Source organism: Helianthus annuus, chromosome 13 (genome assembly GCF_002127325.2).
Source record: "Helianthus annuus cultivar XRQ/B chromosome 13, HanXRQr2.0-SUNRISE, whole genome shotgun sequence".
Classification (NCBI taxonomy): domain Eukaryota; kingdom Viridiplantae; phylum Streptophyta; class Magnoliopsida; order Asterales; family Asteraceae; genus Helianthus; species Helianthus annuus.
This window is the reverse complement of record NC_035445.2, coordinates 122,867,729-122,939,817: the sequence shown is the minus strand read 5'-3', so window position 1 is coordinate 122,939,817 and position 72,089 is coordinate 122,867,729. Positions and strand designations below refer to the sequence as shown.

Below are 72,089 nucleotides of genomic sequence, written 5' to 3'. Positions count from 1 at the left end.
TCTCGTTAACTTGCCGAGTGCCGGGTGTAGCATGAATTTGTGATGTGAGCGTATACGTGAACCAACTATGTGCATGTAAATGGAAATTGAGTTGTTAATGTGTGACACTATGGTAAATGGTTTGTGATGTGAAGGTGTAAATAAATAACTTGAATACCCGCTGTAATTCGTGTGATAATGTGTGCCAAGCTTGTTCATACTTGCATAATAAAGATGTGAGATCTGTGTGTGTAAGTAACTGACTCGTACTGAAACCATACTAGGATTGGATTGATCAAAGTGTGAACACCTATTTTAATCTTGCCGAGTAATCCAAAGGTGAGTTCATCTCTTGAGCATGCGTCCCGGTGGTTGGGACAGTCAGTGGGTATTCCTGGGAGGGATAAGTGTTTTGGGTAAAAACGGGAATGTTGGATAATATACTCTTCCTATCACCTTTAAAGTCCCTCCGTGTTGTTTGGTTACCGAGGAGGTAACATGGTATTAGTTAGTAGCGCTACTTAGGTTTGGCAACCTCACCCCGTATCTGGGAGGACGGGTGTTGAACTAATGACCTAGTCATGACCAATGCTTTGATAGGAGCATTGGAGAAAGGGCAAAATAATCAGAAGCCGTCTTGTATTGGGGTATTATCAACATTGTTTTCAACATTACTTTCGGAATTAACTGCAATGGATTAACTAAACACTTGGTAACTAACGTTTTCGTAAAACTATGAACTCACCAGCGTTGTCTGATACACTTGTTGCATGCTCGCAGGTCGTTAGGTATTTTGGATTTGGGAACTTGCTGTCTGGAGTAGCTGGAGTGGTCATGGGTCGACAGGAAGGATTTATGTAACTGATTTCTTGAGACTATACTTTGGTTTTGAAACAGTTTAACTTCGTTTACTATTTGCTTCCGCTAAACTTATTGATTTTCGTTTAAACTTATTGAAGATGTTTTTTAATAATAATGGGGATTTTATTTATAACTTGTATGGGTTCAATGTAATTGGTGGCTCGTTATTGGTATGTCACACGCCTAACAGGGACACTCCCTATGTGGTAATTTGGGGGTGTGACAAAAGTCACTTTAAATACCTATCTCCTCTCTCATTTTTGGTTCGGGTTTGTCGAGTTCAGTTTCGACTCGGATCTTGGTCCATTTCCGGTTTGACATATATAGTTCGGTTCCGGTTCACTCGGTTCAAGTTCGGTTCGACAAGAAAACAGGGCGGTGACACAGTTCAGTAGCGGCTCGGGTTTTGGCTCGACGTGGTGCAACTCAGGTCAGTTTCGGGTTTTGGTTTGGGTCCAAAGCAGTCAACGGACCTGGTTCGGGTTAGCAGCAGTCAAACAAGTCAAAGACAACTGATGACTGGTAAAGTTTAAACGTAGCGAGTTATTATTACGTTAGTTTAGATTTTATTTAGTTAACGTGCACCGAGCTCAAACCGATACTTTAATGACTTGTTACGTTTGGCATTTTGATAGGAATTTTATATATTGTTGAAAATTGTTGAGTTTTGAAAAGATAACGACAACTTGAGTTGTCGGCTTATTCCAAAAACAGAGGAAACTCTGTCCGTTTTCCGTAAAAACGTAAAACGTAAATAGTTTAACATAAAACGTAAAAAGTTTAACGTAAAACGTAAAACGTAAAAAGTAAACGTAAAAAGTTTAACGTAAAACGTAAAAATTTTAACGTAAAACGTAAAAAGTTTAACGTAAAACGTAAACTTTTATGTAAAAACTATTTAACGTAAAACGTAAAACTTTTTCTACGTAAATTGTAAAACGTAAAAAGACGTGTGATAAAACGGTGCCTAAACAAGGGGCGTGAATACGGGGGCATTAAAACGCCGCGAAAAAAACGGGACGTAAAAAACGCAGCGTTAAAACGAGACGTAAAAAACGGCGCGTTAAAAAAACGACGCTTGAAAATACCGAGCGTAAAAAACGGCGTGCAAAACGACGCGTTAAAAAACGATGCGTGAAAAAGTCGGGCGTAAAAACGGCGTGCAAAGACCGGCGCGCAAAAAAATTTGTTTTGGTAGAAAATATTGAATTTAAAAATGCTTTTAATAAAAAAATCTATTTAAAAAATAAAAAGCAATATAATAAAACAAAAAAATAATAAAAAAATAAAAAAGACAAAAAGACAAAAAGAGTTATTTTACTAAACTACCCTTTTGAATTAAAATATTAAAGACATAATAAGACAAAATTTATCTCATCCATCCATCCATCTTGTTGATCTAGTGGCTAGAAAGTGGTTCTCACGGTGCTTACAACTGAAGGTGGTTTTCATTTTAACGTTCCTCTCTCTCTATATATATATATATATATATAGAGAGAGAGAGAGAGAGAGAGAGAGAAACAGGATCAGGAGAAACCGCCTTAAAGTGTGAAAACGGTGAGAACGGCTCTTGTTCCAACATGTGGCAGGGGGGCGCTAAATGATATGCAGGGGTACGATTGTCATTGTGCACGTTCCCTCCTTATTTCGCGATATAAATCTGTTTCAAATAAAACTCCAAAGATTTCGTATTTGCAGTTACCTCCTTTCCAAGCTTTCTCAGATCTATGGCGTCTAACGTGGATTCCGTCCTACAAAGTAATATTTGATGACATTTTCATATTTTGTTCCAGCAAATCATGCAACACATATACAACAGATATGACGTTTTGTTCTTTTATTCTTGTTTCATTGTTGTTTTTTTTTTCAAATTATTATTTCACAATGTGTAGTATTTTTTCAATGGCTTCTTCATGTATCCAAATTTTTCGCGTTTTCATTGGTTGTTTAACTATTAGTAAGAATGGATAATTGGAGTTTTCATTATTAATGTTAATTGTCGTTTGGGATCTAATATATTTCTTATGTTTTACGATCATTGGCGTTTTATACCTGATTAGTTTTGAATATTATTGAGTACTATTTCTAAACATCAGTTGTTACTATTTGTTAATTTGTAAACATTGGTTTTGTTAACTATGGCGTTTTCATTATCATGTTATATTTGTTAATTATTCATATTGTTAATTATTGTTAATTATCCATCTCATGGCGTTTTGATTATCACGTTTCATTAATATTGTTACTTCATCACATTTGTTAATTTTTCAACCAATGGTGTTTTTATTTTGGCGTTTTTATTATGGCGCTTTCAATTATATGTTTATTATGTCTTGTTTATTATTCAAGTAATGGCGTTTTCATCGATAATGTTATAAGAAGACAATTTCTATTTTAATGGCGTTTTTTCTTCTGAAATTCTTTCTCACTGTGTTTTCTCAGACGAAGGTGTTTCTTCGAATGAAAGGTTTTGCCCTAAAACTGGTTTGCCATTTATCATTCCTAACGTTAGTGAAGACATAAAGCCCAAAATGGACATGATATTCACAAGCCTTGATGATTGTTATTCAATATATGTTACGTATTCCAAGGCTTGTGGTTTTCAGTCAGGAAAGGGACTGAAAAGATAAACGCCAAAGGTGAAAGACATATTAAGTATTACATGTGTACGAGAGCTGGGGTATATAAGGACAAGAAGGCTGATACGTTGGACCCCGATCAAAAGGAACAGATTGTGCGATCCAACTTTTCAAAGAGGACTAAATGTGGTGCATTGTTGTGTAATTTTTTAGGCTGGATCATGGAAGGTCTATAAGTTTGTTGAGGAGCCCAACCATGATCTTGTTAAACGTCCTGATAAGCATTTTCACTCAGTTGATAAGTAATTACCAAGTGTTGGAGGGCCAAGCTGTTGACATATACACAAAAAAATAATTTTTGTGACGTTCAAGCTAAGCTGATCGGAATAGCGGATTGCATAAATCAACGTTACGAAGATCAGCCCGATGGGTTTGTTATGTTTTACATAAATGATTTCCAGCAGCCTTGTACATCCTTATTCGAGGTAAACAATGACGTTTTTGTTTTTTTTATTTGGCGTTTTCTGAATATGGCGTTTATCATGTGTTTTTTAAACATTTATTTTGTTTTTTTTATGCAGTTGTAGTGTTTGTTTCTTTGATTGTCTATTTTATACAAACATTCTCTGCATGGCGTTTATATAGATATTGTTTTTGGCGTTTTTCAGTTAATGTACCGTAAGTCTGATTGCACCTGCAGTTGCTCATGCAGGTGTTTTGTGCAGTTTGGTTTGTTATGTAGACATATATTTTTTGTTTTGAGAAGTTTGGATATTAGGGAATTTCCAAAACAATACATTTTCAACAGATGGCGTAAAGAGGCTTCCCGAAATTGCTCTTCCGAATACTCAATGAGTCGTGAATATATGATCGAGCTTGATCCCGATGTGCAAAGTATGATGCCAGAAATTATTTTTTCAACGGAGTATTCTTTGAACCGTTTATCTGGTAATAAGGAGGAGCTATCCTTATACAAGGATCATGTTCAATCTTATACGAAGAAAGTTCAAGATATGCAGATTGTTGATCCTGCTCCTAGTACTAGGGATAGATTTGTGGAGATAACCAGTCAATATAAAAACGACAAGAATCCGATAAGAGTCCCTGTTGTCGAAAGGTTCTGGATTTCGGAAGCGCCTGAAATCCAAACAGGAGGTAGCAATCGAAAAAACGAAGTCAAAATCGAAACCCGGGGCTAAAGAAAGACAGTGTCAGAATTGTAAAGGTTACAGACACTACGCATCGACATGCAAAAAGGCCGTAATTAAAAGAAAATCAACACGGTCTTCGAGAGCAAGTGAAAGTGGTTTGGCATTTTTGTATTTTTTATTTTTCTAGAACACACACACATTGGAATTTGGCGTTTTATATCTCTTATATAACATTTTTTTTTATTTTTTTCCCATCTTTTTTTCTACTTCTTGTGCATAACATGTGACTTGGAAGTTACATAATAAACAATATAAGATTGGACACACAAACTAAACGCCAAAAAAAAAAAGAATACCTTTTACTATATAAAAGTACCTTAAACCTCTAATTTGGTCATGCTAACCTCAATAATATTTTGATGAATGAGATGGACAACATTGTTAATCCTCAATTAAGAATGTTGTCCAACAATGTTGTCCACCCCATTCAGTGAAACTTTATTGAGAACAAAACTAAATCTCCAAGAAACGGCGTTTGCAATTTGTGGGTTTTGAATGTTTTGGAGTTTATAAAGTGAATGGTATTTTGTAAAATATGGCGGTTGTTTTTTTTGGTGAACAATGGAAGTTGAGGATAAACTCAATAAGATTTTGCTCAATGAGATGGACAATATCCCCACTTAAGGATTTTGTCCATCACATTGAGTGAAACTTTACCAAGAACTAAACTGAATCTCAAAGAAATGTCGTTTGGAATCTTTGCGGTTTGAATATTTTGGCATTTCTAAATTGAATGGTATTTAGTAAAATATGACGTTTTGGGTTTGGTGTGTTTAATGGAAGGTCTGAGTGTCACACCCCGATATTTCTACGTATTACCGGTGAGCCCGGTGGGGAGTAGCGTGACGTAGTTAATATCATCATAGTCAAACAACACAATTTTTAAATGCACGGTGGAAGCAAAAGATGAATCACATTACAAACCAAATATAAAGTAATATCAAAGTATTACAAACGGACTGTAAAGGATCCACAGGCGGATCAAAAGATAAATAGGATCATTGTTCAACAGACTTTAACATCTAAGCTTACAAGACTCTTTAGTGATGCTAGGAGTAGCCAGCCTATTCTGTTTAGTACCTGCACTTAGTCTTTTTGGGAAAATACGTCAGTTTACACTGGTAAATACAATTAACCAACTCATTTTGAAAAGATTTTAAGAAAATTAATTTGAATGCACACGGCACAAAAGTTCTTTTATAGCTTGGGATAATTATTTATATATAAACTTGTAAAAGAATTACATGTTTGTTATACGTTCAGTAGCCCGGGCTGAATACCGGTGTAAAGATTAATAGACACACCACATGATATAATCCCGCGGCGAGTTATTCTCAAACCGACGGTTATACCTTATTATATATATATACGCTGGCGGGTGTATGCCTACACCCTGCGCTTAGGTCGTGGCCATTTCAATGAATGATGCCAAGGATATCCGGGACATGGTCATTAACCCCCCAAAGGCTTTAAGCAAACAAAATAATTAAACAGGTCATCTCAATGAATTAACCTTCATACAATTAACAATTCAATGCCCGACCAAGCGGTATTTTATATACCGTAACCCAAGCCCGTATAAGGGAAAATAAGTTAAGAGTATTTACCTGAGCAAGTATAAATCACAAACAGCAAGTGCACGTAGCTTTTACCGGGCTCCTAATCTGGAACAAAGGTTTTTAATAACCTATTAGATTCCTAACGGGTCTTAATTAAGCCTAGACTTAGACCGGTTAGTTTTAAAAAGAAGATACGGTTCAAAACGCATGATTAAGCGAAGACCGGTTTAGAATGTGGTTTAGACCCGACAAGCTTGAATGCTTGTTTAATATGGGTAAACTAAACACATTCTGGATTTTGAGATTAAAATGATAAGGTTTGACCCGTTTCGGCTAATTTATGCAACCTAGTTACATAAACCGATCCGAACGCGTAAAGTGCGTAACGGGTAACCAAAAGAGTCATGAATAGGTTTTCTAAGTTAATATGCCTTAAATATGTTGTGATATCAGTAGGATACCTTCCGTTATACCCAAAATGAATTTAAATTCAAATTATGCCCCGTAGGGGTATTTTGGTCATTTAAAGATTTAAAAGAGTTTAAATATAAAACTGAGTTTTAGGTCTGATATAATCAGTAAAAATACTTACTTTAATAAGTTATATCAGTATGGTATTGCATATATGTTGTCACACCCCGACCACGTAAAACAACAAATCGTGGCGGAATCGCCGGGGAGTGTTGTAACGGAATCATTGTTTCATAACACATGGAAATTGAAATGTTGTTTTATTGATTAACCGAGTTACAATGTCTTAACAAACAAAGAAAATATAACATAGTTAACTAGTCTTGCATCTTTTAATGTCACTAAGGCCTCGTCCAATCCTATGTGAGCATGCATCGATATCATCATCAAATATCATCAACTATTGTACCTGAAACACATGTGAAAATACATCAGCATAAAAATGCCGGCGAGTACATAGGTTTTGTGAAAATAGGATTCATGACTTAAGTTTAAGAAAATGTTTAATGAAAACTTGTCATGAATCCAGTTTAAGTGTTTGCTTTTATAAAACGTTTGAAAAGCGATAATAAGGTAGATGATATGTAAAAGAGTAATGTAGAATAACCAAGTAAAAATGAGTTTGTATAAAATAAGTTGTTTGTAAAACAATGTCTTGTGAAAAATATGTTATATGTCTAAACTGGAATGATTTAAACAACGTTGCGATATGTAATATCATACAAACACTTATATATAGGAAGTACCAGCGGTGTATCCACCATGCTTGTATCATATTACACACGCCTCGTTACTTAAATCACTTACCCAAACAAACCACCAATGTAAAATGTCTATGTTTAAACCAATTGCCAAATGTATTGAATAATATGTCAAATGTTTATGTCAAAATGTAAATCATGTAATGTATAACCAATGTAAAAAATGTTTATGTGTCAAATGTAAATCATGTAATGTGTAACCAAAATGATATGTATGGCTAGTGAAATGCATCAACTAAACCATAGGTAAAATGCACAAAACAAAGTATTGAAGTAAAACTTGGTTTAAATCAAAGTTATGTTTTATGGAAATGCATGCTATACTGATACAAACATCTATGCGGTGTTGTGAAAATGCATACATTCAAGCCTTGCGACTGTGGCGATAAACCCCTAAACGAATTTAAAGGTCTATTTGTGTAAATGTATATCGAATTCGGTCATTCCTTCCATCCAAACATACCTAGGATGTCAGGAACGGGAGTTGTCAATTCCTATGGTACCACTACCTACTAACGAACGGCATGCTCAATGTTAATGAATGTATATTGTCCCATTTAAACAAACCAAATGTCATACCAAAATGTAAGCATGTGATGTGATGTAAATGTACTAAGTATGCAACAAATGAACATACATAACATGTGATGTAAAACAAATGTACCAAGTATGATGAACATACATAGCATGTGATGTAAAACAAATGTACTAAGTATGATGAACATACATAGGATGAAAAGGTAATGTAAAACAATGTACTAAGTATGCGCTAAACGAACATACGTAGCATAAAATGTCATGTAAAACGATGTACTAAGTATGCACACAATGGACATACGTAGCAAAAACATAATGAAATCATGTACTAATAATGTACTAATGAACATAGCAAGTATATGATGTGAAAACACGAAAAACATGAAAGTAACAAGTAGGCACATGTGTTTCACCCCAAAATGTATGGAAAACAGTAAAAGAGGGGTCTATGTACTCACTTGAGGGTGCTTAGAAGTCTTGAACAACAACCAAGCAAAGCTAGAGGGATCACGGAATCAAACGGCACCCCATATAGATAACTACATAAATAACCGGACCTAAAACGGGAGATCGGATAGTATGAGGTTTCGTAAACCAAATGAGTATTGGAACTCATATGATATGGTTTAACAAAGCCTACATACTAAAATGAAACTTAACCTAAGTGCTTACGACCCGTTTAGGTAGCTTATGCTACTTTAACGCGTCGTTCGCGTAAAACGCGTTCGGAATGCCTAACTAGTCCTATGACAAGCAAGATATGCCTTAACATGTTTAATATTGTTGCCAAATCAGTTTATATGTCAAAAGTTATGTTACAAAGGCTTAAAATGAATTTTAGCGCAAAAAGGGCATTTTGGTAATTTACCTAAGGCATAAGAACTACTTATTATACAACTACTTAAATGACGTGACCAAAAGGTATAACCTCGGAAGGTTATTCCCTATACAACTATGGTCACCTAATGCGTTTGGTCGGATCCTAATGATCGACCAAATGCGTCGGGTGCGAAAGCATAAGCGATTGTTTAGATCGCTTACCTTTACGACCCTAGACAAGCACAATTCTAAAAGTGACGAGTTAAACATGTTAAAACATGTTTAACAAAGTTTAAAAACAGGTTTGGTATCAAGACGAAGGGTCTTGATACCCAAAAGTAGTTTGGTTACAAAATACGCAAGAATACGCATTTTGGCCGAAACTACGACTCGTTACTGAGCCTAGATAACGTGGTAATCAGTAGGTATAGTCACTGGGGACTATAACCATCGTGATTACGCTCACATTATGAAGTTCAAACGAACTTTGCATTGACCATAAACTGGTCAATGCAGAAAGTCAAACACAGTTTGACTTTAACGCTAAAACGAAAGAAAAGCACGAAAGAATACGTACAGAAGGTCCCCGCAAAATTTGATCCGATTTACCCTCAGGTATGAAGTATGAACTCCAACTTAGAGGGCCAAAATCAGATTCAAATGTGGGTTTTGCAAATGAGAATGGAGGGGTATTTATAGATTTCATGGAACCGTTAGGATCGTTCGTCGAATAACATGCTTTAATCTTAACCGTACACATGTGCCCATGGTTTTGTAAAACCATGGAAGCCCCTAAAATGAGTCCATGGTATTATAAAAACCATTGAATATTAGCCCATGGTATTGCAAAACCATAGGTTAAAACCATCAAATCTCAAAAGTGGACCAAGTTCAATGTATCTGCCAGAAATTTCAAAAAATGGTCCCTGCACTTGTAAAACTAGATTTTTTTGCACTTTTAAGCCTCGTTAACCCCATTTCAAGGCTCTAAAATAAACTTAAAGTATAGGGAACTTAAAATATGCTAAAAAACATCTCGGATGTCGGTTCGTTTGGTCGTACGGTTGTGTTGTTTGGTTAATTACGACGGAAATCGTAATGAACACAAAAACGATCCAAATTACGCGACGAATGGAATTTTATCATGCCAATCACTAAAATAAAATATTTTAACGTGGTAATCAGTAGGTATAGTCACTGGGGGCAAAACCGACAATTACCGAATTAAAGCTATAACCCTATGTTATGCTCAGCCTAAAAATAAATAAAAATCTTCAAAAATCCCAAAATATTATTTTATATCAGTAGGTAAAAAGTTTGGTATAAAAATTTGGGTTTAAATAGGCTATATGCTAATTACGCCGTTTAATTAATAAAAAGCTTTCTAATTACGCTATTGAGCATAACTCCTAATCTAGACCTCAAACTGATGTGAAAGTTTAAGAACATGTTTATATTTCAGTAATAAAGGTTTCTATTCTTTCACATTTTCAAAAATATCATTTTAAGGTCAAAAGGGCATAACGGTCAACATTTAAGCATACAACGGAAACATGCATATGAATCGGATAACTAATGAACCAAGTTATATAATCACATAGGGTTATACTAACATGTAACCTGGTCCTAAAAAAGCTCTAAGGCATTTCTAAACTATGCTCTAATGGGTCAGAACTGAAAGTCAAAGTAAAAGTTCACTTATGCGACTTTCAGTTCCAAACCGAGCTTAAACTGAAAATTGTCGGGTTGAATATGCTTAGATATGTTCTTACATTAATTACCAAGTTATAAGAGTGATAAAACAGGTTGCATGGCTTCTACATTGCTAATTATGTGTTTATCTGAAAATTAGCTTTCTGTTGACTTTTTAAGATCAAGTTTGACCCGACAATTTACCTACTTAGAGTGGGAATCAGAGAATACCCTTTTAAGGGTTTATTACCCACATAATTACCAACTCAAAGCTATTCTTAATTCTAGAATTGACTGGACCATTAGTGATTAATCACTAAGTCAAACCTTAATTATGACAGTTTGACTTTAGGCCATTAAACTAAGTAAAACTGAATTAAGAAAGGTTAAGGACACTTACTGAAGTCCTAAGCACGACTAGTGTTCCTTAGAGAATGACCTTGAGCTCCAGGAGTCTTCAGAAACCAAGTTAAAATGATTTTTGGAGTGTGTGAACCATGAACTAGCAACAAGAACACCTTATATAGGAACTTTGATTCCACAAGATCATTCCAAATGTTCCGATTGTTGCTACCAGATGATCACAGGTGTCCCTATGCATGTAAAACCATCAAAACATGCCCCTAGAATTAAAAAAAATGGTAAATTGAGGCGGTATAATAGGCTGAAACAACCACCTGTGATGTTTTTCTGTCGCTAGCAGTCCCAGGCGTCCAACGTAAGACACATGGGAGTCTTACGCGGCCGGTATGGCTCCCAGCTTCAGGTTATAAACTTTTCAGCTTTTGCACTTTAGGTCCCTGATCCTTCCAAACTTGATTTTAACATGATTTATTGCACTTTTAACCCTCTAATTTGACTTTAAGGACCCCAAGTCATAAACCAACTTTGTTAAGTCCCCGGTTATTCATATGATCACCGAAAATTCTTAAATTTCAACGTTGACGCTTTTAATCCCTCGTGTACGAATGTTATCATAACTTTCTCATACTTTATCGAAACCTTGTGAAATTTTTATCACTTATTCTAGTGAGCATAATTAATCGTTACAAAGCTTCGGGTTTGCTAAAAGGTCACACAGAGGTATAAATTAAACATGTTGACACATTTAACCCCTGTAGTTTGTAATCTCTCACTTTCTTCCACAATTGGCTTCGTATGATCCATAATTCATTCGTTTAAGGGTATAAACATCGTGTAGGGTTATTGAAAGGTACATTTATCCATTGTTGACACTTTGAATCCTTTTATACACGTAGATTCTTTGTTTGTTAACTTTAGTCCCTCTAAATTAATTCTTCACACGTTTAAAGTCCATGAGACATGTCGATATTATATTGGGCATGAATTTACGAGGTGTTACATCCTCACCCCCTTAAACGAAATCTAGACCTCGAGATTTACTGAAATAAATAAGGGTAGTTTTCTTTCATTGTGGACTCTACCTCCCACATGTACTCGGGACCTTTGCGGGCATCCCATTTAACCTTTACGATTGGCACATGCTTCCTTCGAAGCTTCTTAACCTGTCGATCCTTGATCGACAAAGGTTTTTCAACAAATTTCAAGCTCTCATCTATGTGCACATCCGTATGTAGTATGACTAGTGATTCATCGGCTAGACATTTCTTCAGATTGCAGATGTGGAATACATTATGAATACCACTGAGCTTTTCAGGTAAGTTTAACTTATAAGCCACTGTTCCTACACATTCGATGATCTCGAATGGTCCTATATACCTTGGGCTTAACTTACCTTTCTTACTAAATCGCATCACTCCTTTCCAGGGTGATACTTTAAGCAGAACTTTATCACCTACCTCGAACTTTAGAGGTTTACGCCTTTTGTCTGCGTAGCTTTTCTGCCTATCTCTGGCAGCTTTGAGACGATCTCTAATCTGCACAATCTTGTCTTTCGTCTCCAGGACTATATCAGGTCCTGTTAGTTGGACGTCTCCAACTTCTGCCCAGCAAACGGGCGTTCTGCACTTCCTTCCATATAGGGCTTCAAATGGCGCAGCTTGAATACTAGAATGATAACTATTATTATATGAAAATTCGATCAATGGAAGATGATTATCCCAACTTCCACCCAGATCAATAACACAAGCTCTTAACATATCTTCCAGCGTTTGAATTGTTCGCTCGCTTTGACCATCCGTTTGCGGATGATATGCAGTGCTGAAATTCAGTCGGGTGCCTAGGGATTGCTGAAAGCTTTTCCAGAAATGGGACGTATACCTTGTATCCCTATCAGAGATAATAGACACTGGCACCCCGTGGAGTGATACAATCTCATCCACGTACAGCTGAGCTAACTTATCTAAGCTGTGTGCTTCCTTAATAGGTAGGAAGTGGGCTGACTTAGTCAATCTATCAACTATAATCCAAATAGTATCATTTCCTTTCTTTGTCTTTGGCAACTTGGTGATAAAATCCATTGTCACCATTTCCCACTTCCAGGTGGGAAGTTCAGGCTGCTGTAGCAAACCTGACGACTTTTGGTGTTCAGCTTTAACTTGTGCGCACGTCAAACATTTGGCAACATAGGTAGCTATAGACTTCTTCAAGCCTATCCACCAATAATTTGCCTTCAGATCCTGGTACATCTTATCAGCTCCAGGATGAACAGAATACTTAGAACTATGGGCTTCCTGGAGGATAACATCCCGAAGTCCTCCATAAATTGGAACCCATATTCGTCCATTTACTCTCAGAATTCCGTCTTTGCCATAAGATATCTGCTCAGCAGTTACTCCTAACTTTTCATCAGGATAGTTAGCTTCTAATACAGCTTCTCTTTGAGCGGCTAACAACCTTTCATTCAAACTATTCTTTAATTCAATGCTCTTAGCATTGATTCTTATAGGCTTTACCCTTTCCCTTCTACTTAAGGCATCGGCGACTACATTCGCCTTGCCTGGATGGTATCATATCTCACAGTCATAATCATTTAAAGTTTCCATCCATCGTCGCTGCCTCATGTTCAAGTCCTTCTGATTAAACAAGTGTTGAAGGCTCTTGTGATCAGAATAGATCACACACTTGGTACTATACAAATAATGCCTCCACAGTTTTAGTGCAAATACAATGGCACCCAACTCCAAGTCATGGGTGGTGTAATTCTTTTCATGCACTTTTAACTATCGAGAAACATAGGCAATAACTTTGCCTTTCTGCATAAGCACACATCCCATACCGGTGTGTGATGCATCACAGTATACCACAAATTCTTCAATTCCATCAGGCAACGTCAATACAGGAGCATTGCTCAACTTCTGCTTAAGAATATCAAAAGATTCTTTCTGCTTAGGACCCAGTCAAACTTGCTATTCTTGCGAGTTAATAAAGTTAGGGGCGCTGTAATTCTTGAGAAGTTTTCAATAAATCGTCTATCATTATGTGATAACACGTCTCGACCTATCGGCAAAACATATCCTTAAATCACTAGTGTGGGTCATATTGCGAGCTCAACTAAGCTCCTTAAATAGGTTTTAGTTTATAAGCTATTGGCCTTTGATGTATTCGATTACCTCAAATGATCCTATATATCCAGAGCTTAACTAGCCGGATGTATAAGAATTCCAGGACACCCTTCTTAGGGCGATACTTTCAATTGAACCTTGTTCCTTATTAAGGACTTAAGAGGGTTGCGACTTTCACCAATCCGAAATTTCTCCACCGATTACTGGCAACTTTCAGACGATTATGGATTTGTATGATCTTATTCGTTGTTTCCAAGGCAACTTTCAGATCCGGATAATTGGACTTACCAATCTTCTGTCTAACAATAGATGTTTAACTTTCCATTTATACAAGGTCTCCAAAGGAGCAACCTTGATACTTACATACTAACTATTAGTTACAGGAGAGTTTATTTAAGGTGGAGTAATCCTTCCAACTTTAGTTTAAAACCAATCTTAAGGAATAGCTAATCCTTACAGCTAGTCGAACAACTCGACGATCCTGGCAGCTGATGGTGATTCTTAATTGTTGCCTAAATAGGGTTGTGGTAATCAATGCATAAGCAAAATGAACCGTCTTTCTTAATTAATAATACTGGAACTTTCAGAATATTGAGTTAGGCTTTATGAACCTCTATCTTAAAACTCACTTAATCAGGGTTTCGATTATTCCATAATTGGCGGTATTAATTAACATGGAGATTTCACAAAACTTCAGCCCTATGCGGGATGTAAATCTTAACTCTACTTGCCTTTCAGGAGGTAAACAGTGTAGTCTTTGGGGAAGACAATCAAGACACAAGGAGGTTACAGAGATTTTCCAAATCTCAGGCTCCGGTTCATCTATCATCGCCTGTGTCAGATAAGGGACACATTTACGTTATGAATCCACAGATTCCTTAATCAGAGACATTTACTCGGATAATTCCATTCTGGATATCTTCTTTGAATACCATTAGCTGACTTTAGTACTATATGACCATTGGTATATCTTAGTGGTTCCATGCATTAAACCTCTATACTGATCAGGCATGGAAGCAACCTATGGGACACACTAGGTTACGCCAATCCCCATATGGCGCTTTTATCAAACATAGTTGGTACTCGCGATTGATAAAAATCAATGAGAAATAATTAAAATAACATGTATTATTGTACTCTATTCGAAGAAAGAGTACTCTTAGATTTTTCAGAAGGATTATTGTCGAGAATAGAAGAGATGGTCTCTATGGTTTCATTGTAGGTTCTACCTTAAACTTAATGTCTGGGGTTCTAGAGAATATCCACAAAAGTTTGCTAAGCTTATGGTCTATAAAAGACTTATTATTGCCTGATGATATTATTAATATGTACTGCCTCTGGTATTCATCAGGTAGTTCAGGCATTTCCCTTCTTAGCCTTTTCTGGCTTCTTGGTTTTATTAGGGCAGTTAGTTTTGATATGCCCTATTTCATTGCAACCATAGCAGGTTGCGTCCTTTATGTCTTGGCACTCCAAAGTTTTGTGCTCTTCCTTATTACAAATTCCACAAGGCTTAGCTTGTGAATCTAAAGTGCCTTTCCTTTTAGTTGCTTTCTTTGGGCAGCGAGTCATTATATGTCCTTTCTCGCCACAACCATAACATGTGGCGTTTATCAAGTCCTTGCATTCATGAGTCTTGTGATCCACTTTCTTACAGATGCCACATCCCCTGATCTGCTTATGGAAACATTTTCCGAAGTGCTGTTTCCCGCAGGTTTTACATTTGGGTTTTGCCTCATTCGGCTTGGACTGGTTACAGTTCGAACCAGTCTTACCCTTTTTGTAACCTTTATTTGGGGTATTATCGCACTTTCGCTTATGATCCTTTAATACTCGGTCTACGATTTTGTTTACGGCTGTATCTAACATAGCCTGTAACTCAGTGCCCGTTAAGTTCAGTCTTGCATTATTATTCTGATCAACTGAATGATTGTGGGCTTCATATGAATCAGTCATGGTGAAGCTTTGAAGGCTAGAAACCAAGTAGTAATAATTTGTTTAATTTTATAGTGAATCGTCGAATTTGATTAATTAAATTGCCATGGTGTAAATAAACCATATAGGCCAATAGATAGTATAAAATTTATTTTGATTATGTTTTGCCTAGGTTTTTAAATAAACCATCTTTGGCGTTTAAACGGAATATAATCCTTCATATTTATTAGACAGGGGACATAAGTCATGACCGTCAATGTCGTACCGACATTTTATATAGCACAAGGGCTTGTTCCAAAGGACTTTTTGATGGCACAGAGGCCTTGTCATAAGGACTATTTAAAACATAATCAATGATCCTTTGGATCGGAAGAATTTCATAGTTCATTGCCTTTTGACAAGAAATTATGAAATAAAGCTATCTTTGTCATGGATACATCTTTGCCCGTAGGCATACATCTCAAATGGATGTTTTGATGTATACATCATGTTCGACGTTTATTAGCCATGATTCATGTCGATCATTTAGGCTAAATAAGGGGTTTTGGAAACTCCCAATATAAAGATGACAAGTGTGATTTTATCGCATCACTGTTTTCAGGAGTGTTAACATGTTTTCAGATGTTAACAAGGATCTGAATCTTTTAAATAGGTTTTACCATCTTGGCCATATCTAAAGTGACATGTAGGCTAGGTTTTACCTTTAAGATTCTTTTTAATATTTAACGTAGAGCAACCCTAAATTGGGATGTTAATAAGGATCTGAATCTAAATGAGGAACTACCATCTTGGCCTTGTCTTAAGATGACACATGGGCTAGGTCTTGTCCTTTTTAGATTTTTGGCATTTTATTATAATGGCAGATCTTATAAAAGGAATGATATTTTTCATTTATTTCATATATTATATTCATATATAATGATAAAATGAAATTTAGATAAAGCATTCCAATGATTTTAAAAGAGGTACAGAATTGCCCTAAACGGGGCTTGAAAGAAATAATGTTGTCCACGAAGGGACTGAAAGATAAGTATGCCCTTGTAAGGACTTACTAAGGAAACGAACTTCAGCAAAAGGAGTTTCTTCTTCATTTTATTTCTGAATGTTTTCTCCCTGGTTGCACGTTTATCCTAGTCCCAGTACGAAGCTTGGTATTCCTAGGCTTCGGAAGGGAAGAATTTCCATTACAGCTTCTTTTCTTGGCGACATACAAAAATTATATAGAATTGAAAGCAATAATTCTCCGAATAGAGATGAGAGTATTCCTATGTTAAGTCTAGACTCAGAAGGTCAAGGAATGTGCTATTGTGTCATTGAGATTAAACACATAAAGGCTAGTGTTTAATTCACTCAATGTTGGCTCCGATACCAACCTGTCACACCCCGATATTTCCACGTATTACCGGTAGGCTTGGTGGGGAGTATCGTGACGTAGTTAATATCATCATAGTCAAACAACACAATTTTTAAATGCACAGCAGAAGCAAAAGATGAATCACATTACAAACCGAATATAAAGTAATATCAAAGTATTACAAACGGACTTTAAAGGATCCACATGCGGATCAAAAGATAAATAGGATCATTGTTCAACAGACTTTAACATCTAAGCTTGCAAGACTCTTTAGTGATGCTAGGAGTAGCCAGCCTATTCCGTTTAGTACCTGCACTTAGTCTTTTTGGGAAAATACGTCAGTTTACACTGGTAAATACAATTAACCGACTCATTTTGAAAATATTTTAAGAAAATTAATTTGAATGCACACGGCACAAAAGTTCTTTTATAACTTGGGATAATTATTTATATATAAACTTGTAAAAGAATTACATGTTTGTTATACGTTCAGTACCCCGGGCTGAATATCGGGTTAAAGATTAATAGACACACCACATGATATAATCCCGCGGCGAGTTATTCTCAAATCGACGGTTATACCTTATTATATATATATACACGCTGGCGGGTGTATGCCTACACCCCACGCTTAGGTCGTGGCCATTTCAATGAATGATGCCAAGGATATCCGGGACATGGTCATTAACCCCCCAAAGGCTTTAAGCATACAAAACAATTTAAACGGGTCATCTCAATGAATTAACCTTCATACGATTAACAATTCAATGCCCGACCAAGCGGTATTTTATATACCGTACCCCAAGCCCGTATAAGGGAAAATAAGTTAAGAGTATTTACCTGAGCAAGTATAAATCACAAATAGTAAGTGCACGTAGCTTTTACCGGGCTCCTAATCTGGAACGAAGGTTTTTAATAACCTATTAGATTCCTAACGGGTCTTAATTAAGCCTAGACTTAGACCGGTTAGTTTTAAAAAGAAGATACGGTTCAAAACGCACGATTAAGCGAAGACTGGATTAAAATGTGGCTTAGACCTGACAAGCTTGAATGCTTGTTTAATATGGGTAAACTAAACACATTCTGGATTTTGAGATTAAAATGATAAGGTTTGACCCGTTTCGGCTAATTTATACAAACTAGTTACATAAACCGATCCGAACGCGTAATTGCGTAATGGGTAACTAAAAGAGTCATGAGCAGGTTTCCTAAGTTAATATACCTTAAATATGTTGTGATATCAGTAGGATACCTTCCGTTATGCCCAAAATAAATTTAAATTCAAATTATGCCCCGTAGGGGTATTTTGGTCATTTAAAGCTTTAAGAGAGTTTAAATATAAAAATGAGTTTCAGGTCTGATATAATCAGTAAAAATATTACTTTAATAAGTTATATCAGTATGGTATTGCATATATGTGAAATTTATTAATTATAACCAAACTATGCACCGAAGGGGCATTTTGGTAATTTCACAAAAGCTTTAAAGGTCAAATCTGGAAATCTGAGTTTAAAACTTTTGTTTACTGTTAAGGTATAAAAATTTATTAAAAATATCAGTAGGCATTAAACCTTATATGTTAAAAATAGTTTTAACTTATACTATGCGTTAAAAATGCGTAAAAAGGCGATTTTTAAGCGATTTCCGGGTTTTATAAGAAAAGCTAATATTTTTATCATTCCAGAAAGCTTAAAATATTTTATTTATCATATAAAATCAGTAGCAAAAGGTTTGGTGTCAAAATGTTATGTAAAACTCATTTTATAAGTCAAAAGGGCAAAACCGACAATTACCGAATTAAAGCTATAACCCTATGTTATGCTCAGCCTAAAAATAAATAAAAATCTTCAAAAATCCCAAAATATTATTTTATATCAGTAGGTAAAAAGTTTGGTATAAAAATTTGGGTTTAAATAGGATATATGCTAATTACGCCGTTTAATTAATAAAAAGCTTTCTAATTACGCTATTGAGCATAACTCCTAATCTAGACCTCAAACTGATGTGAAAGTTTAGGAACATGTTTATATTTTAGTAATAAAGGTTTATATTCTTTCACATTTTTAAAAATATCATTTTAAGGTCAAAAGGGCATAACGGTCAACATTTAAGCATATAACGGAAACATGCATATGAATCGGATAACTAATGAACCAAGTTGTATAATCACAGAGGGTTATACTAACATGTAATCTGGTCCTAATAAAGCTCTTAGGCATTTCTAAACAATGCTCTAATAGGTCAGAACTGAAAGTCAAAGTAAAAGTACACTTATGTGACTTTCGGTTCCAAACCGAGCTTAAACTGAAAATTGTCGGGTTGAACATGCTTAGACATGTTCTTACATTAATTACCAAGTTATAAGAGTGATTAAACATGTTGCATGGCTTCTACATTGCTAATTATGCGTTTATTTGAAAATTAGCTTTCTGTTGACTTTTTAAGATCAAGTTTGACCCAACAATTGACCTACTTAGAGTGGGAATCAGAGAATACCCTTTTAAGGGTTTATTACCCACATAATTACCAACTCAAAGCTATTATTAATTCTAGAATTGACTGGACCATTAGTGATTAACCACTAAGTCAAACCTTAATTACGACGGTTTGACTTTAGGCCATTAAACTAAGTAAAACTGAATTAAGAAAGGTTAAGGACACTTACTGAAGTCCTAAGCACGACTAGTGTTCCTTAGAGAATGACCTTGAGCTCCAGGAGTCTTCAGAAACCAAGTTAAAATGATTTTTGGAGTGTGTGAACCATGAACTAGCAACAAGAACACCTTATATAGGAACTTTGATTGCACAAGATCATTCCAAATTTCCCTATTGTTGCTACCAGATGATCACAGGTGTCCTTATGCATGTAAAACCATCAAACACAAGCCCCTAGAATCAAAAAAATTGTAAATTGAGGCGGTGTAACAGGCTGAAACAGCCACCTGTGATGTTTTTCTGTCGCTGGCAGTCCCAGGCGGCCCGCGTAAGACACATGGGAGTCTTACGCGGCCGGTATGGCTCCCAGCTTCAGGTTATAAACTTTTCAGCTTTTGCACTTTAGGTCCCTGATCCTTCCAAACTTGATTTTAACATGATTTATTGCACTTTTAACCCTCTAATTTGACTTTTAAGGACCCCAAGTCATAAACCAACTTTGTTAAGTCCCCAGTTATTCATATGATCACTGAAAATTCTTAAATTTCAACGTTAACGGTTTTAATCCCTCATGTACGAATGTTATCCTAATTTTCTCATACTTTATCTAAACCTTGTGAAATTTTTATCACTTATTCTAGTGAGCATAATTAAGTGTTACAAAGCTTCGGGTTTGCTAAAAGGTTACTCAGAGGTATAAATTAAACATGTTGACACATTTAACCCCTGTAGTTTGTAATCTCTCACTTTCTTCCACAATTGGCTTCGTATGATCCATAATTCATTCGTTTAAGGGTATAAACTTCGTGTAGGGTTATCGAAAGGTACATTTATCCATTGTTGACACTTTGAATCCTTTTATACACGTAGATTCTTTGTTTGTCAACTTTAGTCCCTCTAAATTAATTCTTCACAAGTTTAAAGTCCATGACACGTGTCGATATTATATTGGGCATGAATTTACGAGGTGTTACACTGAGACGTTTATATAGGATTTATTTGGTGCGTATTTTAGGCGGGATTTTATTATAATAAATACTAGTAATGAAGTTCCGTCGTTTAAGTTACTGTTTGTTCAGCTTTATCGTTTAAAAACAAAGTTTGGTGTTTTATATCTAATGGCGTTTAGATTAGGATGATGTGTGCTTTGTACTTTAAGACGGGAATTTAATGGCGTTTTATTCACGAGTTCGGCGTTTTACATAGAGAGTCTAAAGTCCTTTTTACCCTTAATGAAGAGCATCCACGTAATAAAATTGATGTTATTTACGAAAACGCTACCGTGCAAATCTAGTTCATAGATTGTTTTGATATGACGATCCATAAGCGTTCTCATTGTTCTCACACTTTTCACCGTTTTTTCTAAATCTTGACCATATATACATACATATATATATATACATATATGGGGCCGCTAAAATGAAAACCACCTCCAGTTGCGAGAACCACGAGAACCACTCTCCACCAATCAGATAATGACACCCAAAAGGGTAATATAGTCATTTAAAAAAAATCATCAAATCATATATCTCTCTCTCCTCTTTAAAGTCTCTTTTTAAAGTCATTTCAATTTCTCTCTCCATCAAAAGATTTTGTAAAAAAAAAAGTTTAAAACCGTAAAAAAAGTTTTCGTAAAAAATGTTAAAAAGTTTAAAAACATGTGTCTGAAAAAAATGTTTTTGTAAAAAAAAAGGTTTAAATCGTAAAAAAGTTTTCATATAAATTTTTGTTTTTTTGTAAAAAAAAGTTTTTATAAAAAATTGTAAAAAATTTTTGGTAAAAACGTTTTTGTATAAAAAAAGTTTAAAACAGAAAAAAAGTTATCGTAAAAAAACGTAAAAAAGTTTAAAAAACGAGTGTGTAAAAAAAGTTTTTGTAAAAAAAAGGTTAAAACCGTAAAAAAGTTTTCGTATAAAATTTTGTTCTTTATTAAAAAGTTTTTGTAAAAACAAAAAAAATTGTAAAATTTTTTCTTATAAAAAAGTTCTTTTGTAAAAAAAAAGTCTAAAACTGTAACAAAAGTTTTCGTAAAAAAAGTTTAAAACCGTAAAAAAAGTTTAAAAACGTGTGTGTAAAAAAACGGCGCGTAAATACGGGGTTAAAAAACGAGGCGTAAAAAACGGCGACTGAGGAAGAATTTGCAAATTAATAAATCCCGGCGGCCTAATTTTATATCGCCTAGGAAAAACACTCAAAAATATGATTTTCAATATCAAAATATGAACGACTTAAAAATTTCAAGTCGAATTGATTAATCCGGTATATTTTCCACGTAAAAACGGCTCGTAAAAAAACCGGGTGATAAAACGACGCCTAAAAACGGGGCGTAAAAAACGACGCCTAAAAACGGGGCGTAAAAAACGACGCCTAAAAACGGGGCGTGAATACGGGGGCGTAAAACGACACCTAAAAACGGGGCGTAAAAAACGGCGCGTTAAAAATGTCGCGTAAAACCGGTCGTAAAAAAACGGTGCGTAAAACCGGGCGTAAAAACGTGACGTAAAAATTGGCATGTAAAAAACGGGGCGTAAAAAACGACTGGTAAAAAAACCGGCTAGTAAAAACGTTTTTTTTCAGGTAAAAAAATCCTAACAAAAATTGTTTTTTGTAAAAAAATCAGATTTTAAAATGTTTTTTAATTAAAAAATCAAATTTTAATAAAAAAATTAATTTAATAAGACAAAAAAGTAATAAAAACAATATATACAATAAGACAAACAAGCAAAGTTACTAAACTGCCCTTTTAACATTAAAATATTAAAAACATAATAAGACAAAAAGAATTTAATATTGTTTTTATAACTTTTAATCTTATCCATCCATCTTCAAAGATCAATGGTTGGAAAGTGATTCTTTTAACTGGGGTTGGTTTTCATTTTAGCGGCCCCTATATATATATATATATATATATAGGGGAGGGTTAAAATGAGAACGCTAAATATTGTGAGAACCGTGAGAACAAATAAAAAAACCATGAGAACTTGGTAAAAAACAATTCAAATTCAATTTTTTTTCTACACTTATCATTATTATTCTAATACAACGTTAGAAATTGAATTTACACGTTTAAATTTACGTCAATTCGTAAATAAAGAAAATTTACACATGTGTAAGTTTGCCATTTACACATGTGTAAATCTGTTATATTTACACATGTGTAAAAAATCTAAAAAGAGTGATTTTGAAAGGAGAAATGAATTATTTGATGTTATAAATTCTTGTTTTGATGATGTATATTAATTACAATGAGGTTTGTATTAAAAAAATTGGTTTTGATTGCTTTTTTCATTCGTTCTCACGGTTCTCGCAATATTTAGCGTTCTCAAGATAACCCTCCCCTATATATATATATATATATATATATATAGGGAGCCGCTAAAATAGAAACCAACTCCAGTTGTAAGAACCGCGAGAACCATTTTCAACCAATCAACTTAAAGGGTATTTTGGTCTTTTACCCTTAATGTCTAATCTCTCACTCTCTCTCTTATTTAATTCCACCAGAAATGTCAAATGTCATCTTTTAACTGTCTCTCTCTTCTCTCTTCATTCTCATTTGTATCCTTTCTTTTGTCTCTCTCCTATCTTCTTCAAAAACCAGAGATTTATCAATCAACCCAAACCATAACCCCCCACCCCAGATTCATCTTCTCCGATCCACCCCTCCCACCTAAACTGTACCCGCACCTACTCCCCGTTGTACCCCCCTCCTTCTCCGTCTCCGGTGGATGCCGCCGCCACACATGGAGGTTTCACTCATGTGTGAGCGGCGGTGGTGATGATGTTACTGTGACTGATCATTTCTCCGGCGACCCTCAGACCTGCAACCCATCTCTCATCTCCTCCAAGGAACCCAAAAGATGTTTGATCGGCGGAGGTGGAGGTGGTTGGTCGACGGCGGAAGACGGTGGTGGGAGGTGGTTGGTCGGCGGTGCTGGTGTTGGAGGCGATTTCACGTTTGTGGAGATCATGGCAGAAAAGGGGAGGCGGTTTCACTGATGATGTTCATGTGTTTGTTGGTAAGAGATTTTGTTGGGTTTTGCTTGTGATTTTTTATGTTTGAATCTGTGTGTTGTTGCTGGGTTTTTATTGGTGCTTTTTGCTAGATTCGAACATTGATTTTTTGGATAGTGATTTCGAATCACAACAGTAATTTTGAATGTTTGGATAGTGATTTTTGAATCACAACAATGATTTTTGGATAGTGATTTTGAAACACAACAGTGATTCGAACACTGATTTTTGGATAGTGATTCGAACACTGATTTTTGGATAGTGATTCGAACACTGATTTTTGGATAGTGATTCTTGGATAGATCCGAACAGTGATTTTGAATGTTTTGAATATGTGGTTTTAAATGTTTGAATGTTTGGATAATGATTTTTGTATATTTCGAACACTGATTTTTGCTGGGTTTTGTTGGTGATTTGTGAATGTTTTGAATGTTTGAACAGTGATTTTTGGTAGATTCGAAGAGTGATCTTTGGACGGGTTTGCTGGTGATTTTGAATCTTTGAATCTGTGGGTTTTGATATGGTCGATTTGGGCGGTGATGATGAAAAAAAAACGTAAATTTAGATGACGATGGCGCGGCAAGGACGGCGGAGGGTAGGTTTTTTGAACCTGCAACCCCACTTTTGCAGTCTTTTTGATTATCGGATAATCTGAGCCAAACCCCTTTTTTCGAGATACACTTTGTTTTGATGTTGTTGGTTTTCCCCCCCTAGTCGATGATGATAACAATATATCCATCCCGAGTTTGCGATTTCTGGGTACGTTCGTTTTTGCGTAAAAAAGTTTTTGTAAAACAAAAAATTAAACCGTAAACTTTTTAACGTAAACCGTAACTTTTTAACGTAAACCGTAAACTTTTTAACGTAAAATGTAAAAATGTGAAGCGTAAAACGTAAACGTAAAACGTAAACGTAAGTAAAACGTAAACGTAAAACGTAAACGTAAAACGTAAACGTAAAACGTAAACGTAAAACGTAAACGTAAAACGTAAACGTAAACGTAAAACGTAAACGTAAAACGTTTTACGTAAAACGTAAAACGTAAATCGTAAAAAGTTTTACGTAAAACGTAAAACGTAAAAAGTTTTAACGTAAAACGTAAAAAGTTTTAACCCGTAAAACGTAAGAAGTAAAAAGTTTTATGTAAAACGTAAAAACGTGAAGCGTAAAAAGTTTTACGTAAAACGTAAAAAGTTTTAACGTAAAACGTAAAAATTTTAACGTAAAACTTAAAACGTAAAAAGTCTAAAAAGTTTAACGTAAAACATAAAACGTAAAAAGTGTAAAAACGGCTCGTAAAACCGGGAATAAAAAACCGCATGTAAAAACCCGGTAGGCAAAAACGGCGTGAAAAAAAACGGGGCGTAAAAAACGGCGCGTAAAATGGGACGCTAAAACGGCGTTTTAAAACGGATCGTAAAAAAATGGGGCGCAAAAACGGCGTGGCAAAAAACGGCGTGGCAAAAAACGGCGCCTAAAACCGGGCCTAAAAAACGGCACTTAAAAACCCCAGTCGCAAAAACGGCGTGAAAAAACGGAGCGTAAAACGGGTTGTAAAAAACGCGCGTAAAAAACGGGTCATAAACAAACGCGCGTAAAATTTTTTTATCAAAAAATATGATTTCAAAATGTTGTTTAATAAAAAAAATCTGATTTTAGAAAAAAAAAACAATTGATGCAAATAGGAAAAAAATGTAATTAAAAACAATAAAATTAATAAGACAAAAAAAAAACAAAATTACTTAAATACCCTTTTAGATTAAAATATTAAAGACATAATATGACAAAAAGAATTTAATATTACTTTTAACTACTTTTAATCTCATCCATCCATTTTGAAAATCTAATGGCCAGAAAATGGTTCCCGCGGTTCTTACAACTGGAGGTGGTTTTCATTTTAACAATGTTGCAAAAATCGCGAGTACTCGGCGATTAATCGCCGACTAGTCGCTAGTCGGCCTCCTACTGAGTAATTTTTCACTAATCAGTCAAAAAATCGCTAGTCGGTCAACACCGGTCCAAGCCGCCCTAGTCGGCCCAAGTCGCCCAAGTCGGCCCATTTGAAATCCTTACAAAACAGGCCCAAGTTTACAACTTTAGCCCATTTTCCTTATACCTTACCTTAATATGACGAAGAATTTGAGTCGGAGAAAGAGGATGAAGTAGACGAGGAGATTGAATACGAGTCGGATAGTGTCGAAACCATTGAACACTACGGGGATGACGATTACATTTGAGCTATTTGTTAATGTTTGAATTTTAAGTACTGAGACTTGTTATGTTATGACTTATATGTAAGTTTAGTTTGTATTTTGAACTACTTTTACCTTTTTAAATATTATATTGATATGGATGTGTGAGTATATATATACATATTTATAAAAATAATAAAATTTACATATAAAGTTCCGATCCGATTAATCCCGAGTAATCCCGAGTAGTCGCTAGTCCCCACCTCACTGACCGACTAGCGAGTTCTCCAACCTTGCATTTTAGCGGTCCCCTATATATATATATATATATATATATATATATATATATATATATATATATATATATATATATATATATATAGGGTAAGGATAGTGTAAAAAGGGCCTAAAGTGTGAGAAGTGTGAGAAGTGTATTATAACACTATATATAAAACTATATAACACTATATAAACATTGTATAACAATATGTAACACCATATAATACCATATAACACTATGTAACACTATATATCATTATATAACAAATATAACACTATACATCTATCATAGACATGCTATCAAACAATCTATAGTATTATATTTGTTATATAATGATATATAGTGTTACATAGTGTTATATGGTATTATATGGTGTTACATATTGTTATACGATGTTTATATGGTGTTATATAGTATTATATATATTGTTATAATACACTTCTCACACTTTAAGCACTTTTTACAGGATCCTCTACCTATATATATATATATATATATATATATATATATAGGGAGAAGATCATGCGAGAACCACCTCTTATTGTGAGAACCGCGAGAACCAATGTGAACACACCAAAAATGCCTAAAAATAGCTAAAAATCACATAAAAAATTTTTTTTTGATTTTTTTAATATTTTTTAGGTTAAAATCGCTACTTTTCGAATCAAAAAAAAAAAAAAAAATTTTTTTTTTTTAATTTTTTTTTTTAAAAAAAAATTTTTTTTTTTTGCTTCGAAAAGTAGCGATTTTAACCTAAAAAATATTTAAAAAATCAAAAAAAATTTTTAGATTTTTTTTTTGATTTTTTTAGATTTTTTTAGATTTTTTTTAGATTTTTTAGGTTTTTTGGGGGTTTAGTTTTTAGCATTTTAGCTTGGGTGGGGGGGGGGGGGGGGTTAGGTTTTTGGGGGGTGGGGAGGGGGTTTAGGTTTTTGGGGGGGGGGGGGGTGGGGGTTAGGTTTTTTTTAGTTTTTTTTAGGTTTTTTTAGCTTGGGGGGGGGGGGGTTTAGGTTTTTGGGGGGGGGGGGGTAGGTTTTTTTTGGGGGGGGGGGGGTTTAGGTTTTTTTTGGGGGGGGGGTGGGGGTTAGGTTTTTTTTAGGTTTTTTAGGTTTTTTTTAGGTTTTTTTAGCTTAGGGGGGGGGGGTTAGGTTTTGGGGGGGGGGGGGTTAGGTTTTTTTTGGGTGGGGGGGGTGGGGGGTTTAGGTTTTTGGGGGGGGGGGGTTGGGGGTTAGGTTTTTTTAGGTTTTTTTTAGGTTTTTTAGCTATTTTAGATTGTGTTCACATTGGTTCTCAAGGTTCTCACAATAAGGGTGGTTCTCGCATGAGCTCCTCCCTATATATATATATATATATATATATATATATATATATATATATATAGGCTAATGCTAGACAAAAAACCCTAAAAATTTTAAGAAACCCTAGAAAACCCAACCTCTCGACATTTTTTTTTTTTTGAAAAAAATAACACATGTAATATACATGTTTTTAAGAGTTTTGGGCCAAAAAAACAAAAAAGCGCTGAAGGATTTTTTTTTTTAAAAAAATAAACAAATTTCAGTAACTTTTATGACTAACATGTGTTACAAAAAATGCTGAAACTTGTTTATTTTTTTTTAAAAACATTCCTTCGGCGCTTTTTTGTTTTTTTTTTTGGCCCAAAACTCTTAAAACATGTATATTACATATGTTATTTTTTTCAAAAAAAAAAATGTCGGGAGGTTGGGTTTTCTAGGGTTTCTTAAAATTTTTAAAGTTTTCTATATAGCCCAACCCTATATATATATATATATATATATATATATATATATATATATATATATATATATATATATATATATATATATATATATAAAAGTATATTTTAGACCACATTTCCCTGGATGTGCCATTCTATCCATGACTTGTTACCGGACTCGAAAATCATAGTGTGCAAATGAACGGACATTCCAAACCTCCTATATCTCATAACATGGCTTATTGTGATATAAAGTTTTGATTCTAATTAGCTTGTTGGAATTTAAAAAACATGGCTTATTGTGATATAAAATTTTGATTTTAATTAGCATGTTGGAATTTAAAATTATGAATATTGTTTACTATATTATAGGAATTTTTTGCGTATAAATAACTATTTAATTTTCTCATTTGCTTCAAATAATTTTTTTTATTAATTTTTGCATCTTTATTTTGTTATTTGGAGTGCAAATACGGATTTAATAATGTCTGGGATTTTAAGTTCCGGTTAGGAAATGCCATATAATATCACACCCCACGTCTCGGTGGGTCTAAACGTGGGGCATTAGCGTGACGAATGATTTATAGATTCACATCGCAACAGAAATGGGGGAGTTTACGTATATTAAATAAAGTACAAATATAAAAACTCACAAAATATATAAAAAGTTTGTATCAATATTCGATACGATATAATCTAAAGGTGGATCGAATATAATTGAAAAGTAGTTAGTGACATCATCATATTGGTTCTTGACTGTGGAGTTGTAACTTCCAAGCGACAAACCAGACCTTAACCCAACCTACTTATGAGGATAACCATCTACGAGTCAATCTTTAAAATATGTCAGCTTTCGCTTGTAAGTTAAGTGACATGTTTATAAAACATATAATGCTCATAGAACAAGTATCTTGATTTACCAAATTTACATGCTTGTCACACTGGAGCATTAGTATAAGCTTGATCACTGCGATAATGGATACGACAAAGCTTGAATATGTGTATGATTAAACCCCAAATACATTATGTTAATTAAGTAATATACATTAACTTGAACTATCACGTGATAAGTACTTAGCACCATTGTGTGATACAAAAACCAAGAGGTTTCATGCTATATTCCAAGTCAAAATAAAACAAGTTAAAAAGCAATTATCTACACTCGTAGTTGAACACATTGTATTCAGTTTGTAGTACAACCAAACCAAAGATTGTTAGCTTATGGTGCATATACCATGAGGTTCTATTGTCATAGAGTTGATGGAAATAATATCCAACCTCCACTGTTTCCACCTCATTAGGTGAGCACTAGGTTTTTTTTTATCAGCTTTACAAACCTCTTTCAATCCTTGTAAACTAACACCTTCCCACGAACCAATGGGGTAGTAGTCCATTGACAAAGGTAAAACCTTTAAACATTTTGGAAGAGAGGAAGATCTTGGGTTCAGGCCCCACAAATAACAGAGAATAAAAGAAATTGCCGTTAAAAAAAACACCTTCCCACAAGACTGGATTATGGTCTTCCACTTTGCAAAATTATTTATTTAACTTTCTAATTTAAATAGGCTATTGGGTTTCCAAATAGGTATAGTTAGTTTATAAATTTATTGGGCTTAAACTTCTTACTTAAATGTGATTTCTAAATTTAATTTAATAATAATAATATGCTTTTAGTTAATAACTATATAGCTATATATATACATACATATAAAGTGTGAGGTTTAATGGAGAACACTAAAAAATAAGAAATTTGAGAACTGTGTATTTAACATATTAAATATCTCATAAAAATTTAATTTAAAATGTTAAAATAATTTCAAAACACCTCGATTCCCCACTTTTTTTAGTATATCCCATTGAACCACTTTTTTGCTAGGCTTCGGATCAAATGAAAATCAAGCCGAGTTGCGAGAACCGTAGGAACCACTCTAAACCAATAGTTTTTTGACACCTCATCAATCCAATATTTTAAACTGGAAGGGTATTTTGGACACTTTACCTTCTCTCTCTCTCTACTGTCAATCCTGTCATTTCTTAATTTCTTAATTAAATCACTCATCTTTCTCTTTCTTCGTACCATTTCAAAATCAGCTCTCTCAACTCTCTCTCTCTCTCTCTCTCTCTGTAAAATCACAGAGATCTCAGATCTCTCAACCCCACTGGCGACCACCACATTCATCGCTTCTACCACCATCATTCACCGTTGCAACCAACACCCCCCACCACAACGACCCACCCTCTCTTCCTTCAACCCACAAGAACAGATCTGAACCTCCACCACTAGCCGCCGCTCCTCCACCACCCGTCAAACCACCTGCCATCGCTCCTCAACCACTAGCAGCCGCTCCTCCACCACCTTTGCCCCGATTGTAATGGTGAATTCCTTGAAGAATACGAAAACCCTAACCCTTGCTCCGCCGTACAGGGTCAAAGAAAGAAGAAAGTCAAAACAAATGAAAGAAAGAGTGGAGGTTTGGGATCAAGAAACAGAATTTCTATGACAAAAATGACCGATGATTCGATTTGGGTGACAGGATTAACTACCAAGAAGCTTTTCATCTTTTTGTTGGGTTTTGGTTTTAATTTTACTAGGTATGTGATGTTTATATAACTTACTCTGTTTAATTTTAGGGTTTAATTTCAAGTTTCTTCAAGAACCTCTATTTTCATCAAGAAACTATGTGATCAGATTCGATTCATATACTAGAGGTAAAGTTTCGTTGATTTTGGCTTTTTTTTAATACTCATAAGGTCTGATTTTGCAAGATTCTTTGATTATTATGTTGGGTTTTGTTTGAATTTTAGTGGGTAGACTCTGTTTAGGGTTTATTGTTGAAATTTGGTTGGATTCTTGGTTCTTGATTGATTTCATCAAGATTCTTGTTGAATTATGTGTTTGTTATTGTTTCGCCTTTCGTTTTCGTTGTTTACAACATTTTTAGAAATGTATTTACTGTAAAATTTTTCAAGTTTAAGATGTGAATTTCTTCAAAGAATCAAGGAAATGAACATGAATCTCTGTTTTCACAGCTTTGTTTTGACTCTTGTGATTCATGTTTTCACAACTTTAATAGATCCGTTTTAAGTGTTGTTGTATGATAATATAGTGGTATTATGTTGTTATTTGCAATTGCTCGTTGCCCTTACTATCGGAGGAAAATTTTGTAAGTACGATGGGAAGAGGTTTGACTTCCGCTGAAGAAGGTGTGGTCATATTCGTCACTCATCAGTCTGCTCTAGTGGTATCGAATTGCTAAAAGACAAGATCACATTTATGCCTTATATTACTAGATTCTTTATGATGGAAATGATATATTGTTTTGCAATACTTCGCTTCATTTATAGGCCAAAGTAATTTCTAACACCCCGGAAGTCTACGCTCAGCTTCCTAAGCCTGACGGGGTCCGAGAGGGTTCCATGTCGTACGGTGCTTGGAAATACATAGCTCCCTCACAGGGTTCTGTTGCTGGTATGTTACAAACGGAGTTGATGACTCACGCGCTCAAACTTTTTTGGTAATATGATAGTTTTTTTCAGGTAAAATGTCGAGATTATAGAGTCCGCAACGTGTTAGTGTAAATGAAAGTGCAATTGTCTAATATTTGTAATGAAATACGAAATTTGTCAAAGAAATGATACAAATGCACATGTGCATGGATAACTGTTACTCGAATTTTTTTTTGATTTTTTTTATAAACAAAATATAGCGATTTTTCCAAAAAAAAAATAGTAAAAAATTTTTTTTTGGTATTACTGTTTGTGTTCACACTGGTTCTCGCAATAAAGGGTGGTTCCTAACGTATAGGAGAAGGATCCGTTAGGAACCACCATTTATTGCGAGAACCAGTGTGAACACAAACAGTAATACCTAAAAAAAATCTAAAAAACACCAAAAAAAATTTTTTTTTTACTATTTTTTTTTGGAAAAATCGCTATGTTTCCTTTAAAATAAAAAAAAATCAAAAAAAAAAAAAAAAAACTTCGAGTCACAGTTATCCATGCACATGTGCATTTGTATCATTTCTTTGACAAATTCCGTATTTCATTACAAATATTAGACAATTACACTTTCACTTACACTACCAAGTGTAATACACTACTTTTTACGTTAACAATATTAGAAATGCACATGTGCATCTATATGTATCAACATGAAATAAGGTGTTTTGGTACACTACTTTGAATACACTTTCCCTTTCATCTATCATACCATCCATAATACACTACCATTACCTTCTACCGTCCATAATACAATACCATTACCTCCTACTATCCATAATACAATACCATTACCAATATTTTCACTTTATCACATGTATATCAACACTATTTATACCATCCAATCAACATATTACATCATAAATTGACAACTATAACCAAACCATCAACCACTAGATATAACTAACCAAAAACATGTATATAGGCCTACTTCTCCATTCAAAATCACAATTTTTTTGTACAAAACACGTTATATCATGTTTATACATAATGATGCACATGTGCATTTTGAATATTGTTAATATAAAAAGTAGTGTATTACTGATGGTATTATAAATTAAAGTGCAATTGTCTATTACTTATAACGTATTACGGAATTTTTCGAAGTAATGATACATATGCACATGTGCATGGATATCTGTTACTCAAAAAAAAAAAAAATTTGAGTCACAGTTATCCATGCACATGTACATTTGTATCATTTCTTTGACAAATTCCGTAATTCATTACAAGTATTAGACAATTGCACTTTCATTTACAATACCACGTGTAATACACTATTTTTTACGTTAACAAAACAAGAAATGCACATGTGCATCTATATGTATCAACATGAAATAAGGTGTGTTGGTACACTACTTTCTCTTTCATCTATCATTCCATCCATAATACACAAACATGCACATGTGCATTTTTGTAATTTCTTTGACAAATTCCGTAATTCATTACAAATATTAGACAATTGCACTTTCATTTACACTACCATGTGTAATACAATACTTTTTACATTACCAATATTAGAAATGCACATGTGTATCTATATGTATCAACATGAAATAAGGTGTTTTGGTACACTACTTTGAATACACTTTCCCTTTCATCTATCATATCATCCATAATACACTACCATTACCTCCTACCATCCATAATACAATACCATTACCTCATACCATCCATAATACAATACCATTACCAATATTTTCACTTTATTACATGTATGTAAACACCATTTATATCATCCAATCAACATATTACATCATAAATTGACAACTATAACCAAATCATCAACCACTAGATATAACTAACCAAAAAACATGTATATGGGCCTACTTTTCCATTCAAAATCACAAACTTTTTGTACCAAAACACGTTATATCATGGTTATACCTAATGATGCACATGTGCATTTTGAGTATTGGTAATGCAAAAAGTAATGTATTACAGATGTTATTGTAAATTAAAGTGCAATTGTTTATTCCTGATAACGTATTACCAAATTTGTCGAAGTAATGATACATATGCACATGTGCATGGATAACTGTTATTCGAAAAAAAGTTTTTTTGGTAACGAAATATAGCGATTTTTTTAAAAAATACTAAAAAAAAAATTTTGAGTGCTTTTTTTATTTTTTTTTAGATTTTATTTTGTGTTTACATTGGTTCTCGCGGTTCTCGCAATAAGGGTGGTTCTCGCATGAACCTTACCCTATATATGTGTATATATATATATATATATATATATATATATATATATATATATATATATATATATATATATATATATATATAGGGTCGGGATTTAGAGAAAATGGTGGAACGTGTGAGAACGGTGAGAACGCTTATGGATCGTTCGATCAAAACAATCTATGGACTAGATTGGCGCGATGGCGTTTTCGTAAATTACATCAATTTTATTTCGTGGACGCGCTTCATTAAGGGTAAAAGCGTCTTTTGACTACTCCAAACAAAACGCCATCTCATGAAAATAAAACGCTAAACAAAATCACACACCATTTTAACCAAAAACGCCATTAGATATAAAACGCCAAACTTAATTATAGTAAAATCCCGCCTAAAAAAAGGCCAAAAAATCCTATATATACAACAACTCAGGCCTTCAATTAAAAAACACACACAAAAACCCCAAACGCCATATTTAATATATACCATTCGTCTGATAAACGTCAGAAAACCCAAACATCAAATATATTGTTGTCAATAAAGTGTAGCTGTATGGTGTGGACAACATTGTTAGTTTTCTTTCTTAACTGAGGATTAACAATGTTATCCATCACCATAGAGCAACACTTTATTGATTTTAGCATGATCAAATTTACAGTTTTAAGATGGTTTATTTTGTGGCGTTCTTTTTCTCGGTAAAACGCCAAAAAAGATAACATTTTTGGCTGAAAGGGTGTAAACTCAATAACATTTTGCTGCATGAGATGGACAAAAATTATAGAAAAAGAGGCTGACTTCAGACTTCAGGTTTCCAAACGGCGACAAAAAAACTACTTCAAAAAACAAAAATAAAAAAAAAATCATACGAAAGTCGAAACAGCCAGTGAAGATGCTTCAAAAGAAGAAAGAGACCGGTGATAGTGAAGATTTGGAAGATCAATATTTATTTTGTTTAATTTTCTTTTTCAGTTGATTGTTATATAATAACAACGCCATATCTAATAAAAACGCCAAAAAGCCAAATATCTTACACCATTGGCGTTTATCAAACCATCATAAAATTACTTTAGACAAGTATTATAAAAAAACCAAAAAATAAATAAATAAATAAATAAAATAAAATAATAAAATAAATAAAAAACAAACTTGAAAATGTAACTAGAAACAGTAACTTCAAATCAGTAATACTGAAGATAGGGAAAATTTATTATATTAGAATCTAAAACGTCAAACTTGAAAGATGGGACGTGTTACAGACTTCAGAGATAAAGTTTGTCAAAAACAATAATTACAAATAGTAACTGAAAGACTAATACTTTATTATAATAATGCACCGCCTAACTTAGGTGCCAAAAAGAGATCCTATAAAATGATACGTCTCAGCAACTTCCATTTGATCAAACCAAAAAAAACAAACGCCAATACTACTAAATACCACTCACTGTAAAATGCCAAAAAAAATCAAAGATGGCTAATATGCTTTCTTGGATATTCAATATTGTTATTCGTGAAGTTTATTGAATGAATTGTTAGCGGATGCGAGTAACTCAGTAAGATTTTGCTGCATGAGATGGACAAAAATTCAAGAAAAGATACTGATGCCAGTCATATGGCATTTTGTATTTTTTGTTCTTGAAGAAGGCTTGGATGAGGAGAAGAGATCAATGACACTGAAGAGTGGGATGATTATAAAGATGAAGATCAACATTAAGAAAAAGTGAAAAACCCACCCACACGTCATAGATCTATGTCCCCAAACATCCACAAAAAAACCACTTCAATAGACGAGCAGGCAAAATAATCAAACCGATGGGTTTGTTAAGTTTTACATTAAATGCCATATTTTTGTGATAGTTCTTGTACTATTAAAGAACAGAGAGACTGATGACAGTGAATATTGTGAAGAGAGATCCGATTAGGATTTTTAATTTATTTTCTTCACTTGTATTTTTTTTTGCTGTGGCTGAAATATAATCTAACAATTTTTAACGCCAAGATACCATAAATGCCAAAATGTTTATAAAAAATAATAGAACAATGGCCATCTTGTTTAAAATGCCTTGAAAAACGCCATTCAAATAGATTTCCTGACCCCCTGGGTTCCAATGGCATACGATTTGAATAAACGCCATAAACGCCAAAATGTTAATACGATGAAACCATTAAACGCCATTAATTATTGAATTTGGTTAACGCCAAAAATCTTAAACTCCAAAAATTCAAACAATATTCGGAAAAGCGGAACTGGAAAAACAGAAGATGAAAGGACAAAAAGCCCCTCCGCCCTTCTCTATGCCGCGTGACACGTGTTGGGCCAGGATGCGTTCTCACCCTTCTCACACTTTTGAGCGTTTTCTCCTGATCCCGTTTCTCTCTCTCTCTATATATATATATAGAGAGAGTTAGGTTAACGTACAAGAGCCCTTATTCTACATTACGTACGCGATCATCTCAGCCGTCAGATCTTCATCCCACATTGAAATCGCATGTTGGTTTTTTGTAACAGTTTCGTATGTTGGTTTTTTAACATGCAATTTCATCAAAAATACCACATGCGAAATTGTTACAAAAAACCAACATGAGATTTCATCAAAATTATCACATGCGAAATTGTTACAAAAAACCAACATGCGATTTCATCAAAATTATCACATGCGATTTCACATCGCGTACGTAGTGTACGTTAAGCCATTTTGTACAATACACTTTTCTCTCTCTCTCTATATATATATATATATATATATATATATATATATATAGGGCAATGATAGACAGAAAACCCTCATTTAGGTAGAAAACTCTGGAAACCCAAATCTCCCCCCATTTTTACCCAACCTCCCGACATTTTTTTTTTGAAAAAAATTACACATGTAATATACATGTTTTAGAGTGTTTTGGGCCAAAAAAACAAAAAAGCGCCGAAGGGATTTTTAAAAAAAAAAAATAAACAAATTTCAGTGCCTAACATGTGTTAGGCAAAAAAGACAGAAATTGCTGAAATTTTTTTTTTAAATTATCCCTTTGGCGCTTTTTTGATTTTTTTGGCCCAAAAGTCTTAAAAACATGTATATTACATGTGTTATTTTTTTCAAAAAAAAAATGTTGGGAGGTTGGGTTTTCTAGGGTTTTTTATATAGATAGGGTTTTCTATATAGCCCAACCCTATATATATATATATAGAAACGGGATAAGGAGAAAACGCTTAAAAGTGTGAGACCGGTGAGAACGCTTCCTGCCCTAACACGTGTCACGCCGCTTAGAGAAAGGCGGAGGGGCTTTTTTGTCCTTTCATATTTCTTTTTTTTAACGCGTGTCCCTTCATCTTCCATTTTTTTGGCGTTTAATAAATACGCGGCGTTTTTATTGTTTTTAGATCAGAATCATAGTAAATATTTTGGCGTTTTAAGTATTGTTTTGGCGTTTTTATTGTTTTTTAGATCAGGATGCATGCTTTTAATGTAAAAAACATCAGTAATTCTCTTGATTTTATTAAATCAAGTGTTTTGCCATTTAGGATACAGGCCTATAATGTGACAGACAATTATGGCGTTTTGAAAAGATAAATAAATTTCAATTTTCCATGTAGTGGCATTAATATAACTATAATGTTTTGGCAATAATGATACCGTCTCTTTATTTTATTGTTTCTTTCAATTTTTATCTGTAAATTAGTGTTGATTTTTTCAGTAATACTTTGTTTGCATTTTTGGCGTTTTATATAGCTACCTCGTATTTTGCTAGCATTCGTTCTCACAGTTTTCAAACTATCAGGCGTTTTGGTGTTTGTAGTTTTTGGCGTTTTATACTCAATATTTTTAGAATAGTAGAGAATTAGATGATAAACAACAGAGAATTACATAACAAACAATAGAAAATGAAAAAACAAAATTAAAAATAACAATATAATTTCTCATTCAAATCTTCACTGTCATCAGCCTCTTCTACTTTAACCTTTTTGGCGTTTTGAACCTGTTTTTGAATGCCTTATGTAGATCCTTATTTTCCTACATAACGACCGTCTTTAGAATATGCTTATTTTTTGTGGCATCCTTTATTGTGGGTGGATATATACTTGTTTGATGACATGTTGAAGACCAACGCCTGCTCTAATGTATTGATCCCTTCATGCCATCAATATATCCATCAAGAACAAAGTGACATGATGTCATATCAGTGTCATCAGTCTCTTTATCTTGAATATTTGTCCATCTCATTCAGCAAAAGATTATAGAGATAGCCAACTCAGAGAAGAATCCATTCAGTGAAACTTCATTCAGATCAATACTCAATATAGCAGAATCGAGGTTCTGCATCTATGGCTTTTTTAAGTATTATTTTTGGCGTTTTTAAAGTGAATGGTTTCTAGGAAATATGGCGTTTGTTTCTGGTTTTGTGATAAGTTGTTTGTACATAGAAGTCTCTCTTTATATAATGTTTTTGGCGCGTAGTTTAGGCATGATTTTATTTATAATAAATGATATTAATAAAGTAGCCGTCTTTTCAGTTTACTGTTTATTTTTACTGTTATTTTTAGCTTTTTATGAGTTTTTAGGTCATAGACTTTCCATCTCCCAAGTTTGGCGTTTTTGAATGGGTTTAAGTAGTTTTTGGCTTTTTTTTTTTTTTTTTCCATTTTTAGCTTTTATTAATTAATACTTCTGCAAATTACTTTCATTATAGTTTGGGAGTTTTTGGTGTTTTTACTCCATTTATGGTGTTTTTCATATGCATTATGACTGTTTGGCGTTTTATTAAGACTAGTGGGAAACCCGCGCGTTGCGGCGAGGTCGACAATAAGGGGTGGGAAAATAAGTCAAGCCTTCAAACGATTCCAAAAAAAAAAAATACTATATAAGGTGTGTATGCGTGTAAAAGCCCCCGCACTTCATGGCAATGCAAGGTTTTACCGGCTACATGGGATAGTTAATTGATGTATGTTTCATTCTATATACATTCTGGCACCCAAAAAAAATCTAGAGGGGTTTTTAGTTTACATTAAACATACGAAGCGCAAGTTGTAATATAAAAGATACGAATCAAGAAAGATCCCGGTTTTCGCCATTCGTTTTCCAGCAAGTAACGCCATTGCGGATTCTAACCCAAAGCCACACCTGCCAGCACCCTTGATCTTACATCGCAAACCTGGAAAGTAACCGTTTACACACAACAGAAAGTTAGAAGTAAAAGATTGAAAATATGTCACATGCCACGGAATAGAACATTGTCCTTTTACGTACATATAACGACGAAAAGGCACCTGGTCGTGCACCTTGGTTCCCTCCAAACGCTCCACCTGACAGATATTGTAAAAATGCTTCATGTCAATAACTAAAATATCTAAAAAAAATCTTTGCAATAGTGAGTCAAAAAATGGAAACTACATATAAACTTTAACCATTGTTGCACTTTTTCAAGGGTCCAAGATCAAGTATTGAATTTCAAATCCCAATTCAAGTACTTCAGGTTCAATCTTAGGTTCAACCTTTATTGTTATCAACAATAATGTTGATTATGAATGAAATCTTGAATCATTTAGATTCCATTTTGAGATCAATTATCAATGTAATATGAGTTTCAGCTAACCATATAAACCCATTTCGTTGCAAAACTTTAATCACAAATAATCAAAGTTTTGGACTTTAGTGAAAGAAATACAACAAAAAGCCATTATTTTTAATGAGACGTGAATATCATAAACCAAAAGTTTGATATACCCATGGCCATGATAAGCTTTGAGAGTTTTTTTTTTAATTATTTCTGGATAATTCAACATATGAAACGATCTGAAAGTTAGGCGTCTAAATTAGCACGCGGTTGGGCCCACCTTCCCAGTTCGACCTGCATTATTATGGGTTCTTTTGGGTTTCTGGTCGGACCCGCACTGGGACGGATTAAAACAAATAACGAGGGTGAACCCGCTCTAACACAACCTTTTCTAACCCGAACTAATTTGATACGCGTTTAAAAGCTACTCATTCTTAACCAATTCACATGTTTCAACCCTTTACATAATCCGACCATACAATTGTGCCATTCATGATCTTAAGTGAAAAGTCAATTTTGCATCATTTATTATTTCATACTCCATCAATCCCTTGTAATTTTGTTTTTGAAAGATAGAATGTGAAGCCAGGCTGGGCTTGAGCTCGAACTTAGACGAGCCAGCTCAGCTTGATTATTTTTCCGAGCTAAAAAGTCGAGCTCGAGCTCGAGCTCGGCTCATAAAAACTTCGAGCCAGCTCAAGCCAGATCGTTAATTTATTTTTAATTTTGTTTACAAGTATAGATAACATAAAAAACAAAAATAAAAAAATGAACACACATTTCTAAAATACATATATATACACACACACATACATACGAGCCATCGACTCGAGCCACGAGCTGAGCACCCCTGGCTCGAGTTCGACTCGATTACAAAACGAGCTGGCTCGGCTCAGCTTGAAAACAAAACGAGCTTTTATCGAGCGAGTTTCAAGCGAGCCACGAGCTTTATGAACACCCTTAGAATCCACTATAAATAATCAGTTTGAAATAAGTGATCTCAAAGCTGTTTATTGAAAACAGCTTATTTTCACTCTCAAATAAGTAGATAAGCATATACATGCTTTTTCATCCAAACACTTTAAAGTGGTTGTCTGTTTTAGAAAAACGCAATGAGCATATAAGTTGTATAAATGAGCTATAATCCCAAACAACCCTAACTTTATGAGATTCAATCTACGCTTCCTAGTCAGGAAAAAATAAACAGTGAAGTAAAAAAGTAAACAAATTGTTACCTCTTGACAAGCTCGTTCAATGGTTTTGCATTCTGAACCACATTGTCCTTCAGAATCTTGTTCAACAAACAAGCTGCTAGTGGACCAGATCAAAAGATAAGATACCAGCCAAAGAATCAAACAATGTTCCATTTGTTTATACTTTATACCAATTTCCAGCTACAATTACATCTATCACCCATATCAAACAAATTTCAACGTCTACATTCTTGATTCTACTTTTATATAATTGGAAAACAGTGATTCAAACATCAAAACCCCCTGTCTTACAGTAACTGCAGCCATAAAACGCAAACCTTAACCCTTGATGCTGAAACAACTGAGACCCATTATTCAAAATCACCTCTAAGGTTTAGCTTAATTTTACACCATCAAACTTCCTAATTAATTCCCTAAGTAGTTAAGGCATTTGAACAAACACCTTATCTGCATCCCAAATCGAGATAATTTAAAGGCTCAAATGCAAAATAACAACATAGCATATAATTGGTTCATCTTACAGAAAAGAGAACTCATGAAGCTGTAAATTTACTTAATTTATTCAAGACACATACTTTATGACAAACACCCATTAGGAAAGAGAACTCATGAAGCTGTAAAGAGAACTTAAATGAGCAAGTGAGATCGAGATGTAAAAGGGTATATGAAGAGGAGAAAGGATACCTGGATTATTGATGGGTCTCTCCTTGGTGTCGCTGTGTTTTCATCGGCCATTGTTTTCACTTCAAGATTCTTGGTTTTCAAATAGCAATTAGGAATTAGGGGTCGGTGAAGTAAATGTTGAATTCAATCAGGGTTATATGGCTGTAATTATGGGAGTTATGGAAGTGATGGGTCGGAGTATTAATCCAATTAATAACTACGCTGACGGTTGCAATTTGGAAGAGGTGATGAAAAATTAAATCTCTATTGTATTGGCTTCCACTATCTTGTAAATGTTGCTTCAAAACTTGTATATAAGGGTAGAAAAGGAAGAAAGTTGTAAAAATATAGGAATTTGTTCTAGCTTTTGGTATGCCATCTTAAAAAGTTGGGGTTAAATTACTATTTTAGACATGGGAAATGCTTATATATAGTATATAGATAGATAATGTATTTTTTATTCTAAGTTGAAAAATACATAGCAAACAACAGAAAAAGAAAATTAAAAAAATAAAAATAAAAACAATTCATCTTCCAAATCTTCACTGTCATCAGTCTCTTTCTTCATTGAATCATGTTTGGTTGGTGGTTTGGCTTAGCCATGCTTTTGCTGTTGTGGCCGTTTGGAAAGACAAAATCACATGAGTTTTTTTTTTTTGAATATGTATCTTCAAACAACTCATTAGTGTCATTCGTCTTTTCATACCATTAAAATATTCATCAAGAACAAAACACAGAAAATGACATAAGTCTGACCCAACATTTTTTTGTTTATAATTTGTCCATCTCATGCAGCAAAATGTTATTTGAGTCACAGCACATCAGGGAAGAATGCATTATCCAAAACTTTGGCGTAGAACAATATTTGAATATACAAGAAACGATATTTCGCATTTTTGGCGTTTTACTAAGGAAATAGTGTATCTGAAAGAACTGTCGATCTTTTTGGAATCTTTGATGTTTGAGTGTTTTGGCGTTTTCTAAGATGAATGGTATATAGTAGAAAATATGGCGTTTTTGAGTAGTTGTGTATGATGTTTTGGGGATTTTGGCGTTTGTAAGTTGAATGGTATATAGTAGAAAATATGGCGTTTCAGGTTCTAAGGGGTGTGTTTTTATGTTTGGGATGTTTTTGTTTATATAGCGATGTGATTTGGTCCGTAATGGCGTTTTATTCATCAGTATGGCGTTTTGGTATAGAGGTGTAAAGACGCTTTTACCCTTAATGAGGCGCGTCCACGTAATAAAATTGATGTTATTTACTAAAACGCCATCGCGCCAATCTAGTCCATAAATTGTTTTAATCGGGCGATCCATAAGCGTTCTCACCGTTCTCACACTTTCTACCGTTTTCTCCAAATTCCAACCCTATATATATATATAGAGTTAGGTTAACGTACAAGAGCCCTTATCCTACATTACGTACGCAATAATGATACCGGCTCTTCATTTTACTGTTTTAGCACTTACTGTTTCATTCAATTTTCATCTATCAATTAGTGTTGATTTTTTCCAGTAATACTTTATTTGGCGTTTTTTGGCGTTTTATATAGCAACATTGTGCTTTGCTAATATCCGTTCTCACAGTTTTTCACACTATCAGACGTTTTATACTGAATTTTTTTAAATTAGTAGAGAATTAGATAATAAACAACAGAGAATTAGATAACAAACAATAGAAAATGAAAAAAAATGAAAAATTATAATCTAATTTCTCATCCAAATCTTCACTGTCATCAGCCTCTTCTACTTTAACCTTTTTGGCGTTTTGAACCTGTTTTTGAATACCTTATTTAGATCCTTATTTTCCTACATAACACCCGTCTTTAGAAGATGCTTATTTTTTGTGGCATCCTTTATTGTGGGTGGATATATACTTGTTTGATGACATGTTGAAGACCAACGCCTGCTCTAATGTATTGATCCCTTCATGCCATCAATATATCCATCAAGAACAAAGTGACATGATGTCATATCAGTGTCATCAGTCTCTTTTTCTTGAATATTTGTCCATCTCATTTAGCGAAAGATTATAGAGATACCCAACTCAGAGAAGAATCCATTCAGTGAAACTTCATTGAGATCAAAACTCAATATAGAAGAAATGAGGTTCTGTATCTGTGGCTTTTTTAACTATTTTTTTGGCGTTTTAAAGTGAATGGTTTCTAAGAAATATGGCGTTTGTTTTTGGTTTGTGATCAGTTGATTGTGCAGAGACGTCTCTCTTATAGGATGTTTTTGGCGCGTAGTTTAGGCGGGATTTTATTTATAATAAATGATATTAATAAAGTAGCCGTCTTTTCAGTTACTGTGTATTTTTACTGTTTTTTGTTCAGCTTTTTATGAGTTTTAGGGTCATAGACTTTCCATCTCCCAAGTTCGGCGTTTTTTAATGACTTTAAGTAGTTTTTGGTGTTTTTTTTCCATTTTTATCTTTTATTAATACTTCTGCAAACTACTTTCATTATATTTGGGAGTTTTTGCCGTTATTACTGCATTAATGGCGTTTCACATGCATTATGACTGTTTGGCGTTTTATTAATATAATGTATTTTTTTATTCTAAGTTAAAAAATACATAACAAACAACAGAAAAAAAATTAAAAAAATAAAAATAGAAACAATTCATCTTCCAAATCTTCACTGTTATCAGTCTCTTTCTTCTTTGAATCATGTTCGCTGGTGGCTTGGCTTAGCCATGCTTGTGTTTTTGTGGCCGTTTGGAAAGACAAAATGACATAAGTTTTTTCTTTGAATATGTATCTTCAACCAACTCATCAGTGTCATTCGTCTTTTCATGCCATTATAATATTTATCAATAACAAAACACAAAAAATGACATAAGTCTGACACCAGCATCTTTTTGTCTATGATTTGTCCATCTCATGCAGAAAATGTTATTTGAGACACAGTACCTCAGGGAAGAATGCATTCTCCGAAACTTTAGCGTAGAACAATATTTGAATATACAAGAAACGATATTTGCCATTTTTGGCATTTTACTGAGGAAATAGTGTATCTGAAAGAACCGTCGATTTTTTGGAATCTTTAATGTTTGAGTGTTTTGGCGTTTTCTAAGATGATTGGTATATAGTAAAATATGGCGTTTTTTTGAGTAGGTGTGTTTGATGTTTTGGGGATTTTGGCGTTTGTAAGATGAATGGTATATAATAGAAAATATGGCGTTTCAGTGTGTTTTTATGTCTGGGATGTTTTTGTTTATATAAGGATGTGTTTTGGTCCGTAATGGCGTTTTATTCATTAGTATGGCGTTTTGGTATAGAAGTGTAAAGACCTTTTTACCCTTAATGAGGCGCGTCCACGTAATAAAATTGATGTTATTTACGAAAACGTCACCGCGCCAATCTAGTCCATAGATTGTTTTAATCGGACGATCCATAAGCGTTCTCACCGTTCTTACACTTTCTACCGTTTTCTCTAAATCCCGACCCTATATATATATATATATATATATATATATATATATATAGGTACGTGATCAGGAGAAAATGCCCTAAAGTGTGAGAACGGATCCTGGCCCAACACGTGGCAGGGGGCACTAATTGATATGCAGGGGTACGATTGTCCTTTTATACGTTCCCTCCTTATTCACGTTATAAATCTGTTTCAAATTAAAACTCCAAAGATTTCGTGTTAGCTGTTACCTACTTTCGAAGCTTTCTCAGATCTATGGCATCTAACGTGGATTCTGTTCGACAAAGTAAAATTCAATGATGTTTCATATTTTTGTTCCAGCAAATCATGCAACAGATATGGCTTTTTGTTCCTTTTATGCTTGTTTCATTGTTTTTTTTAAATGTATATTTTCATAATGTGTTGTATGCTTTTTCAATGGCGTTGTTCATGTATCCAATTTATTCGCGTTTTCATTGATAGTTAAACAATTAGTAAGAACTGATAATTAGAGTGTTCATTATTAATTTTAATTGTCATTTGGGATCTAGTATATTTCTTATGTTTTTATGATCATTGGCGTTTTACACCTGATTAGTTTTGAATATTATTTAGTAGTATTTGTTAACATCAGTTATTACTATTTGTTAATTTGTGTAAACATCAGTTTTGTTAATTATGGTCTTTTCATTATGATGTTATATTTTGTTAACTATTTATGTTGTTAACTGTTTTTAATTATTCATCTCATGGCGTTTTCATTATCATGTTGCATTAGTATTGTTAATTCATTATTTTTGTTAATCAATAAAGTTATGGTGTGCGTATTTTGGCGTTTTCATCATGGCGTTTTCAAATTATGTGTTTATTATGCTTTGTTTATTATTCAATTAATGGCGTTTTAATCTATAATGTTATTATGAGACATTTTCTTTTTATAATGGCGTTTTTCTGAATTTTTTGTTCCTCACTGTGTTCTCTCAGACGAAGTTGCTTCCTCGAGTGAAAGGTTTTGCCCCAAAACTGGATTACCATTTATCATTCCTGATGTTAGTGATGAAATAAAGCCCAGAATGGACATGATATTCAAGCCTCGATGATTGTTATTCATTGTATGTTACGTATGCCAAGGCTTGTGGGTTTTCAGTCAGGAAAGGGACTGAAAAGATAAACTCCAAAGGTGTATTACATATTAAGTATTACATGTGTACGAGAGCTGAGGTATATAAGGACAAGAAGGTTGATACGTGGACCCCAATCAAAAGGAACGTTTAGTGCGATCCAACTTTTCAAAGAGGACTGATTGTGGTGCACTGTTATGTGTAATTTTTGAGGCTGGATCATGGAAGGTCTATAACTTTGTCGAGGAGTGATGTGTACAAAATGTAACATATAAATTACATCAATAAAGGCATAAAACTAACCTTTTTTAGTACTAATGTTGGAAAAAGCGCGTTTCTTTCTTCCTTTTGAATTTACTGGACCAAATGAGCTAAAAAACAAAAGGAACAAATAAGCAGCCAAAACCAACATAAATACAAGAAGAAGGAATAATGTGACATGCCTGACCCCTCGACAGCATCTCCCAAGACAAAAACAAGAAAACATAAGCTGACCACGGGGTCGTGCCCTGCCAGGCATGGGGCGTGGTCAGACCTCACACATAAAGACAAAAACTGCAGAAGCTTCTACGCCTATCACAGGGCCGTGCTCAACTCACCATGGGGAGTGGTCAACTTTTAGATTCACAGAATCTTGATAGTACAGCAAAGAGTTGACCCCAAGGTCGTGTCCAGAAGCCACATGGTTGTGTGGGGCCCTCTGCTGACAGATGCAACAAATGAAGGAAGAGTAGAAGATGGCCACGGGCTGTGCCCAATGGACACGGGGCCGTGGCCGGGGCTCTGTTCTGGCTATAAATAGGGGCGCTTGGTTCACTTCAAAGGCATCCCTTGGCAAACCACTTCTCTCTCACTTTGCCACCACTCCACCACCACTACAACACCAACACCCACCACTATCATCCTTCTTTCATCTTTAGAGTGTGTAGTAGTCTCGGGATCCAAGATTGATCGTAAGAGTTCTTGTCAATCAAAGGCCATGCTTGGCTAATCGTAAGAGTTCTTGTCAATCCAAGATTTAATGTACTTTTGATTTTTAATGTTTCGGCACTTTTTAATTGGGTATGTATTAATGACTTTAGTAACTAGTTTCTTATGTTGAAAGTGAATTTTCTTTACCATTTCTTCATTATGTCATTCATTTGCTCATTCGTGTCTTTACAGTCTATATAAAGCGCGTTAACTACCTGGAAGGGGGTTAGGAGGGTGGTTTGGTAAAGTTCTTGTCTCGTTCAGTGTATAGATCCTGCGAGGACTTGGTTCAAGCTTACTAGGACCTCCTTCAATGCCCCAAAGGTATTGGATGGTGGGGGTGTGAATAGCTTGATTAAAACTTTAAACCGGCTTCTTGGGATTGTATCCTTCCTGACTCAAACCACTTAGCTCTGGGTAATGTCACCTTCAAAAGAGGGGCCTATCATTTTTCGCATTAATAACTTACTTAGTTGTCTTTCAATATTTCGACCCTTTGGGATTGTATCCCTGCTAACTCAAACCACTGGGTTGAGGGTAACGTCACCTTCAAAAGAGGGGCCTACTACTATAACTAGGATAATCTCCTAAAAAGTCCGAAAGTGCGAAAATCATCAAAGGATATATTAAAGATGAGTTGGATCCAAGTGATTCTATCTTGTCTATTTGTTTTTTTCATTTTATTTATCTTTTTAATTTTTATATTTATTTTAATGTTTAAAAACTCTTTTAAAAAATTTAGATCGATTAGACGTTGACGATAAACCGGCATTAAAAGCTTTTGTGTCCTTGGTCGACCTCGGTATCTTACCAACACTATACTACGCTCGTGATGGGTGCAGTTGCCCACGTGTGTGTTTAGTGTTCGTATAATATCATGTTTTATAAATTTAAAACTTGACTAATGCATAAAACGAACCTAAAATATTAATAAAATCATATCACGCTATACGCACACCTAGGAGCACAACCATGATTTGTTGAACACCCTAATAAGCATTTTCTTCCAACTGAACGACACCTCACTCAGCTCTAGAAGCATGGTATACACAACATGTCTAAGTTGAATTTGGGTCCAGTCAAGGCATTTAATGTTATGAAGATTTGTTTTGGAGGTTTTGAAGACGTTGGTGCAAGTAAAGTTGAATTTAAGAACTACAAGAGGTAAATTAACTTGTTTATAGGGGAATACGACGCCGATATGGTTGCGAGGCATTTGGATGATAAAAAAACATTCCCAGCCTAATTTCTCGTACGATTACTTCACAGACGAAGACAATCATTTGACGCCACGTATCGTTCCAACAAGTAATATTTTATAATTTAACTTCTTCTGTTCTTTTTGGCATTTTATGAGTTTACATGGAATGGCGTTTTATCAGTTTACATGCAATGGCGTTTTATTATTGTTTTAGTTCTCTTGGCGTTTTCATATGCAGATACGCTATGGTGTTTGTACCGTTCACTGGTATAGACAATCATCATTGCAATGTTACATTTGGTGCTGCATTATTGGCATCGGAAACTGCTGATATGTATATTTGGTTGTTGAGAGTTTTTCTAAAAACTGTTGGTTCTCAACCAAAAGTTGTTGTCACTTACCAAGATCCAACAATGAAGAAGGATATTTCTGCTGTATTTGTTGACACGAGGCATCGGTTATGCATGTGGCATGTGATGCATAAACTTTCTCTAAAGGTTGATATGCTTATTTTTACCTTTGGCGTTTTAGGATACACTGCGTTTTAAACTATATGGTGTTCTGTACCTTGTTACTGTTTTTTTTAATTAAGTTTTGTCTTTGTGTAATATATATGTTTTTTGCATGGCGTTTTTGTGTTATACATAGGTTGGTGTTAGGCTATGCAATTCCACCAGTTTCAAAGAACGTATTTTTGTTGTTGTGTGGACGGATATTCTTGCACCTGAAGAGTTTGAATCAGAGTGGGAAGTGGTTATCAGAGAGTTCAATTTAGCAAATAATGACTGGCTATCTGATATTTTTGCACTCAGGGAATCTTGGATCCCTGCATACTATAGAATGGAAGAGCTGTCGGGCCTTATGCGAACGACATCGAGGTTGGAGAGTGAGAATCATTTTTTTTGGTCAAGTGTGCAATTCAAAAGTTACTCTTGTTGAGTTCATAACTCATTACAAAACTGCAATAGAAGCTTAGCGTCACACGTATCGGAAAAGTGATCATGAATCTCGATACAACGACCCCAGTTGAAGAGTAATTACCAAGTGTTGGAAGGCCAAGCTGCTGACATATGCACAAAAAAATATTTTTTGTGACGTTCAAGCTGAGCTAATTGGAATTGCAGATTGCATAAATCAACGTTACAAAGATTAGCCCGATAGGTTTGTTAAGTTTTACATAAATGACTTCCAGCAGCCTTGTACATCCTTATTTGAGGTAAACACTGGCGTTTTGTTTTTTATATGGCATTTTACCTTCTAGGATAAGAATCATGTTGATTTTTAGGCTGTTTGAAAGATTTTGGTAAAAACCCACTTGTAGTAGTAATGTTATGAAGATGATGATGCTAAATGTGTTAAATTGAGTATGGTTATGATATATGGAGTTAGATGTTGTAGATTATTATTATAAGGATCTGATTTAGGATGAAGGTTATGTGAAAATTAGTTGAATTTCATGATTTTGATATGAACTAGTAAGATTATGCATAATATACTTGTACACTATGCCTTGTAAATGGTACGCACGCAATGTGTTCGATGAAATGCCTAAGTGAGTTTAGTTATGGTTTTTACATGAATACTTGTTAAGTCGATGTAACTTCTTTATGATAATGGCGTATGTGATTAGTAGACACCATAATGAACTGTAAGGATTGTGAAAGTAATGTTTTTGAAAGCTAAAGTATGGGATTATGACATATAGGCACGAAGAAGGAAGAAGGTGCAAGTCACTCGAAGGCATAAGTATCTCAAGATCGCGGTAAGTTCTTATGAACTTCGTTTACTCTACTAGTGGATTTATGAATAACATTAATGATAATATGAATTCGTACTATGTTCCGTTGTGGATTAAAATGGATTTAGATGTAAGGAATTATATCGAAAAGGGTTTAGAAGTTATGTTGTAACGAATGCGAAATAGCAAATCCATTGCGGATTTGGTTATGCTAACGAAGGTTATGATAAGCTATGCGAGTCGACCGGTTCTAGTTGAACAAGTCGAATAAGAATAATGCTACCATCCGTTTCGAATGGGTGGTTTTGAATGCTAAAACGAATGCTAGAAGTTTAATCCGTTATACGGATAGAAAGAAGAATTTAAGTTGAAAGCAAATAACCCAACTAAATGGGTCGAATGTGTATGCTTAACTCTCATTGAGAGTGCTTATGCCATACCCAAGTATTTGGGTAGTCGAATGTGTAAAAAGGATGAAAGCTCTTATGCGGATAGAACTAAAACGAAGGAATTATAATTAACAAGTGTGTTGACTAACTTTTAAGTATTGTTGTTGAATGTAGGTAAATCCTCAACTTAGGCGACTCGGCGAAATGGAGCGAGCACGTGTCCATGTCATGTTATACCAAATGCTTCCGCTAGCTTATGTTCATCTTTATGGTCCATGACTTGTTATTATTTTTTTTTTCAACTTTGTTAGTAGTCGTACATTTGTAAAGCTTGTCGTCTTGCTTTGAGTAGTTTAAGGTCAAACGGATCGTAGTATGTTGTTTAGTTTATTATGTTAAAAACAGGGGGCACGTTCGTTTTACGAACGGGTCATGCCGAATTTTTGTAAAAATTTTACTATGTATCAAAGTTGGTATTTTTGATGTCTTTAAATTACTCTAGTAAGTAATTTACCTTTTTGAGTTGTGAAAGATTCGTATATTTTAAAAGTTTATGCTTTCTAGCGTCTTTGGTTGTCATTTCTCCTAGACGCAAAAACGGACGTTTCAAGTTGGTATCAGAGCCAAGGTTTGAGGGATTCGGGCAAGAGTCTTAGTGCTCGAACTCAAACCATGGCTCATGCAAATGTGCTCGCTCCGAGATCGCCAATGAGGTAAAATTTTAAACATTCGCTTAATATGAGTATGTATAGTGCGTTACGGTTTAAGATTTAAGATTACTTATGTTAAGAAATGTTAAGATGGGTAAAATGAGAAGTCCCTGGACCCGGGTAGCTGAAAACTGACCCGGGAAATGGTCGGAACTGTCAAAATAAGGTTCAGCAGCGTTTCAGCAAAAGAGGGGCCGTCGCCGACGGGCTGTAATGCCGTCGCCGACGCCCCATGTTTGTCGACGGCCTATCTTTCTGTCTACGGACATTGTGGGTGACGCCCCATTTATGAAGCCCGTCGCCGACGGGGTGTGAAGCCGTCGCCGACGGCTAGCGGAAATCAAATCCGCTGAGGATTTTTGTTTTGTTTTGGTTTTCGTATTTTTAGTTTCCAAAGTGTTTCAAGGCCTATTAAATGTTCGTGTAGGGTCTATATAAGGCCTAATAAGATATATGTAACCACGATTAGTGGTTACGATGGAAAGAAAATTTTAAGGGTCGAAAGTAATGTGTCTAATGACACAAATGAATGCTAAAAAAAAATGAATGAAAAATGAGTAAAGTTTAAAATGTGAGGATGCGAATGAAGTAAATACGGACTAATGAACTATGATGTATTGAAAGCTTGTGAACTGTAATTTAAGTTCCCATACTTCTCAGAAATGCCCGTTTTATGCTTCTGGCAAGTTAATAGAAGATATAATAAGTCATGTAAGGTTATGTAGACCGTTGGCGATAAAGTAAAAATTTATGAAAATTCGGATGAATGTATGCTTTGATCAGAATTATGCATTAGAGGCGTGTACCTTGTACCTGAATGGTGTGATGCTTATGTGTAATTAATGATTTGCCATATTATGATTAAGAGGCGAATATGTGCTAAACGCGAATCATATGAGCTTAATAGTAAAAGATACGTTGGAATTATGTTATATAGTTAACTTGAATGGTAATTACCATTTGTAGAATCATGAAACATTAGTATGCGAAAATACGTGAAGGTGAATGTATATATGTGTATTGTTTGGGGGATTACGTAAATTATATGTATGAAATACGTAGAATATTAATATTACGGTCTATCATATTTTACATGTTCAAAAGTTTGAAGTATGTAAGCAAGACAGTTGACTATCTAAAAGTCAACAGTACAGGAATATTATGAAATGGTCATTAGACACAAATGCTAAAGTAAAGAGTTGATGTGTTATGTATTAAGTGATTTACGTGTTATGCTTGACGATAGTTTAGTGTATGGATTGGAAGTGAGATGACTAATAATAACAAATGCCTTGTTTTTACGAAATTTGACTAACAAAAGTCAAATTAACTTATGAATAGAAAGAAAATGAATAGTTGTATGTGTGCTCACATAAGCTAACAGTGTTATGAATGTAATAATATATTAATATGTAAGGATGGAGGTCTTGTCAGTTGATTCAAGTATGGATGGCAAACGGAGTAAGAGGAAGTAATGAGGCAAGCATGAACATGAACGCTAAAGGTAAGTGATTTCGCAATCGCTTCGAATTCATCTACATGAAGGTGTATACGTGTTTGAGTATTCGAAATCAAAGCGAAATGTATAAATAAATGAGAAAGGTTATGGTACGTTTTGTTGAGATTGTTGGCATAATGTTAAACCGATAAGACCTCATTATAAGGGTAAATCGGTCATAAATTTTAGTTGAGAAATTCTAAGGCGGAAATGAGAACTTGGTAATGTTGATGAAAGGTATGGGAAGAATATTAGTTGGGATGTTAGTTAAAGACATTTTTGTAAAGATGTTCGAATTGAGAGTAAGTGCAACATGTACTGCAATACTTATATACAAAAAGTATTGGGTGGTGGTTGACCTTATAAGGTTATATTGTAGAAGACAGTAAATAATAATTACTTACAAACTTTGGAAATATTACGTAAGAAATGCAACGTGTAATGTAGGATACTCATTAGTAAGGGACATGCCAGAGAACGTAGGTGAATTAACACCAAATACGGTGAACAAACAAATGGAAATGATATATTAAGAAATGGTCATGAATTGACCGAAGCTCGAGAAAAACACGAGAATCATCTCACTTATGTCCAGTCAAGCTAGCAAAAAGGGGTCTAATGATTCTTAAAGGATTGGATCAATATAGGAAAGAAGGATAAGAATGAAAAGTTTAAGCTTACGATTGAATGTGAATCAAATTTAAGAAAGAATGGTGGGAACACCACTAGAAATAGGATGTAGAGTGTGGCGTAGAGACGCACTACATGAATTAGGACATGGAGTTAGTGCTAGGACCCAACACTTGAAGTTGAATGTAGAAGATTAATACGAAAATATATCATAAGAAATGTCATGGTAATTGATACGACAGAAGAACGTAAGGTACGGATGAAAATATTAGAATATGAGAAATGGATTCAAACTAGTAAAAGTGAAAAGTAATAATTTTAAAGTTTGAATCCGTAAGTGAAGACGGATTAAGCAAGGGAGAATAAAAACTAAGTACCAAAAACTCAAATAAGTTATACGGGTCAAATGGGGATTGCCATTTGAACCCGGTATTTAATGTTCGGTTTGTCAAGTTTATTACTTATAGGTGAGCATAATGCTTGGGCATGCTTTGTCGCAGTTTGGAAAGAATTAACCGTTGCAAAGTATAAATAACGAGTCAAGGGTTTTGACCCGCGCCAGGTACGTATAAAAAGATTATATTTCTTTTATAGGAGCTTAGGGCTCGACTAGATGAAATAAATGATAACTGATACCCATATGTAAGAATGCATTTACAGTTAGACTTCCGAAAAGTCAAACGAAATAAATGAAGTCCTTGCAATTATGCAAGTATAAGATACGAACGTGTACCTCGATACAACCATAATAGGTGAGGTGGTGTTAGTCTGACCTTGAAAGGTCAAACTGCGAAAGTTGGAGAAATAACCAATAAAAAGAAAGGATGGTATGTAAGAAATGAAATGTATGATATGTTTTAGCATGTACGTAAGAAAATTTTGAAAGAGACAATGGGCAAACTAACGCCCCGTAGGACGCAGTTATGAAGGGTTAGGTGCTAACTGTTTATATTAGACAAATATGATGGGATTATTAGTGAGATGATGGTAATGAAGCTAGTAGAAAGATTCCCACGAGTGGTAGCATATTTCATGAATGGATGAGACCAATTCGGGTACATATAAAGAATCAGATCGATCCGGTACACGGATAACTAACTTATGCATTAAAGGTGAGGTTAGTAAAATGTTTAATTCTTGATGTCCGTGGATTTATTTGCAAGTGTGAACAAAAAAAATGGTAGAATAATTATGGCATGGTATACAATAATCGACCCGTAATGGTCAGCGTGAGAAAGCATGGGTGTCATTAAGAGGGAGATCTAAAGGCCTTAAATGAAAGTTTGAGATGAATTGGTTAAACGCTCATATGGTGCTCGTACACAACATACCTAGTTGTTATCATAAGTAGTTCATGCAAGGAGCTAATAATAAAGTGTGCAAAGGATTAAATTTGAGGCTAAACTCAAATTTGAAATTAGTTCAAGTGAGGGTAGTAACCGTAGAATGATGCCTTATACTCGTATTAAATATGAAAAGGTAATTAGGAAGTGGGTAGCTTTGTATTAGTACCACTAAATCATGAAATGTTTATAGTATACTTATAATGTTATGTTAAGCCCTCATATGAACAAGAAAGAAATTAAAAGAACATTAGTAATGGGATAATGGGTTTGCTCATGATTACAATAATAAATTATATGTGATTATGAAAGTAATTTACTTGATTTAAGAATGGAGGGACAATGCGTACAAATACGTTTAGGCATGAATAAAACTCTTGCCAGGATCCCGAATGCGTCTATATTGTATTAGGCATCGTGAATGAATAGATGAAAAAGTAAGAGTAGAAGTGGTCTAGTTGGAATGAGAAAGGTTTCGGGGACGAAACCTCCCTTAAGGGGGGTAGATTTGTAACACCCCAAAAATGTTTATTAGATAAGTTAAAGTTTATTTAAAACTTGACTTAGTTAGTGGGATATATGTAACACCCCAAAAAGATTTACTAGACACATGAGTTAAATAACTTAAAGATTTATTATAGTTAATGGAAAATGTCATAAGAACTAGTATTACAATGAGTTGTGAGTAAGTTATATAAAAGAAGTAAACTAGAAGGGGCATTTGTAAACTTTGTGTAATGAAAGAGGTTAATAAAAATAAAAACCAAAAATCTCACACCCTGGTGGTGCTGAGTTCGACCAGAGCAAGGGGAAACAAGGGGGAACCCTTGTTCTTGATAAATCCAAGCAATTGACAACGAATTTCAAGGATAATCGGTTGCATGTCTCAAATTATCGATCATCTAAGCGTATATATTGAAGTGGTAAGTTTAATTTTCTGAAATCATGATTTGTAGAATGAGGGGTTCAACCCAATCTCGAAATTTTATGCCTAAATATGAGAAATCTGAGTTAGGGTTACCTTCTAGGATAAGAATCATGTTGATTTTTAGGTTGTTTGAAAGATTTTGGTAAAAACCCACTTGTAGTAGTAATGTTATGAAGATGATGATGCTAAATGTGTTAAATTGAGTATGGTTATGATATTTGGAGTTAGATGTTGTAGATTATTATTATAAGGATCTGATTTAGGATGAAGGTTATGTGAAAATTAGTTGAATTTCATGATTTTGATATGAACTAGTAAGATTATGCATAATATACTTGTACACTATGCCTTGTAAATGGTACGCACGCAATGTGTTCGATGAAATGCCTAAGTGAGTTTAGTTATGGTTTTTACATGAATACTTGTTAAGTCGATGTAACTTCTTTATGATAATGGCGTATGTGATTAGTAGACACCATAATGAACTATAAGGATTGTGAAAGTAATGTTTTTGAAAGCTAAAGTATGGGATTATGACATATAGGCACGAAGAAGGAAGAAGGTGCAAGTCACTCGAAGGCATAAGTATCTCAAGATCGCGGTAAGTTCTTATGAACTTCGTTTACTCTACTAGTGGATTTATGAATAATATTAATGATAATATGAATTCGTACTATGTTCCGTTGTGGATTAAAATGGATTTAGATGTAAGGAATTATATCGAAAAGGGTTTAGAAGTTATGTTGTAACGAATGCGAAATAGCAAATCCATTGCGGATTTGGTTATGCTAACGAAGGTTATGATAAGCTATGCGAGTCGACCGGTTCTAGTTGAACAAATCGAATAAGAATAATGCTACCATCCGTTTCGAATGGGTGGTTTTGCATGCTAAAACGAATGCTAGAAGTTTAATCCGTTATACGGATAGAAAGAAGAATTTAAGTTGAAAGCAAATAACCCAACTAAACGGGTCGAATGTGTATGCTTAACTCTCATTGAGAGTGCTTATGCCATACCCAAGTATTTGGGTAGTCGAATGTGTAAAAAGGATGAAAGCTCTTATGCGGATAGAACTAAAACGAAGGAACTATAATTAACAAGTGTGTTGACTAACTTTTAAGTATTGTTGTTGAATGTAGGTAAATCCTCAACTTAGGCGACTCGGCGAAATGGAGCGAGCACGTGTCCATGTCATGTTATACCAAATGCTTCCGCTAGCTTATGTTCATCTTTATGGTCCATGACTTGTTATTATTTTTTTTTTTTCAACTTTGTTAGTAGTCGTACATTTGTAAAGCTTGTCGTCTTGCTTTGAGTAGTTTAAGGTCAAACGAATTGTAGTATGTTGTTTAGTTTATTATGTTAAAAATAGGGGGCACGTTCGTTTTACGAACGGGTCATGCCGAATTTTTGTAAAAATTTTACTATGTATCAAAGTTGGTATTTTTGATGTCTTTAAATTACTCCAGTAAGTAATTTACCTTTTTGAGTTGTGAAAGATTCGTATATTTTAAAAGTTTATGCTTTCTAGCGTCTTTGGTTGTCATTTCTCCTAGACGCAAAAACAGACGTTTCACCTTTGGTGGTTTGTTAATTCGAGTGAACGAGGGACGAGTTGCGAAGGTTTGGATGTTATTAGCGAGGCGACCAAAAGTAGTTTTCACAATTAAAACAAGAACGATTTTGGGACGATTTAAACGATTTTGGAAATGATTTGAACAAACGATTGGTTTTGGGTTGTGATTAGATAATGGGACGGGTGTAACATGATAAAAGCATGGTAGATACGCCGCTGCTACTTCTTATATATAAGTGTTTTTATCATATTACATTCCGTGGCATTATTTAGTTCACTTGGGCAAACCATTTTGAAACGATGTCACATAACAATGTTTTCTAAATATAAACCATACGAGTTTTATTAACGAGATGATTTACAACTTGGGTTACTTAAACAAATGTTTTTAGGTTAAGAATCATGGCTACGAGATTTTATACAACATAACCAACTTGTTTTTGAGTTGGTTAATCATGTTGCAATACTATATACTTTTCAAAACAAGGTTTGTAACTTTTGACTCTTGTAGTCTAATAAGGTACTGCAACATGCAAACGAGCCATGAATCCGATACTCTCATAAAACCTATGTGCTCGCCAACATTTCTTTGCTGACTTTGTTTTTACATATGTTTCAGGTGGTATTGAATGATGTTGATTGCTAGGATGTGATGCGTGTGAAGTGTTTATATATTTTAGGTATATATTTTGAGCCCTTTTTACACTTTTTAGCCAAGTTTTAAATTTATAAAACACGATATTTACTAACACTAAACACACATATGGGCAAGTGCACCCATCGTGGACGTAGTATAGTGTTGGTAAGATACCGAGGTCATCCAAGGACACAAGAGCTTTTAGTACCGGTTTATCCTCAACGTCTAATCAAATCAAAAAGTTAGAAAAAGGTTTTAAACTAGAAAAATAAAACTAACTAAAATGCTGAAAAGTAAAATAAAAGTAAAAATAGATAGACAAGATGAATCACTTGGATCCAACTCGTGTGTAGTGTAACCTTTGATTATTTCCGCACTTTTGCACTTGTTTAAGAGATTATCTTAGTTATTGTAGTAGGCCCCTCTTTTGAAGGTGACGTTACCCTCAACCCAGTAGTTTGAGTCAGCAAGGATACAATCCTAAAGGGTCGGATTATTGAAAGATAATTAATTAAGTTATTAATGCATAATGTGGTAGGCCCCTCTTTTGAAGGTGACGTTACCCTCGGCTAAGTAGTCTGAGTCAGCAGGGATACAGTCCTAAGTAGCCGGGTTAAAGTTTTAATAGTAGTTTAACTTATGAGGGGATCAAAGAGTTTGGACCCCCGCCATCCAATACCGTGGGGTATTGAAGGAGGTCCTACTAAATTTGACCAAGGTCCTTTGCAGGATCTATACACTGAACAATGGCAAGACTCTTACCAAACCGTTCCCTTAACCACTGACCAGGTAGCCAACATACCACCATATAGACCGTGGAGATATGAATGGTGAAAATCTTTTATTTTATATAGACAGTAAAATAATGCCAAGACACCACGGACAAACGATAAGGATGAATCACCTTCAACATAAGAAACGAGTTATTAAAGTCGTTAATACATAACCAAATAAAAAGTGCGAAAAGATTAAAATAAAAAGTATTACACTAAACACTTGTCTTCACCAAGTGATGTAAGAGACTTAGGCAAACATGGCCTTTGATTGTCAAGAACTCTTATGATCAATCTTGGATCCCGAGACGACTCACACACTCTATGATGGACAATGGATGATGGTGGTGGATGATGGTGTTGTGATGGTGGTGGGTGGTGGGTGAAGTGTGAGAGAGGTGGTGTGCCAAGGGATGAGTTGCAAGAACTCCAAGCACTCCTATTTATAGGCAGAACAGAAGCTCGGGCACGGCCCCGTGCCCGTTGGGCACGACCCCGTGTCCACCCTCCTCTCTTTCTTCATTAATTGCACTTTGTCTACATTAGTTGACCACGCCCCCGTGTCCGCTGAGCACGACCCCGTGTGCAGAAGCATATCTGTACTATCAAGATTTGCCTGGATTCTGCGAAACTTATAGTTGACCACGGCCCTGTATCCATTGAGCACGGCCCCGTGGTGGGCGATGGAAGCTTCTACAACTTTTTCTTTTCTGCTGACACTTGGGCACGCCCCCGTGCTCATTGAGCACGGGGCGTGTTCAGCCATCTGTTTCTTTGTTTTGCTTGGGAAGATGTTGTCGGGGGGTCGGGCATGCCACGTTTGTTCCTTTTCTTCTATTTGTGTTAGATTTAGCTGCCTTTTTGCTTCTTTTGTTTATTTGAGCTCATTTAATCCTAAAAATACAAAAGGAAGACAAAAACACACTTTTTCCAACATTAGTACTAAAAAAAGGGTTAGTTTTATGCCACAATTGATGTAATTTATATGTTGCATTTTGTGCACATCAAATACCCCCACACTTGAATCTTTGCTTGTCCTCAAGCAAAACTCTTTATAATGTGGCTTTGCACTCCCAAATGGAATGGGTAGAAGAGAAGGTTTTTGGGCTTGTCATAGAGTGTCGGGATTTCCAAGATTCATTATTAAGTTTTATTTTTATTTATTTACAATCTTATTCGTAATGATTTATTAAAAACGTTTCATAAGATAAATTACTTATTAAGGCATAACATGCCTCTTTAAAATTCCATTTATATACAACTTCACATACCTCACGGGGGATCACTCAACACTCGACCGAATGTGTATTTTTAGTGAATCACTCGAGAGCGGCATGGAACTTACTCCTACCATATGCTTGCCAAGTAATCAATCCCCCTCCTTTTTAACTATAGACCTTTGTAAATATCAAGAGGACTTTTTGGGTGAAGGGTTAGACTTGGGCTTAAGGTGGGTGGTTGGGTTAGTGGTTAGTAAAAGGGCGAAAAGCGTAAAAAGCATCGGTTTTTCATAAGACTTGATATTTTTCAAAACTTTTTATTTTGATGAAGCATTTCAAACAAAGTTGTTTTTGATAAACTTGTTTGTTTATTTCTTTGGCTTCATTCTCATATTTTTTTTCAAGTCATAAGAGGAACCGAGCTTTGTTACTAAAATAAAGGGTTTAAAAAGGAAAAGGGTTTAGGTGGGTAAAAGGTGTTTGAATTGGGTTAAGAAACGAAAAGGTTTAGGCTCAAAGGGGTTAACTAGGGGGATTTTGGGTAGGTGGTAAAAAAAATAATGGTGTAGAAATAAAAAGGGTTAGTCCTAATGCCTCCATCATTTACTTACTCGGGTTTAAGTTGGTAAGGACCGGGAATGCATTGTCGTGGCAAGTTCTAGAGTTGTAAGAACCAAGCGGCTATTCACACAAGAAACGAAAAATGAGCATTTAGTTTAAAGATATGTATTTGTTTGCTCAATAAAGGCTCAAAATTCACGTTTGTGGGAATGGGTTTTTATGTGATCAAGTATATATAATCAAATTTTAACTAAGCTTATCATGCCGTTTCATAATTTTCTTATGTTGGTTCTTTTTATCACGACGCTATCGGTTGTAAATTTGTAAAAATATAACCTTGTTAGAACTTGGAATTCCCAAATTAAACCTAGACAAGTAAAAAGAAAATGAAAATTTTTGAAAAAATTTGGGGTGATTAGCGGTTCCAATAGAGTTTTGTGTAAGGCTTGTTAATTAGGACTTGTAAGATTCAAGGTTTTAGCATCCCACCCACACTTAAATTCCACATTGTCCTCAATGTGTCCCAAAACTAAGTTTTTAGGTTGATTAAATGTGTAAAAAGGTGTAAAAAGCAAAATTTTGTGTTACTGGGAGCCTGGACACGGCCCCGTGTCAGGTAGACACGACCCCGTGTTCAGGTGCTAGTAACGAAAACTTACAGAAGGTGGACACGTGGGTGTGTTGGCTGGACACGGCCCCGTGTTTGGCATGCAGAAATAAACAAACAACAGGTCTGGGGAAGTGGGCACGGGGGCGTGTCGGCAGGACACGACCCCGTGTCGATAATCTGCAAGGTTGAAAAACAGGTTTCTGGCTTCGTTTTTCCTGTCCCGGCTTTAGTAGTACTAATATTTAGTACTCTAAGCCTCGTATGTACCTGTCTTATCAATAAACACCATACCAAACCATTGCAAACATCCTAAATTACAAAAGTTTATCATCCACGTCACAAAGTTAAAAACAAATGCAGAAAAATAAAAAGAGTTAGGGAAAGTAAATTGTTCAATACTTCGGCACGCGGGCCGGAAATTGTTTGATAGAAGAAAGGGGGTTTTAACCTATTGGATTACCAACCAGCTGCTCCTGCTCCTACTCCACCCGCCTAGTCCATGTCTTCATCATCGTCATCACCTCCTCCTCCATGCCCCGCCATGTACTCCCGGATGTTCCCGATGTCATCTTGAATATTGGAGATGTTTCTCTCAATGGCTCCGACCTGGTTGCATGTGTTGTTGGCGAGGTTGTAGGTGTTCCTGGTGCACATAAGGTTTTCCTGTAACAGATCATGTAAACTTTGAAAGTTAGGAAAACCACCTCCTTGTGAGGAGGATTGGCCCGGATCACCGTGAGGCTGGTACTGGTAATGGGGAGGTTGTTGAAACCGTGGAGCGTGAAGGACTAGCGCCTCTTGCGGGTTCCATGCATGCCCTTGCATCCTCTGGAAGCTAACCGACCCGTCTTCCGCCTCATAGATTAGGTTCATGGAGAGGCAGATTTGTACATCCACTCTTCCCGACCATGGGCTCCTTTCGAAAGACCTAGGTATGTTCACGAAGTGCTTGAAGAGACGGTATATCCACCCCTCGAAGAAGATAGGGGTTGGTGGAGTAGCAAGCCGGTTCCAATGCATGTTTCGGAGCAGGAGATAAGGAACATCGAGGGGTCTTCGGGTATCAATGCAGTGAAGGACTATCAAATCTCTCAACCCAACAACGCCACCGCTATCATGCCTTTGGCTAAGAGAGTAACCGAGGACCCTATGGATGTATCGGTAGTGGGTCCCTCAACTTAGTACTCTTAGTGCTGCTTGGGTTGTAGTGCCCTTCTGTCACACCCCGATTTCCACGTGTATCACCGGTGGGCCCGGTGGGGGATTATCGTGATGTAGTTGGCAACAATATAGTCAAACCACAATATATAAATGCACAGCGGAAGCATAAAGATAAATATTATCCAACCATTTATTGTAATATCGATTGTATCACATATAGTTGAATAGTATCCACAGGAGGGATCAAAATAAATAAAAATGTTGTTCAACAGATAAGACATCAAGCTTGCGAGACTTTTTAAGATGCTAAGGAGCTATTGCCAGCCGATTACGTGTAGTACCTGCACTTAATCTTTTTGGGGAAAATACGTCAGTTTACACTGGTAAATACATTCAACCGACACTTTTGTAAAATGTTTATTTAAAATTGATTTGAATGCACGAGGCACAAACTCTTTTATAACTTGGGAGAATTATTTAAAATTATAATCTTGTGAACGAATTACATGTTCCTTCTTTGCGTTCAGTAGCCCGGATCTAGTCCGGGTTAAAGATCAATAGACACACCACATTGCGTAAAACCGAGGTGGGTAAACCATCGGCTACGTCTTTTAATAATATAGACATAATACCGGGTGTACGCCTACACCCGACTGTCAAGGTCGTGGCCATTTCTTCGAATGATGCCAAGGATATCCGGGACATGGTCATTAACCCCCCAAAGGCTTTTAAGTAACAAGATTGTTTAAATGAGCCGATCAAATTATTCAATTAACCACCTAAGGGATGGAAGATTTGATGCTCAATCAAGCGGTATTTTATATACCGTAACCCAAGCCCGTATAAGGGAAAATAAGTTAAAAGTATTTACCTTTGCAAGTATTGTCCTTAATCGGTTAAATCACAGATATCTTTTACTGGGGCTCCTATTCTGGAACAAAGGTTTTAATATAACCTATTAGAATCCTAACGGGTCTTTATATTAGCCGTAGCCTAGACCGGTTAGTTTCGAGGGATAGATACGGTTTAATCGCGTGAAAGGCGAAAACCGAGAATGGAATGTGATTCTGACCCAAAAAGTTCGGAGACTTGTTTTAAACGGGTTTAATATTCACATTCTGAATCTTGGGGTCAAAATGATATGGTTTGACCCGTATCGGCTAATTTATGTAAACTAGTTACATAAGCCGAACCGTGCGAGCAATAGGCGCAACGGGTATCTGTGGGAGTCCTACACTGATTCCCTAAGTTAATATACTTTAAAGAGGTTGTGGTATCAGTAGGATACCTTCCATAATGCCCGTAACGAGTTTTAGTTTATTATACACCCCGTAGGGGTTTTCCGGTCATTTTAAAGACTTTAAAAGGGATTTCTGAGTTCTACAGGAAACCTGAGCTTCCCGATCAGTTTAATAAGTGTAAAATACTTTATTTATTATTTAAAATCAGTAGCAACTGGAATCGGGTCAAAAGACCTTGTAGAACTCAAGTTTTGGCCGAAAAGGGCATATTCGGTATTTACCGAACCGTAGCCATAACCGCAGGTTATGAGCAGGTTAAAATTAATTAAAAATCTTTAAAAATCCCAAAATATTATTTTACGACAGTGAGTAAAAGTTTTTGTGACGAAATCTTGGTTTAGGTAGGCGTTATGCAAATTGCGCCGTTTATTACAAAAGTTTCTTATAAATGCGCTATTTAGCATAATTCCCATTCTAGACCTCGGATTGGCGTGAAACTTTAGGGACATGCTTAGAATTTAGTAAGCAAGGTTATGGTCCCTTCACGTGTCCGAAATAATCGTTTTATTTTAAAAAGGGCGTTACGGTCAACTTTTAAGTAATTAACGGAAATGCGTAAAAGACTCGGACAAACAACGAACCGGTCACAGAGGGTGATACCATCACGTGATCTGGTCCTAAGAGAGTCCTAAGGCATATCTACATTGTATTAAAACGGGTCAGAACTGAAGTCAAAGCAAAAGTCAAACTTTTGCGACATTCGGCTCCGAACCGGGTCAATATAGCAAATGGCCGAATCAAACGAGTTTAGACAAGTTTATATACTTAATATCATGTTCTATAAGTATTCAAACAGGTTTCATATCATCTATATTACAGATTATGCAAGAATCGCAAAAATGGCTTTCTGTTGACTTTTTAAGTATACGTTTGACTCGACATTTGAACTAGTTAGAGTGGTGATCAGGGGAAACCCTTTTAGAGGTTTATTACCCACATAAATACCAACACATAACTACTTTTGATTCGAGAATTCACTGGACCATTCGTGAGTTATCGCAAAGTCAATCGTTAGTTACGACGGATTGACTTTTAGGCTAAACTAAGCAAAAACAAAGCCATATAAGGTTTGGCATACTTACAGAGACTTGATGTAAGACTTAGAACTAGAGAAGAACACTTGGGAGCTTCAGGAATGATCAGAGAATGTGTTTTGAGGTGTGTTTCAATTGTGAACCATGTATGCCTATTTATAGTGCAAGAATTGCTTTAAGATCCTTACAACTCAGCCTACAAGTGAGTATGGATGATAGGCAGGTGGCCTAGAGTGCTATGGGTCGAGTAGGGGGCACCCATGCTTCATTGATTGTTCACAATTTCGTTTTGAAGCCAAATCATTGAATCTGCCCATACATTCTGCATCTGTGTGTCCCACGCGGCCCGCGTTAAGGTTTCATGTATCTTGGTCGCGGGTCGCCTGAGTTCTAATATCAGGACGCGTATAAACAGATGGCTCGCGGCTCGCGTTAACTTAACCATATCTCTTACGCGGCCCGCGTTAGGTTAAATTTTCAAGATTTCTAAATCTTTTATAATCATTGCGAAATCTTTGCAATTAATAACGAAATCTTTGGTAATTAATAACCTGTCCTTTCGGGTTTGAAGGGGTAACTTTGCGATTTGGCCCTTGATTATTTACAACTAAGGGCCTCGTGTTATTTACCCGCATTGTTAAGTCCCCGGTTATGTTGTTAGTTATTCGGAAAGCCTTGACTTTCATTGTTGACGCTTTTAACCCTTCTCGTACGAATTTGATCATATCTTTCTCGTTTCAAAACGGAACTTCGCGAAATTTATATAGTACATTCTAGTGAGCGTATTTTACTGTTACAAGGCTTCGGGTACGTCAAAGGATCACTCAGAGGTATAATTAAACATGTTGACACAGTTAACCCCTGAAGCTTGTAATCTCTCACTTTCTTCCACGTTTCGTTTCCGTACGATCCATGATTTATTCGTTTGAGGGTACGAGCATCGTTCAGGGTCACTATACAGTATACTTACCCTTATTTGACATTTATAACCCTCGAATTTACTCACTTTCAAGGTTTGTCAACATTAGTCCTTTATTAAATATTAAATGCCACGTGTAAACTCAAGACACATGTCTATACATTATTGGACACAAAATTTCGAGGTGTTACATCCTCACCCCCTTAAAATAAATCTCGACCCGAGATTTACTCAAACAAATAGGGATATTTCTCCTTCATCGTGGATTCAACTTCCCACGTGAATTCCGGACCTCTCCGGGGATCCCATTTAACCTTAACTATCGGCACATGTTTTCTTCGGAGCTTTTTCACCTGTCGATCTACACTTCCTACCGTATAATGCCTCGAAAGGCGCAGCCTTTATGCTGGTATGGTAGCTATTGTTGTAGGAGAATTCGATTAGTGGTAGGTTCTTATCCCAACTACCACCTAAATCGATAGCACATGCCCGCAGCATGTCTTCTAACGTTTGAATAGTACGCTCACTCTGACCGTCTGTCTGAGGATGGTAAGCCGTACTGAAATTCAAACGCGTGCCCAAAGATTGTTGGAAACTCTTCCAGAAATGTGACGTGTACTTAGTATCCCTATCAGAGATAATAGATACAGGTATGCCATGTAAGGCTACAATCTTATCTACATATAACTGGGCCAATGTGTCGGAGCTATAAGTCTCTTTGATGGGTAAGAAATGAGCTGACTTAGTCAGTCGATCGACTATAACCCATATTGTGTCGTTTCCTTTGCTCGTTTTTGGTAACTTGGTGATAAAATCCATAGTTACACACTCCCATTTCCATTCAGGAAGTTCAGGCTGTTGTAGCAGGCCAGATGGCTTTTGATGCTCAGCCTTGACTTGCGCACAAGTCAAGCATTTGGCTACATAAGCGGCTACAGACTTTTTCAAGCCTATCCACCAATAGTTTGCCTTTAAATCCTGATACATTTTATCTGCTCCAGGATGGACAGAATATTTGGAACTATGGGCTTCCTGGAGGATAACATCTCGTAGTCCTCCATAAATAGGAACCCATATCCGCCCATTCAATCTCAAAACTCCATCTTTGTGAAGAGTTAACTACTCCTCAGTTACTCCTAACCTTTCCTTAGGATAATTAGCTTCTAACACAGCCTCTCGCTGTGCAGCCAATATCCTTTCGATCAAGTTATTCTTGACTTCAATGCTCTTAGCATTGATTCGGATGGGTTTCATCCTTTCTTTCCGGCTCAGGGCATCAGCGACTATATTCGCCTTGCCGGGATGGTATCTGATCTCACAGTCATAATCATTTAAGGTTTCCATCCAACGGCGTTGCCTCATGTTTAGCTCCTTCTGATTGAATAAATGTTGAAGGCTTTTGTGATCTGAATAGATCACAAACTTGATCCCGTATAGATAATGCCTCCACAGTTTTAGTGCGAACACAACGGCACCCAACTCCAAGTCGTGGGTGGTGTAATTCTTTTCGTGAACCTTCAACTGTCTTGAAGCATAGGCAATCACTTTGCCTTTCTGCATGAGCACACACCCCATGCCAGTGTGTGACGCGTCGCAGTAAACTACGAACTCTTCGGTACCTTCTGGTAACGTCAACACAGGAGCGTTGCTCAGCCTTTGTTTCAAAATATCAAAGGATTCTTGCTGCTTAGGGCCCCAAATAAACTTTTCCTTCTTTTTGGTTAGAGAAGTTAAGAGCGCAGCAATCCTTGAGAAATTCTCAATGAATCTTCTGTAGTATCCTGCCAACCCCAGGAAACTACGGATCTCTGTGGGCGTCTTTGGCTCTTGCCAATTCATGACCGCCTCTACCTTAGCGGGATCCACCTGGATACCACGCTCGCTTACGACATGTCCAAGAAACTGGACTTCTCGTAGCCAGAATTCGCATTTAGAGAATTTGGCATAGAGTTTCTCGCGATGCAGCAATTTGAGAATACATCGTAGGTGTTTCTCATGGTCAGCTTTATTCTTTGAATAGATAAGAATGTCGTCGATGAAAACGATGACAAACTTGTCTAAGTACGGCTTGCAGACGCGATTCATGAGATCCATGAACGCAGCCGGTGCATTTGTGAGTCCAAAAGGCATCACTAGGAACTCGTAGTGACCGTAGCGAGTCCTAAATGTTGTTTTATGCACGTCTTCATCTCTGACCTTCAGCTGATGGTAGCCCGACCTTAAGTCGATCTTTGAGAAATAGCTAGCCCCTTGCAATTGATCAAACAAATCATCGATCCCTGGCAATGGGTATCTATTCTTTATCGTGACCTTATTAAGTTCACGATAATCGATGCACAGATGCATCGATCCGTCCTTTTTCTTAACAAACAGGACAGGTGCTCCCCAGGGAGATGAACTAGGTTTGATGAAACCTTTCGCTAACAGTTCATCCAGCTGGGTCCTTAATTCCTTCATTTCAGTCGGCGCTAGCCTGTAAGGTGCTCTAGCAATGGGAGCTGCTCCAGGGATGATATCTATTCTGAATTCCACCTGCCTATTTGGTGGCAACCCAGGTAGATCTTCGGGGAAAACTTCTGGATACTCCGCAATGACAGGAATGTCTTCTATCCTTGGTTTGGGCTCTTCAATAATCACTTGTGCTATGTAGATGACACAGCCTCTTTTTAAGCATCTTGAAGCTTTGAGCATAGTTACGTTCTCGGGCAGTCCATACTGCGTATCCCCTCGAATGGTGAGCGATTCACCAGTCGGGGTCTTTAGCACAATTCGTTTTCTATTGCAGACGATCTGGGCCTGGTTGTGTGATAACCAGTCCATGCCAGAACGATGTCAAAACCAGCTAGATTAAAGGGAAGTAGAGATAGAGGAAAAGAATGGTTCTTAATGGATATCATACATCCCTCTAATATAGTGGAGACGGTTTCTACAGTGCCGTCTGCTAGCTCTACCTCGTATTTCACATTTAGGGTTTTGATAGGCATGTTCAGCAATTTGCAAAATTTTTGGTCTACAAAGGATTTATCAGCGCCTGAATCGAAAAGTACTCTTGCAAATATATTATTCACGAGAAAAGTACCTGTGATTACGTTGTCGTCCTGCAACGCTTCCTTCACATCCATTTTGAAGACTCTAGCGTTATTCTTTTTGGTTTCCTCGGTCTTCTTGGCGAGCTTGGGGCAGTTGCTCCTGATGTGCCCCTTCTCGCTACAGTTGTAGCAGGTCGCGTCTTTAATCTTCTTATAGTCCACAGTCTTGTGGTCTTTGGACTTGCACAGTCCACAAGCATGCGTCTTTGGCTGGGACTGTGAGTTCGGCCCAAACCTGCATTTCCCAAAGTGGAATTTTTGGCAGTTTTTGCACTTGGGCTTCTCTCCGGTTTGTTGCCCTTCTTTTCTCGACTCGGTCCCTCTCTTGCCATCACCATTTCCACGGTGTTTCTTTCCCGACCTTCGTGAGGTATCATCCTCACGCTTCCTCTTCTCGGCTTCTTTGTTTCTCTACGATCTCAGTCGGACCGCGTCCATTGTGAGGGACAAAGAGAGGTCAGTTACAGACCTGAAAGTTGTTGGCCGAGAGGCCTTCACACTAGCCTTTATCGCGGGTTCTAACCCCCCGATAAAACGAGCGATTCTCCTTGGTTCCGGGGTTACTAGATATGGGACCAAGCGAGACATCGTGTTGAAGCTCTTCAAGTAGGCCTGGCAGTCCAGATTTGTCATCACCAATGACACAAAATCGGACTCTATATTCTCCACCTCATGCTGAGGGCAGTAATTTTCTTTGATGAGAGAAACGAATTCCTCCCACGTCATGCTGTAAAGCACAACTTTTCCCGAGGCTTGAACTAGTGCCCTCCACCAAGCTAGGGCCTCGCCCTTAAACGACTGCGACACAAACTTCACTACATCCCTTTCCGCACAGCCACTGATGTCCACCACAGTGTCCATCTCATCCAGCCATGTCATACATTCGACGACACCCTTCTCCCCTGTGAAGTCTCGGGGTTTACAAGACACAAAGTACTTGTAGGTGCAGCCCCTGGCACCGGACGCATCGGTGTATTCCCTTTCCCGACGAACACTGTTTTCATTTGACGAGTGATGGTCGTCGTCCTTTTTGGGCTTGGACGAGTGGTTATCGTCGTCCTTCTTGGGTTTGGATAGTGGTTTGCTGTGGGTTTTTGAGTGTGTCTTTGGCTTTGATGGTGTTTTGGAAACTGTTCTGCTTCGAGATTCTGTATATTTTCGATCTAGAGCTGCTTGCACAGCGTTGTCGACAAGAGCCTTGAGTTGTGCGCCCGTTAAATTTACTTGGGCATTATCATACTCATCTTCACTTGTGTGACTATTTTCTCCATTTGGATTCGCCATAGCAGCTTGTATCTGCTGCAGAAGATAATGAAAATTTTTATTTAGGGGTTTGTTATTGAATTGTCTTTTATGGCAATTCCTTAACCATGGTAATGAAGACCATATTCGGTTAATTTGTTACTCACTTTTTATTTAGGATTTGAACATACTTATCCTAATCACAATTAATATTGCTAGTGGCATAAAAGCCTAGTCTCTAGGACATTATTATCATATTAGCCGAGATTACAGAGAATTCAAGGTATGAAGGTTTGAACCGTAGTTCTTTTACCCTCTTCTGACAGGGAGTCATAGACCACCACTGTCTTTTGTCTTGTTATGACAGCAATTATGGCCCGTAGGCACTACATCACTAACGGATGTTTGATAAGTGATCACCTTTATTGGTGATTTAACCCATGATTTATTATATCATTAATTTGGGCTTTGGAATCCTTTAAGGGATTCTTGTATAAGAATGACATGTGTGACTTTAACGAATCACATCTGTCATGATTGTTAACATGCTTACAAAGGTTAACAGGGAATCTGAATCTTTTAATTAGGTCTTACCATCTTGGCCGGATCTTAAAAGACACCTGGCTAGGTTTCACTCTGAAGATTCTTTATTTAGGCAGATCAAATTAAAAGGAATGATTTTGACTTATTTCATATATAGTAATAACAAAATGAAATTCATAATATAACATTCCATAATTTTAATATGATTACACACCGCCCTAAACGGGACTTTTAAATAGTACATACCTACATAGAGGTTTTAAAAAAAAAGACAAGTCCACGCAGGGACTGATACTAGATAGGTGTCCGCGTAGGGACTGAAAGATAAGTCCACGTAGGAACTGAAATACGATAAATGTCCACGTAGGGACTAAAGTGTAAGTACAACAATCCATAAGGAGACTAAGGGTCTCGTTTCTTTTTCTTGCCCTTCAATAGGTTTGCCAAGCCCTTGAGGAATCCTCGTTGGCTCTTACGTTCTTCCTCGAAGTCTCTTTCCACACGGCTCAAACGGTGGAGTATTTCTTCTTGTTCAGGTGGGGAAAAACGTGGTTGTGGTGCCGGTTGCGGAACTGGAGGTCTAGGAGGTGCTGGATACCCATGAGCTGAGTAGTCCGGTATTCCCATGTTTCCATATGCTCCGTCTGGATAGCGGGCATTATACCTAGCCCCTACCCACGAGGGGTGCTGAAGTGGAAATCCCCTCCTCCTCGTGTGGACATACGGGCATTTGTCCTCCTACGCCTTGGCGGATTAGGCATTACTGGCTGTACCGGTGGCGGAGGTGGTGGCGTAACTGCCACGAAACGTGGATCCTCGGAGGGATCTCGTGGATGTTGCGACTGTTGTGACGTATGTAGCGTGTGGTACCACTCGTGTTGATTAAACAATGCCATGAAGCTATCTGGTCCCTGATAGGGTGTACCATGAAAGGATGACCCATCAGAGATTTCTATTGGATGCGTGGGCGTACCACGAGCAGGTTCTGTCGGATCAGTATCCTCGTCCATATGATCTTCGGAGAAGTGATCTTGTGGTCCTAACGGAACGAAGCCTGAAGGTTCCTGGATGTAGTCAGCTGGATTAAACTGACCTCTGAAGTATGGAGTAGGGTCGTCAAAATTTCGGTGCGATACCGAACGCTTGTAGAGGTATGAAGGAGGGTTGCGGGTTGTTGGGATCATTTTCGGAATTTGGCCCGAATGAGTGCCGGTATGATGGCGTCGAGCTATGCGAGGTGGAATGCCTCGCAGGTTCATAAAGGTCTCTTCGCCTTTGCGGTTCTTCACTCCTTGTGGTCGAAGGAGCTCGCGTATTTGAAGGTCCAGCTTCGTGATCGTTGTGAGTAACGATCTCTCCTCTGCCTCTTCTTCCCCTTCCTCTTCCTCGGAAAATTACAGGCGGCATATTTCCTGCTTTTTAAAACTTTAAATACCATAATAAAAGAAAAAGACAAACTTGGAATAACAATTCGAATTTGTCCTAAGTTCTTGTCTAGACTCAAGTATGTGCAATTGTGTCACTGAGATTAAACACATTAGGATAGTGTTTAATTCACTAAATGTTGGCTCTGATACCAACCTGTCACACCCCGATTTCCACGTGTATCACCGGTGGGCCCGGTGGGGGATTATCGTGACGTAGTTGGCAACAATATAGTCAAACCACAATATATAAATGCACAGCGGAAGCATAAAGATAAATATTATCCAACCATTTATTGTAATATCGATTGTATCACATATAGTTGAATAGTATCCACAGAAGGGATCAAAATAAATAAAAATGTTGTTCAACAGATAAGACATCAAGCTTGCGAGACTTCTTAAGATGCTAAGGAGCTATTGCCAGCCGATTACGTGTAGTACCTGCACTTAATCTTTTTGGGGAAAATACGTCAGTTTACACTGGTAAATACATTCAACCGACACTTTTGTAAAATGTTTATTTAAAATTGATTTGAATGCACGAGGCACAAACTCTTTTATAACTTGGGAGAATTATTTAAAATTATAATCTTGTGAACGAATTACATGTTCCTTCTTTGTGTTCAGTAGCCCGGATCTAGTCCGGGTTAAAGATCAATAGACACACCACATTGCGTAAAACCGAGGTGGGTAAACCATCGGCTACGTCTTTTAATAATATAGACATAATACCGGGTGTACGCCTACACCCGACTGTCAAGGTCGTGGCCATTTCTTCGAATAATGCCAAGGATATCCGGGACATGGTCATTAACCCCCCAAAGGCTTTT

At 35.9% G+C, this 72,089-nt stretch overlaps 2 protein-coding genes and 2 long non-coding RNA genes across 6 annotated transcripts; 2 read left to right on the top strand and 2 right to left on the bottom strand.

Moving 5' to 3' along the window:
- Positions 1-15,310: 15,310 nt before the first annotated feature.
- On the bottom strand, positions 15,311-15,910 carry LOC110901641 (DNA-binding protein HEXBP-like). The gene has a single exon (XM_022148454.1). The coding sequence runs from the start codon at positions 15,908-15,910 to the stop codon at positions 15,311-15,313; it is 600 nt and encodes a 199-aa protein (XP_022004146.1).
- Positions 15,911-38,721: 22,811 nt separating this feature from the next.
- LOC110899254 lies at positions 38,722-41,503 on the bottom strand. Of its 3 annotated transcripts, none has more exons than XR_002570038.2 (4): positions 41,244-41,503; positions 40,581-40,656; positions 39,039-39,094; positions 38,722-38,943 (listed from the first exon to the last, which is right to left on the bottom strand). XR_002570038.2 is itself a non-coding variant. In XM_022146141.2 (4 exons), exons 1-4 carry the CDS (start codon positions 41,292-41,294, stop codon positions 38,792-38,794), a joined length of 315 nt encoding a protein of 104 aa, XP_022001833.1. In that variant the 5' UTR covers positions 41,295-41,499; the 3' UTR covers positions 38,722-38,791. The 3 variants fall into 3 exon arrangements, 1 of the variants encoding a protein (XP_022001833.1); XR_002570037.2 differs by having other exon boundaries at positions 40,581-40,653; positions 41,244-41,497; XM_022146141.2 differs by having other exon boundaries at positions 40,581-40,636; positions 41,244-41,499.
- An 8,126-nt stretch (positions 41,504-49,629) lies between these two features.
- Positions 49,630-50,543, top strand: LOC110903205. The gene is made up of 2 exons (XR_002571742.2): positions 49,630-49,691; positions 50,231-50,543. It is a non-coding gene; the product is annotated as an uncharacterized LOC110903205 (long non-coding RNA).
- Positions 50,544-55,025: 4,482 nt separating this feature from the next.
- LOC110903204 lies at positions 55,026-56,620 on the top strand. Its single transcript, XR_002571741.2, has 3 exons — positions 55,026-55,160; positions 55,710-55,766; positions 56,306-56,620. It is a non-coding gene; the product is annotated as an uncharacterized LOC110903204 (long non-coding RNA).
- The last annotated feature ends 15,469 nt before the right edge of the window (positions 56,621-72,089 follow it).

Excerpts from the sequence above, each read along its gene's own strand:
- LOC110901641 (XM_022148454.1), bottom strand. The coding sequence starts at position 15,910 with ATGACTGATTCATATGAAGCCCACAATCATTCAGTTGATCAGAATAAT.
- LOC110899254 (XM_022146141.2), bottom strand. The coding sequence starts at position 41,294 with ATGGCCGATGAAAACACAGCGACACCAAGGAGAGACCCATCAATAATC. Across the intron at positions 39,095-40,580 it reads TTGAACGAGCTTGTCAAGAG|GTGGAGCGTTTGGAGGGAAC; the intron begins GTAACAATTTGT and ends AATATCTGTCAG. Across the intron at positions 38,944-39,038 it reads GTGCCTTTTCGTCGTTATAT|GTTTGCGATGTAAGATCAAG; the intron begins GTACGTAAAAGG and ends GTTACTTTCCAG.